Below are 72,089 nucleotides of genomic sequence, written 5' to 3'. Positions count from 1 at the left end.
ATTAGACACTGGTTCAGAAGTGACATTAATTCCAGGAGGCCCAAGATGTCACTGTGGTCCACCAGTCAGAGTAGAGGCTTATGGAGGTCAGGTGATTAATGGAGTTTTAGCTCTAGTTCATCTCACAATTGATCCAGTAGGTCCCTGGACCCATTCTGTGGTTATTTCCCCAATTCCAGAAAGCATAACTGGAATAGACATACTCAATAACTAGTAGAATCCCCATATTGGATCCCTAACTTGTGGAGTGAGGGCTATTATGATTGGAAAGCCCAAGTGGAAGTCACTAGAACTGCCCTTACCTAGCAAAACAGTAAACCAAAAGCAATATCAGATTCCTGGAGGGATTGCAGAAATTAGTGCCGCCATCAAGGATTTGAAGGATACAGGGGTGGTGATTCCCACCACATCTCCATTCGACTCTCCTATTTGGCCTTTTCAGAAAACAGATGGATCTTGGAGGATGACAGTAGATCATCATAAACTTAACCAGGTGGTGACTCCAATTGCAGCTGCTGTCCCCATTACCTGGTATGCAGCTGTTGATTTGGCAAATACTTTTTCCTCAGTAAGGACATGAAACATTTTCTAGTAAAGGACCTAAGACCTCTTTCTAGTAAGGACCAGCAGAACAGTTTATTTTCAGCTGGCAAGGCCAGCAGTACACATTCACTGTCTTTCCTTAGGGGTATATCAACTCTCCAGTCCTATGTCATAATATTGTCCAGAGGGATCTTGATCATATCGCCCTCCCACAAGACAACTCATTGGTCCATTATATTGATGATATCATGTTGATAGGACCTAGTGAGCAAGGAGTATCAGACTCTAGACTTATTAGTAAGGCATTTGTGTGAGAGAGAATGGAAGATATATCCAACTTAACACAAGGTCCTTCCACCTCAGTAAACTTTCTAGGTGTTCAGTGGTGTGAGGCATGTCGAGTTATCCCTTCTAAAGTGAGGGATAAACTGTTGCACCAGGCTCCTCCTATGACCAAAAAAGCACAACACTTAGTTCATCTCTGGATTTTGGAGACAACACATTCTTCATTTGGGTGTGCTACTCCAGCCCATTTACTGGGTGACCAGAAAATCTGCTAGTTTTGATTGGGGACTAGAATAAGAAAGAGGCTCTGCATCAGGTCCAGGCTGCTTGCAAGCTGCACTACCACTTGGGCCATATGATCCAGCAGATCCAAAAGTGCTGGAAGTTTCCATAGGAAATAGAGATGCTGTCTAGAGCCTTTGGCATGCCCCTATAGGAGAATCACAATGCAGAACCTTATGATTTTGGAGCAAATCCCTGCCATCCTCTGAAGATAACTACTCCCCTTTTGAGAAACAGCTTTTGGCCTGCTACAGAGCCTTAGTAGAGACTGAACAGTTAACCATGGGCCATCAAGTTACCATGAGAACTGAGTTGCCTACCATGAGCTGGGTATTGTCTGACCCACCAAACCATAAAGTTGGGCATGCACAGCAACACTCCATAATAAAGTGGAAGTGATATATATGAGATAGGGCTTGAGTGAGCCCTGAAGGCATGAATAAGTTACATGAGGAAGTAATCCAAATGCCCATGGTCACCACCCTTGCCATGTTACCTTCTATTTCCCAGCCCACAGCTTTGGCCTCTTGGGGAGTCCCTTATAATCAGCTGACTGAGGAAGAGAAAACTCGGGCCTGGTTTACAGATGGTTCTGTATGATTTGCAGGTACCACCTGACAGTGGACAGCTGCAGCACTGCAGGCCCTTTCTGGGATATCCCTGAAGGACAATGGTGAGGGCAAATCCTCCCAGTGGCAAGATTCGAGCAGTGCACCTGGTTGTTCATATTGCTTGGAAGAAGAAATGGCCAGAGGTGCGTTTGTACACTGATTCATGGGCTGTTGCTAATGGTTTGGTTGGATGGTCAGGGACTTGTAAGGAACATGATTGGAAAATTGTTGACAAAGACATCTGGGAAGAGGTATGTGGATTGACCTTTCTGAATGGGCAGAAAACATGCTAATTTTTGTGTCCCACATTAATGATCACCAGAGGATAACTTCAGCAGAGGAAGATTTTAAATAATCAAGTGGATAAGATGACCTGCTCTGTGGCTAATGCTCAGCCTCTTTCCCCAGCCACTCATGTCATTGCCCAGTGGGTTCATGGACAAAGTGGCCATGGAGGTAGGGATGGAGGTTATGGATGGACTCAGCAACACGGACTTCCTTTTACCAGGGCTGACTTGGCTATAGCCACTGCTGAGTGCCCAATCTGCCAGTAGCAGAGACCCACACTCAGTCCCTGATATGGCACCATTCCTCAAGGTGACCAGTCTGCTACCTGGTGGCAGGTTGACTACATTGGACTACTTCCACCATGGAAGGGGCAGTGATTTGTTTTAACTAGAATAGACACATACTCTGGATATGGGTTTGCATTTCCTGCATGCAATGCTTCTTCTAAAACTACCACCCATGGACTTACCAAATGTCTTATTTACCACCATGGCATTCCACACAGCATTGCTTCCAATCAAGAAACCCATATCACAGCAAATGATGTGCAGGAATGGGCACATGCCCATGGAATTCACTGGTCTTACCATGTTCCCCATCACCCTGAAGACAGCTGAATTGATAGAACAGTGGAATGGCCTTTTGAAGACTCAATTATGGCACCAACTAGGTGGCAATACCTTGCAGGGCTGGGGCAATGTTCTCCAGGAGGCTGTGTATGCTCTAAATCAGCATCTACTCTACGGTGCTGTTTCTCCCATAACCAGGATCCATGGGTCCAGGAATCAAGGGGTGGAAATGGGAGTGGCACCACTCACTATTACTCCTGGTGACCCACTAGGAAAATTTTTGTTTCCTGTCCTTGCAACCTCAAACTCTGCTGGTCTACAGGCTTTAGTCCCAAAAGGCTGTCATCAGGGAACACAACAATGATTCCATTGAACTGGGTGTTAAAACTGCCACCTGTCCATTTTGGGCTCCTCTTACCTCTGATTCAACAGTCAAAGAAGGGAATTACTGTACTGGTTGGGGTGATTGATCCTGACTATCAGGGGAAATAGGACTGCATCTACATAATGGGGGTAAAGAAGAGTTTGCCTGGAATATAGGAGATCCTCCAAGGCATCTCCTAGTACTGCCATGTCCTATGATTAAAGTCAATGGAAAATTGCAACAAGCCAATCCAAGCAGGACTAACAATGGCCCAGAATCTTCAGGGATGAAAGTTCGGGTCACCCCACCAGGCAAAGAACCATGGTCAGTTGAAGTGCTTGCTGAGGGTCATGGAAACATGGAATGGGTAGTGGAAGTAGGTAGAGATAAATACAAGCTTTGACCACGTGACCACTTTCAAAAATGAGAACTATAATGGTCATGAATCTTTCTTCCTTGTTTCATTATGATGATGATTGTATATGTACAAAAAATGAATTTCTTGGGAAACGGACTTGGCCCAGTGGTTAGGGCGTCCGTCCACCACATGGGAGGTCCGTGGTTCAAACCCTGGGCCTCCTTGACCCGTGTGGAGCTGGCCCATGCGCAGTGCTGATGCGCGCAAGGAGTGCCTTGCCACGCAGGGGTGTCCCCCGCGTAGGGGAGCCCCATGTGCAAGGAGTGCACCCCAGAAGGAGAGCCGCCCAGTGCAAAAGAAAGTGCAGCCTGCCCAGGAATGGTGCCACCCACACTTCCCGTGCCATTAACGACAACAGAAGTGGACAAAGAACCAAGACGCAGCAAATGGACACAAAGAACAGACAACCGGGGGAGGGGGGGAATTCAAAAAAAAAAAAGAATTTCTTTGTCTTCTTCTCCAAACTTTCCCCTTATCATATAACAGGTTGTATCCATTTCATGTCATAATATTTGAGCATGTCAAGGTTGAGAATGAATATTACACAAGCACTTGCACCCTATTCTGTATGGAATTAATGCATTTCTGGTTTATGCAGGGGAGTTGAACATCCTTAGGTGGAAATATATATTTATGCATGTGTGTTATTGCTTTTACTTAGAGACTAAGTATGGTTTAAGGTAATATGTATGGTTGCTGAACTGACAAGGGGTGGACTGTGATGGTTAGGCTATTGTGTCAAGTCAGCCAGGTAATTGTGCCCAGTTGTTTGGTCAAGCAAGCACTGGGCTAACTGAAATACAAGGTCATTTATGGACTTTAGTCACCATTTACTTTACTGCAGTGGTAAATCATAGGTAGCTGGTTATAATTACATCAGTCAGGGAGATTGTCATCAGCAGTGAGTGATGCTTAACCCAATCAGTTGAATCCCTTAAAAGGGGAAGTGATTCCAGCATTGAGAATTTCCCAACTCAGCTTTGGACAGTCAATATCTCCCGAAACTTGTCAAGAACCCTCACTGGACTTTCATTGCAGCCCCTGGTTGTGGTCTGCCTGCAGAACCTGGACTTGTGCATCCCCACAGCTGCATGAGAGACTCTTATAGAATCACATACTATTGACAGATATCTCTTGTTGATTCTGTTTCCCTAGAGAACCCTGACTAATACAAATGTGTTGTTGGATTCAATTAGCAAGTATTGTGTTGAGGATTTTTGCATCTATATTCATTAGGGAAATGGGTGTGTGATTTTCTTTTTTCATTATATCTTTATCTGGCTTTGGTATTATAGAAGGTAGATTTTGGCTTCATAAAATGAGTTTGGTAATGTTCCCTCCTGTTCAATTTTTGGGAGCATTTGAGTAAGATTGATAATAAACCTTCTTGGAATGCTTGGTAGAATTCACCTGTGAAACTATCTGCTCCAGGGCTTTTCATTTTGGGGAGGTTTTTGATGACTGTCTTAATCTTTACTTGTGATTAGTTTTTCGAAGTCTTCTATTTTTTCTAGGGCCAGAGTGGATTGTTTGTATATATCTGGGGATTTGTTCATTTCAACTATGTTTTCTAGTTTTTTGCATACAGTTGTTCATAGTATCATCTTATGATATCTTATTTCTTTGGGGTTAGTATTTTCATTTATTTTATTTGCATCTTCTTTCTTTTTTCCTTCAACAGTCTAGCTAAGGGTTTGTCAATTTTGTTGATTCTCTCAAGGAACCAACTTTTGGTTTTCTTAATTCTCCTTATTTTTGTTTGCTCTCAATTTCATTTACATCTACTGTCATCTTTGTTACTTCATTCCTGCTGCTTGCTCAGGGTTTAGTTTACTATTCTTTTTCTTGTTTCTCCAGGTTTGAGATTAGGTCTTTGATTTTCATTCTTTATTTTTAACGTAAGCATGGAGGGCTCTAAATTTCCCTCTCAGCACTGTTTCACTGCATCCCATGGGTTCTGATATGTCATGTTCTCATTTTAATTGTCACAAGAAATTCACTGATTTCTCTTACAGTTACTGCTTTGAACCACTGATTATTTAAAAATGTGTTGTTTAATTTCCATATACTTTAAAATTTTCCCTTTTACTTCCTATTGTTGATTTCCATCTTCATTCCATTATGATAAAGAAAATGCTTTGCATAATTTCTATCTTGTTGAATTTGTTTATATCTGCTCTGTGACCCATCATATGGTCTATCTGGGAGAAAGATCCACGAGTACTTGAGAAGAATGTATATCCTGCTGTTCTGTAGTACAAAGTTCTGTATATGTGTATTAGGTTTAGTTTATTTAACATATTATTCAAATCTCTGCTTCTGTACTAGTTCTCTGCCCAAATATTCTATCCAATGCTGAGAGTGTTGTATTGAAGTCTCCAACTATTATTGTAGAGACCTGTATTTCTCTTTTCAGTTTCATAAATGTCTGTCTCATGTATTTAGGGGCACACCGATTAGGTGTATATACATGTGTGATTGTTATTTCTTCCTGGTGAATTGTCCCTTTTATCAATATATAAAGTTCTTTCTTACCTTTAATACTAGCTTTCCTTTTAAAGCAGGGGTTCTTAACATTTTTTGTTTCATGGATCTCTTTTTCAGTCAGGTGAAATGAATACTACTCTAATTTATTTATTGCATATATTCATAAGTGAAGAAAATGCTAGATTTTAGTTAGAGAAAATAAGTGGATTTTTTTCAATTCAAGTGCATGGACCCCTGAAATCTTAACCCGTATTATCCCCAGTTAAGAATACCCATTTTGAAGTCTATTCCACTAAGTATAACTAATCCAGCTTTTTTTTTTTCTTGGTTACTGCATGCATGGAATATTTTTTCTAGCTTTTCACTTTCAGTCTATTTGTATCCTTGAGTTTGAGTCTCTTGTAGACTGCATATAGATGGCTCATATTTTCTTATCTGTTCCACCTGGGAAGGAAATAAAATATTAATACTCACCATAATGATTCTAGGTAAAAACCAGATTATTTACACATCACAATAAAAATCATAAGTCCTTTATTTTTAAGGAGGTACCAGGGAATAAAACAAGGACTTGTACATGGGAAGAGGCATCAAACCACTGAGCTACATCCATTCCCCAATGAGAGTTGGTTTTTTCGAATATTTGTTTTTGTTTTCAGGAAGATAGAACCACGGGCCTCAAACATGGGAAGAAAGCACTGAACCCCTTGAGCTACATCTGCTCCCCATTATTCATTTTTGCTCAAACTTCTTTGTGTAACTCGATGGCTACTTCATTTTTCATACTAATTCCCCAATTTAGTAGTGCTTTTCTAGAAATATTTTTTCAATTAAGTACATACATTATCTCACTATTATTGTTTAATAATGTTTTGTAATTTACTAGTTAATTGCAACTAAGTAAGAGAAAGTAAATGACAAAATTTGAAAGTAGGCAAAATTAACATTATTTAATGTAATATTATGCCAGAAATACCCAATGTAATAAACTAAATACTATTACAAAAAAAAAGAGATAATTTGGTAGTGTGATTAGGTTAACTGTTAATGTTAAATAGTAACTTTTTGATATGTAAGGAGCAATCAAGTATTAATGCTATCATGAAAGAAACAATCTCATTGTAATAACAAAGAAATAATTAAGAATAAAACAATAAAAATGTGCAAGGGTAAGTAATAATGTAGATAATGATAATAATATAACATTATGATATAAATAAAATATTAATAGGTTCATTAATTTTGAATATAAGACTCAATATTATAAAATTAAATGTTTCCAAATACCAACAGAAACCAATTTAAATATTAAAATAGATACAATTTACAAGGTATGAAACACTTCAAATACCTAGAAATAAATCTCATGGACAATGTTTAAGACCTATACAAATTTTTATACCTACAAAATATTGCTGAAAGAAGTTATGGATTCATGGATTCAAAGCCCCATATTATGTACGTTTTCTCTAGACTGATCTATACATGCAGTGTAATCCCAATCCAAACCTCCACAGTTTTCTTTTTTTTTTTTTTTTTTTTTAGTTTAAACTCATTTGGAATTTATAGGCAATATAAGTAGCCAAGAATAATGAATAAATCTTGACAAGGAATAACATGGTAGGTGTATTTATACTACTAATTATAAAGCTACAGTAATTAAGGCAGTGTGGAATTGGTGTAAGGATAGACAAATGTAACTGTTTAAGAATAGAAATCCCAGACAAATATAGTCACAAATTGAGTTGCTTGATTTATAATGAAACTGACAGCACTGTGGGTAAAGAATGGTTTGTTCAATAAATGGTGCTGAATTAGTTGGACATTTTAATGGAAGAAATAAATATTAACCACACACCATACACAAAAAAACAATTTTAAGCATATGGTAGATGTAAATGTAAAAGTCAAACCATAGGACTTCCAGAAGATATTGTCAGAAGATATTTCTTTATGATCTTACTGTAGGCAAAGAATTCCTGGAGGACACAGAAGCACCAATCTCAGTGGGGAAATATGCAAATTGTACTCTATTAAACGTATTTTTCTCTTCATCAAAAAACACCACTAAAAAGAGTTAAAATGCAAGCCACAGAGAGATAAAAGATATTTGCAATACATATACCCAACAAAAGGCACATCCAGAATACATAAAAACTAATATAAGTCAATCATAAAAAGGCAGATGAGCAAATAGAAAAAATGCACAAATACTTTGAACAAGAATATTGCAGTAAATAAGTGAAAAGGGTATTCAGTTTCACTTGTCTTTAGGGAGGTGCAAATGAAAACCAGAGTATGATACCAGAACACATCTAAGAAAGACGAATGTTTAAGACACTGACAATACCAAGTGGCGACAAAACTAAATTTCACATTGTGTTGGTGGGTGTGTACAATTGTAAAACTGCTTTGGAAAAACTTCTTTTGGATAAATGTTTGGCGGTATCTACTAAAGGTGAATATTCACAGATTCTATGACTCAGGAATTCAACTCCTCGGAATATACCCAACAGAATTGCAGGTATACATAAATAAGTACCCCAAAAAGCTTTATGCAAGGATGCCATAGCAATAATACTCCTAATAACTCCTCAGTGGAAACTATTCAAATGTCCACTCAAGGATGAAAGGCTCAGCAAATTATGGTATGTTCAAATTACTGATACACACAACAACTTGGATGAATCTCAAAAACATAATCTTGGCTAAAAATATATATATAGAAAAGAACACACAATTTAGGGTTTCATTTATATAAAGTACAAGTGCAAGCAAAATTATTTCGTGATGATAGAAGTCAGGATAGTGGTTTCTTTTGGGGAAGGTGTTACAGAGGATGTGCAGAAAGTGCTTCTAGGGACCTATTTACCGTATCTTCATCTGCATGTCAGTGATTTGGTTGTATTGAATTTTGTTGCAAAAGTTCATTGAGGTATTTACATATATATGTACTCTTCTCTCTATATATCAATATGTTATACTAGTATATATCAACCTTCAGTAGATGCAAAATAAAAATCTAGTTTTGATAACACCTCATCTGGGCTAATTCTGTAAGTTTTCCAGTCAGGAGAGTTACTCTCTCTGCCCACAAGCACATCGCTCATTTGTCTTTTTATTCCCCTTAAGAGACTGTGAAAAATTTGTACACTGGGGAAAAATCATTGGATAAAAGTCATCTGAAAAAGAAACAAGCCACAGCACACAGGGGAAAAACAACAACAGCCAAAAGGAAATGAACAAAAAGTAGTGAGTCTGTGTTTCTTGATCCGTGATTTCACTGCCAGCCTTATCCTTGCCTCCCTGGGGCTCTTTCCACCTGCCTATACCACTCCTTTCCCCTCATCATCGTTCATTTCCCTCAGTCCTCATTTATTGAGGACTTCAGCCATGGCACAATCTTCTGAATTCTGTAATCCTAGACAACTTTGAAATCTAGAGAGATGACCTAACCAGTGAGACTTTCATTTTCTTGAGTTTCAGTGACCTTCATCTCCACTAGTGTAGGCACCTGGTTATTGATATTTATAACTTCTCTGCCCAACTGCTCCTGTTTTTTGACCACAACTCCTATGCTAGTCTGCCAACTCTCATTCACATATTCATATTAGACCTTAATTTTCAAGCCTGCCAGCCTTCTGACCCTCTGCTTCTTCCCCCCAGTCTCCCCTACTTCACTTCCTTTCCCTTCCATTTTTGGCCTCATGATCTATCACTTCAACCACTCCTTGTCAATGTTCTCAGTTCTCTTGTCCTTTCAACCCAGCCACCTGGAAAAAATCCCAATTAGAAGCTGAACTAGCTTTGTGTCACCTTTTCAACTGCAACGTGTTTTCAAGGGCTTGATAGTGTTCCTTTTCAAATGGCACCCCTATCTCCCTGTCACTGTGGAAGTTTAACCTAGGCAACTTTCTCCAACTTTTCTCTGCTTATCATGGAAATTTAAAAAGTACATATTATTCCCATGGATAAAAATTATTAGCTAAAGTAAATGGTTGTCTCAATTAGCAGGTGAATTAAAGATGAACTTTATGAAATAATTTGCAGCAAATGGTGTGGTCAAATCTTATGGGAATACAGGATGCCATTAATCTTGAGAATTCATGTATGTAATGGCTAAAATCATAGCAATTGTAACTGTTTGGCTATATAAACTGGGTAGAGTTTCTCTTTATCGTTATAGTCTCATTAGCAGGTTACCTATGGTGCACTGTAATCTGAATATGCTTATTCAATAAAAAACTGCTTTACTACATTTTCTGGGTTGGAATAATTTTTATTTCCCCAATACTCTCTAGTGCCTTAGGATCAAGTTCAAACTCTTTCATATGGCTTACAAGGACCTTCATAATTGGCCCATACTAGTCACACTCTGTCCTCCTTTTTAAGGATCTCACATGTGTATAACTGAGTTGATAACACTTCTTATTTTGTGGCAATCTATTTTTGTTCCAATAAGTCCCTCTGCTATTGTACTTTTCTACCTTTCACCTCTCATTCTTTGTACAAACCTACTCTAGAGTTTAACGTATGCCTTTTCAATTCATCTTTAGTAAATTCTGGATATATATTCCTGAAAAATATAGTTTCGTATATTATCTTTTCAATCACTTTATGCTGTTATGTTTAAGTCTATTTTATTGATTCTGACTGAAGTATTCCTATGTATATATGGCACTTAATATATCTATTCTCCTTGTAACAGACATAGTTTGTTTGTAGCACCTTTCTACCAGAAATGTTGTAATGAACACTCTCCTATAATATTTCTTTATGACCTTTCAGGGTATTTACACAGGCGGGTAATAACTGGGCCACAGAATTTACTCATAGACAAATTCACTAAATATTGTCAAAATGCTCTTCAGGATATCTAGGCTAGTTTAGACTCCCACTTGCAATACATGAAAAGTTCTATCTTAGCCAACATTTGATATTAATCAACATTTTAATTTCTGCCTATCTGGTAGGTGTATAGTGTTTTGCCATGTAATGTTTTCATATTTTTTAATTGGATAAGTTACAGGCTTACAGAAAAATCATGCAGAAAATACAGAATTTCCATATACCCCCCAAGTTTTCCCTATTAGCACTTTGCATTATTGTGATATCTTTGTTCAAATTAGTGAAAGAATATTATTATAATTGAACTAACTGTAGTCTGTGGTTTATATTAGGGATTCACTGTGTTATACAGTCCTAAGGTGTTTTTAAAAAATTTTTTTATTCTAGTAACATATATACAGCCTAAACTTTCTCCTTTTCACTGTCACTCCAAACAGAAACTCTCTACCAATTCAGCATTAATTCCCCATTCCTATATGCCCCCTTCATGTGTCTTTTTGAGCATTCCTAAAGGTGTACTGAAATGTACCAGTTTACTCATTAGGTTCATAATTAAATCATCATATTCTTTAAGAAAGGTCTATGAAATTTTAGGGCTTGGGTCACTAACAGAGCAGAGAAACCCATCTTAGAATCTTGATTTCTGAAAAAAAAATTAATGCTTTCTTCAGCTTTCCCGTGGTATTGCTGTAGTGATCTTAGCAATATGGATTGGCAAACCAGCCACCTGGCACTTGGAGAGTCCTCCAGGAAGCTGAGGCTCGTTCCTCAAATCTGCTTCTTTTTCTTGGTCCTAGGATCCTGCCACAATTCTCTCTTCTTTTCTTCATTCCTGCTAAGTTTACCCCGTGAAGGAATACAGATGTGTGATCAAGACAATATGCTCCTGGGCGGCGGACTTGGCCCAGTGATTAGGGCATCCGTCTACCACATGGGAGATCCGCGGTTCAAACCCCGGGCCTCCTTGACCCCTGTCGAGCTGGCCCATGCACAGTGCTGATGTGCGCAAGGGGTGCTGAGCCACGCAGGGGTGTCCCCGCATAGGGGAACCCCATGTGCAAGGAGTGAACCCCATAAGGAGAGCCGCCCAGCGCAAAAGAAAGTTCAGCCTGCCCAGGAATGGTGCCGCCCACACGGAGAGCTGACACAAGATGATGCAACAAGAAGAAACACAGATTCCCATGCCACTGACAACAACAGAAGCGGACAAAGAAGACGACGCAGCAAATAGACACAGAGAACAGACAACTGAGGCGAGGGGGATGGGGAGAGAAATAAATAAATAAATAAATCTTTAAAAAAAAAAAAGACAATATGCTCCTGAAGAGAGACCCCTCAATGCCTTGTTTTAACTTTTATTGCTTTTCAAAGTTCTAATGACTCAATTTATTAATAAGGCCTATTCTTAAAGATGCGGTCCCTATTTTTCTTACTTTCAATATCTAATCTATCTTTCTCATTTCCATTTCTTCTCTATTTTTTGTTATCTCCCAAGAGAAATCCTGTGCCAGCTTTCACTCACTATTAGGATGAGTATGGGGCTCTTTGATTAGGAAATAATCCTTACAGAAATAAGTGAAGAATAGGAAATAAAAATGCTTAATATCCTTTGAGTGCTTCTTAGGAGTCAGGCACTGATCTAAGTACTTTAAATGGATTGGTGCATTTAAGCATGACAACAGCCATGAGGCAAGGGCTAAAACAATTCCCATTTATCTGAGGCAAAACGTGAAACCTAAAGAGGGTAGTAATTTATTGAGATCACAAAGATGATGATAATTGAGTCCCTTTTTGATCCTAGAATATCTGAGTCCACTGCCTTTGATCATCACCAGGCAGTAGCATTTCCCTAAAGCAACAAAATAATTCTCAGGGATGGTGAGCTGGGAAATGGCCATGGAAATGCACGGACTTATTTAAGGTTTTCCTTGTTCCTGCTACACTCCCAGCACCTAGCACAAACCCTAGACCATAATAAATAGATAGCCAATAAAATATTAGTAAATGAATTAGTGAATGAAATAATTGATTGATCAGTAGGCCAATTGGTATCACATAAGCTGTTGAAGGAAATTATCTGATAAGTGGCACATGGTAGGAAGAGTAATTAGTAGGAAAGACTGTAGGGAAGGAATTCTTAACCTTATTTGTTCCACGGACCCCTTTGCCAGTCAGATGAAAACCACGGGCCCCTTACCAAGTCCACACTATACTGTGTGTTATTTAATAAATACATCATACCCACACCAATATGTCCCAACAAGAATTTTTTTAAAAATTTAAATTCAAGTTCATTGACCCCTTGTTAAGAGCCCCTGCTGTATAGGAAAATCTTGGAAAAAAACATACTACTAACCGTGAACAATAATTTCCATATGAAGTCGAGGGGGTTGGACTAGACTATAGTCATGGAACTGAATAGAGAAATACTTCCAGCAAAATGTGTTAAATGTGAAAATCTGTTTCTATCCTTTATCTGACCTCCATTTACAGATTTGTAAAGGACAATAAGGCAGATGATGGAAAGGGGAAGGCAATTTCACACTAAATATCCCATAGGATTTACAACAAACTCTTTCATTGTAGCTTCAGTGATAAGAAACCTGTTTCCAAAAGGCTTTCTTTTCATTCATACCTCTTTTTTTCTTCCTTTCTCTTCCATAGACCACACTGAATTTAGACCCAACTTTCTAAAAACTTCTGTGGCAGACAGAATAATGTCTCCTTCCACAATAATGTGTACACCTTAATGCCCAGAACCTCTGAATATGCTGCCTTACTTGTTATATTAGGCTTCTGCAGAGAAACAGAATCAACAGAAAATACAGAAGATACAAATTAGGGGAACAGATGAGGCTCAAGCAGTTGAGCACCCACTTCCCACACAGGAGGTCCCGGGTTCAGTTCTCAGTGCCTCCTGAAGAAACAAAAACAACAAAGAAACAAAAGAAAACATCAGCTAGGGTAGTTCATATAGCTCTGTGGTTGAGCATTGAGTGCTGGCTTCCCACATACAAGATCCTGTGGTCAATTCCTGGCCCCCAGTACCTAAAAAAAAAAAAAAATCTCTTTAAGGAATTGGCTCACATGACAGGAAGGGCTGGCAAGTCCGAATTTCATAGGGCAGGTTGGCATACTGGTAATTTTGGTTAGAGTGATATTGATGTCGTGAGTCTGAATTTCTTAGGAGAAGCCAGCAGGCTGAAAATTCTAGTAAGCCTTGAGCCTGAAATCCACAGAGGAGACCAGCAGTCTAGAAACTCAGAGAGGAGAAGAAGGTGTGGTCTTAAGGCAGGATTTCTTCTTGTTCTAAGGCCTTCAAGTACTTGGGTGGAGCCCACCCACATTATTGAGAGTAATTGTCTTTACTTAATGTCAGCAGGTTTAAGAAGTTAATCACATCTAAAAAAGAACACAGCAACCTTCACAGCAACCTCTAGACCAGTGTTTCGCTAAACAACCATGCAGTATAACCTAGTTAACTAGACACATGAAAGTAGCCATCACGCTCGACAAAAGGGACGTGGCAGATGTGATTAAGATCCTTGAGATGGGAAGGGTAGCCTGTATTATCCAGGTGGTTCCAATATAATCACAAGGATCCTTATGATCCTTGGGGAAGGAATGTCAGAGTCAGAGAGAGATTTGAAGATGCTACACTGTTGGCTTTGAAAATGGAATAACTGAGCCAACAAAGGCAGGTGGCTTCTAGAAGCTGGAAAAGGCAAGAAAATGCATTCTCCCCTTGAGCCCCAAGAAGGCACAGCCCTGCCAATACTTTTATTTTAGGATTTCTGACCTCCAGAACTTTAAGATAATAAAAATGTCCTGCTTGAAGATATGAAGTTTGTGGTAATTTGTTACAGTAGCAATAGGAAAGTAATACAGTTATGCTATGCCCGTAACTATTTTCTGAAAGCTTGGTACAGGAACAAAGAATTCACCTCAAAGAGTCAGTAATTTTGCTGTTGCTGAGAAAAGAGACAATTAGAGCCAGTCTTAGAACATTTGAATGATGAAGACATCCAGCATTTTTTCCCCAGAATGCTTTTAGTGGCTTCAATATATCTTACTTTTCAAATTGGATTACCCCTGCAGGAAGAAAAGATGAAATGTGGGAGCAGGGAAAGAAACTAAATATAGATATGAGTACATGCAGCCTTATTGATTTAGATATGAACTTAATTTATAAAGTACCAATTTATAAATTACCAGTTTTCTTACTGCATTGCCTAAGATTGTCAGAGGAAATAGAAAAGCAGAACCTGAGAATAAAGGATACATACAAGGCATTCTGGAATATCTTTCAACCAAACTTTTCTTGCAAGAAGAAGCAATTTTAAATTTTCCTCTGTATTGATTACTCTCTTTTATTCACATTCTGAACTGCAATTTACATTTCGAATTGAATATTCTCTACTACAGGACCGTCTTACATCAATGCTTACCCATAACCTAGATATTTACTTTCTCCTTTGTATCCAATTGATATGGGCACACTTGTCCTAACATTTATTTTTCCCATTGTTATACATCTACTCTATCTACTGGCCAGAACCTTTCTAAGATTGACTGAATATATATATTTTAATAATATATATATTTTAATAACAGTGGAAAGAATTCATGTCAAGTATAGTGGCTATGTTGCACTGTGCATTTTACATGAAGTGTAATTAGCAAGTTTTTGTCCTCAAAAAACCTTCTACCTGCCAGACATCCCTCTCACTTCTGTCACACTTACTCATAGATAATTCTTACGACTCCAAGTGTTGTTTTCCCAGAAGTTGCAGAGTGTAAACTGATGGGCTGTGATCTCACTAAATTATGCCAAGAGACTCTGTTATTTCCACCTGATTGCATTAAAGCTAGGTCTGGTGAGTGTCCAGAGTCATAGTTAAGTGTGACTTCCAGAACTGAGACTCTAAAAGTAAGAGCAGGAGTCCATTTAAATGTCCTTGGCAAATAGGAGATTTGTCTTTATCTCAGTAACTTGCCCTGCCACCATTGTTTCAACAAAGAATGTATCTCTATTCCTGAGTTAAATTTTTCTTATGCACCAAGTGAAGACAGAATTGGTAACTATCCTTGCTTTTATGTGCTTGTGCTTGCATCACTCATCACTTGGTAGTTGCACTTCATTATGTCAAATCATTCATTTAGGGGGTAAGTACCACTGACCCTCCTAATTCATTCCATAGTCCTTTGTAATTTTGCAGTCTCATTAGGTTCAGTTCCAGCCTGTTTCATGGTCAGAATGTAATCTGTTAGTCTTCTGTTAACTTCATTATAGCAATCATTTAAGAAGCCCTCTTAAGGAGTTTTCCAGTGGGGGAATCTAGCATATTTTAGAGTTTTCTGTTTGGGGGGATACTCTGGGCAGGGGATAACATTTTAGAAACAGTCTGGACATGCTCTCTGGTAGCCTCCAGCCCTTTTGTAATATGTATGATTCCTAAGGTCAGGAGGTTTAAGGCAGACAAATTAATCACTCTTCCCATCTTCGGGAATTTAACAGATTGAATCAGATTAGGAGTCAGGAAGTGTCCAAATAAGCTCAGAATTTTTACTGTTAAAGCTAGATTGAAGAGAATGACAGAGTCTTTCAACCTTCTTTTTGAATCTAGAATTTGAGACCTTCAAGTCTCTGACCTGTCCACCACAGCTTGGCCTAAAAGAAGCCTGCTTCTTCAGCTTACTTCATGGATTTTATGAGAGCAAGTACATGCTGTGGCTGGACACAGTACTCTCCAAAAGGACAAGACAGAGTTGGGTCCATGCTACCTGGATTATAATGCTTTGGTCCTAAACTCATGTTAATGTGATTAGGCAGATGTCAGACTCTGAATTGGAACAGAACAACCACTTCGTTTACCGCTAGGAGAACTCAGTGCAGGGCCAGGGTCGGAAGGTAGGGTGGGGTAAAGTGTTAAATCCAATACAATTCCTTTCTTGGGAGTAGAGTCAAAGTCCCTTCATAGAAAAGTGGACATGGGTAAATAGCCCATGAACCCAGGGGAAAAACCCTTATATACCAGGTATAGGGAACTCCAGACTTCTAAATACTTCTACAGAGATTTTTTGCACATGGTCTCAAAAATTAGGCAGATGTGATTTTAAATCCCAAATCTTCCACCTCTCTACTAGAACTTTGGATAAATATCTTAAGCATCTAAGCCACAATTTCTTCAGCTGGCAAAGATCAATAATAATGGAGCCTATTTTATTGAGCTGATCTGGATATTAAATTAGATAATATATGTAAGCATTTTATTAAGTGCCTGAAATGTAGAAAGACCCCACAAATTAGCTAAAATAGTAATAATAATTATTTATTATTAACATTGTTGTTTTTTTGAAATTAAAATCCTCTAGCTTTTTAACTGAATCTTGCCTATGTATTCACAGATAGATACAATGATGCCTATTGACTTATTAAAATCAATTCTTCATCTAACATAGGGTCAGAAAATAAAGACATTATGCCAAACTCAGTTCCCACATGGCCTTCTCTTTGTAAGTAAAATTGCACTGGGACACAGTCACATTTATTTGTTTATATATTGTCTTGTTTTGAGCAACAATGGTAGGGTTGAGAAGTTAGAAGAATGAGTAAGACTTTTAAAGCCTCATATACTTGCTATCTGACCCTATACAGAAAAAGGGTGCCAATCCCTCCTAACCTTTGTGCAATAATATTTGAAACATCAATAGGACCTATTTGGGTGGTAAGAACCACTTCTGGCAATTCAAAATTATATGAACTATCAATACATTAAAAATGGCATTGATGAAAATGTAAATTGCTTTTAACTTGGGTTTATGGGGCAGTTGGCACTGACATATTTACTGGATTGCTTGAAATATTGCATTTGACTGACCCTCTGACCAGACAAGGAGATAACTTTTTTCTATACCATCATTTCCTAAATAAAATGTTTTTAAGCATATGAGTCTTCTTTACTTTTCCTCATTTTTTTGGGTTTTTCAATCTTTTTCTAATAAGGTAAGTATCCACCTCTTTATTTTCATCTTTCTTCATTAATAATAAAGTCATTCATGATATGACTGCATTTTCTGTATTTCATAGATTTTGTTATATTTTCCTTTCCATTGTTTTCTAGTTTGTATTTTTATGTTTTATTTCTTTGATTCAAGGGTTATTTTAGGAGTATTATTCTAAATTTCCAAATAATTATGATAATTTTAATATTTTGATTTTATTATATTATGAGAATTTGATATATATTTTATTCTTTGTATTTGAGATATTCATTTTAGTTAAATGCATGATTATTTTTGTACATATTCTGTAGATATACAATAAAGTTCATTCTCTGGTTAAAGTAAGGTTTTTTTTCTCTCTAATTCTCAATATATAGCCATAATTATGCAGTCAAATATATTGATTGTATTATTCTGAATGTCTATGTTCATACTTGTTTTACAACATACTTGTCTACTATCTTGATCAAATTATAAAAGGGATGAACTGAAATTTTCCACTTGCACTTTGTAAAAAACATAGTATAATCTCATTCACTTTAGTAAAATTATCTGAAGATGTATGTTTCCTTTCTTTTTCCCAGGTATTATTGTCACCTCTCTCCTTTATATCACTGTCCCATTCTGATTTCCACCTACTTGTATTTTCCATCATCTCAAACTTTCCTATTTTCCTATTTTTTAAAGCTGATATATGACTATTTTTCAGTCTTGTAAATATTTGACTAATTGCTTATATCTGAGAAGGACTTCTCTTGCATGGCTGCTATAGTAGTGAAGAAAGACACAGTCACATCCAACTGACTGCACCTGCTTCAAGCCAGTACAGACCTTTATGCTGTCTGCCCCATCTAAAGGTCCTGCCCATGATAGGTTCATTTCCACTTCCAAGAAGCAATTCCACTACAGGCCACTAGGAGGCGACATACTCTCACTTAATGCTTCTCATAGCCAGCACAAAAATTTTTTTTCTCAAACTCTTAAATATTTAGGGTAGGGTGCCTTCTATTGTGCTGTTTCCTTGTGTATCATATAAAGACCACACTCCACAGTATTTCCTTTAAATCCATTGCAAGTTTCCAGCTTCAAAAACCTGGTATGCCTGTGTGGAAGAGAAGAAGGTTGGAATAGAGAATAACATATTAAGTTTATTTCCAGCCTGTTAGGTGTGACAGCTGCTAGAAGTCTGAGCTCCACAGAGTATAAATTAACTTCAGTGGTGTTCAGAATTTGCTTAGTTCCTTTATGGAAAGAATGGTTTAGAAAATTGCCAAAATAAGGTATGATTTCTGTCTGAGTAAAACTTCATTTGATTTTTTCAGGACTAATCAGCTATATTTCAGAACACTTACAGAAAAAAAAACAGTCATTCTTACTTGATTCTCTGTTCATTGCCTGTCCAATCCAATGGAAAAAATTCAGAATTACTCATATTTTTGTCAGATTTTTTGGAGGGTGGTCTTATTTAAGAATGTTTTCCCTATCTTGAGAACAAAAATATATTCTCCTATATTTTCTTTTACAGTTTCAAGGTTTATTTTTTCATAAGGTTTACATTCAACCATGAATGCATTTTTTTTTCCCTGTGCGATAGAAGAAAAGAACTCTCAGGGGAAGGGCTGTAGAAGGAGCTGGAAACCACAGAAAGACAGAATATTAAAGTAACTAGCATGCCTTCCAGAAAGATGGAAATATTGGCAATTTTTAAAAATGAGGAGACAAGTAGCAATCAGAAAAAAAAATTAAAGAACATATGAGTTTGAAACCACCGAAGGAAATTTGATTTATCAGGTGCAGGACAGGAAAGTAAGAAAAAAAGAAAACCAAAGTTATAAAGTTATTGTAAGTAAAAATACAAAGTAAGTTTACAAACTACTCTAAATAGTAATACAAAGTAACTTTTTCCTAAGGTAATTTTTAGAAGTTCTAAATGAATTATATGATAAAATGGTAACTTTAAGATAGAATATATATTTGTATAAATAAATATATATGATATATTACAAATAATTAGTAATACACATTTAAAGCCAGCAATATATGATTCATATGAGAGTCACTGAAAACTGAAGGACATAGAAAGTTTGAAATCAAGAATTGACATTTTATATATATGTTATATTATATATTATAAGTTGTGTGTATATATAAACAAATTACAAAACTGGGGTAACAGCTAAAAGAGTACTTAGGGATCAGTTTCTAGCAAGAAATATTTAATGCCCAGAAAAATTGTACAGTAAGAATCATTTAAATCAACTAAATACTATAAAACTGGATCTAACTTAATTCAAACTCTTTTTAAACAAAAGCTTGTTATATTAAGTTGATAAAGGAAGATTTGAATAAATAAAATGCTATAGCACATTTATGATCAGAATAATATAAAAAATACGTCAAAAGCCATCAATTTTCTCTCAATTATCTAGAAACCCATTCAATCTTTTAACAAATCATATTGGATATGTGGTGTAAGAGAAGAAACACATTTTAAAAAAATTATATTTAAGCCTAAACAGCTCTGGATTGCTAGTCTCACTTTAAGAAGATAAATGACCACTCCAGCCAGTTATTAAGACATTCTACAGAACTACAGCTATGGAAACAATATAATCTTTATGCAAGAAGAGACAAGTAGACCAATAAGACTGCATAGATGCCTTTGGAATAGATAGATACATATATGGGAACTTGATATATTATGAACTTGACTCCACAAGAAATGGTTAGAAGATACTTGGGGAAACATTCTAAATGGAGAAAAATAAGCCTGGTCCTTCCTTATGTCTAATACAAAGACAGATTCCAAATATATTACAGACATTAAATATGAAATTCATACTATAAGCAAGTAGAAGAAAATTAGAAGAATAGTTTTGTGGACTATGAATGGGGAAAGTTTCTTATACAAGACCTCCAAGGTATATATTAATGGTTATGATGTTATCAATAGTAAGTTGGGTAAGTTATTGCAGAAATACAAAGCTAATAAAGGATTGTTATCTGGAATATGGAAATGACTCTGTTAATCAAGGAAAAAGACAGAAACCCCAATGTAAAAACATGGACCAGTAAAGTAGCAAAATATCCAAAGATTGGAAAATCTCACAACTTAGCAGTTCATCAGGAAACAAACCTATGCACACATAATCATAGAAATGCAAATTAAAAAGTGAGATATACTTTATTCTTGTCAAAAAGAATGCAATTTAAAAGTGTAAAAATATCAGGTGATGGTGAATGTGTATCACATGGAATTTCTCTCAAGCATTAGCAATGGAATGAGGAGAATAGGAATATTAACAGTGGAAGAAGGCAACACTAAAATAATTAAAAGCACAGGCAGAAGATGGCAGTTTTAAAGTATGATTAACTCAATTTTTTAAAACTGAACTCTAATTGAAAATCAAGTAAAGGGAGGTAAAGAGAAAGGAAGAAAAAAGAAAACCTCTAACAATTGATATTGAAGTTCTGAAAGTTTTATTTAATACTTTTTTTTTTAAAGGAACATATTGAGCATTTTAATGAGTTCGGGCCTGGTGGGGAGAAGGATGTTTTCCTAATCTATTTCCAAACTTGCTATTTTCTTTCACTGCTCATTCCTGTATCAATTGTTTATTGTTGTTGCTTAATCCTTCACCAACACCGTTATATCACTACAATGTGTTTGGATACTGATTAATTCTCATTTATCATGCTTGTCGTTTCATGTTTACTTTTCATCTGAAGATTCAGGCCCTCCCATTGATACTAGAATATTCTCAACTTTAAATGTTGGGATAGTGTTTCTTCAATACTTCCTCAATTCTTTTCACTTGCATTCCTATTAGAGACATTAGATCATCTTGTTCAATTGGTCCTTTGACATCTGTCACTGAACTTCCCTTTTGTGTTTGACTCTATTTTGCTAGCTCTTCTATTTTGGTGTGCATTCTTAAAAGCAGTTTTCAAATACTCTAATCTTTTCTTTGTCTATGTCCCTTTTTGACTTTTCCATGCCGCTATGACATATGTCACACAATGGGGTGGGTAAAACAAGAAGTTTTGATGCTAAAAGTCCCAATTCGAGGTGTCAGCAAGGCAATGCTTTCTCTCCATAGACTGTGGTGTTCTGTGGCTATCTGCCAGGGATCCTTTGTCCTTGGCTTTCCCTGTCACAGAGCAATGAATATGGCTATTTCCTATCCTTCCTCTTCCAGATTACAACGACTTCCAGCTTCTGACTATTCCCCATGGCTCACTCTGTCTGAATTTCTTCTACTTAAAAAAGACTCCAGTACCAGATAAGGGTCCAAGCTCATTCAATTGGTCACACCCTGATTAAAATAACATCTTTCAGAGGTCCTATTTTCAATAAGTTCACAGCCACAGGAATGCAGATCAAGACCAAGAACATGTCTAAATATAGCTTCATTATTCAATCCACCAAAAATCTCTTAGATTTTTTTATTTTAGTGACTACATGTTTAATACCTAGGATTTGGAATTGACTTTTTCATATTATACTACTCTTCCAAAAGTTTTGAAAGTACATTAAAAATAATGTAGTACTTATAATTTTACATGAATATTCTGATCACATAAAGATATATCAATTTTTTGTATTAATAAAAAACCTTTATTCAAAAGTAGAGTGTAGCTTGTTTTAGCAAGCCTATAAAAATATTCTTTTCTATGAATCCTTTTTTCAGATATTTCTCATAAAGGTATCTATCCATCCATTTGCATCTGACATATTTAGAGAATATGAAGTAGATTTTTTTATCAAAGAAGCTGCCAATTTTATCTTCACAAAAGGTAATAGTGTATAAATTAAAGATATTGAAAAGATATTTTATTCCTTACATGGTAAAATCAAAATAAATTCCTATATTAAATCAAATTGCATTTGAGTAATTTTAGTCTTTTAGCTTTTTGCAGTTACTGACTTCATGTATCTTTTATATGAATTATTTAAATTCTCCAAATTGGTGAATTTTATTAATTTAGCATGTCTATCAAATCAAATCAAATATTCTAGACCATCTTCACTAGTCTTAAGCTTATTATTGTTTGTTTTTTAAATTTACCTTTATACTAGAATAACAGCATAGTCACAATGTGGTTACACAGATCAAACTTACATGGATTTAATATGAAAAGTACATGGATTCTGGAGTCTGAGAGACCTGAATTTGTATTCTGGCTTGATCACTTATTGCCTTTATGACCTTAGGAAAGTTATTTAAGTCTCAGTTTCATCATCTGTGAAATGCTGAAAATAGCACATAACTCCCATGCTTGTTCAAGGATAAAATGAGATAATATAAAATCATTGGCTCAACACATATCCCATATCAAATGCTTTCATACAAGAACTCCAACTCATCTTGTTTCTAGAAACCAAAGCATCTAAAACAAAGTATTGTTTTTTTAAAAAAATTAATCATTAACCATTGCTGAGTATTTACTATGAGACTTGTATAGTTCTAGATTTTGGAGGTGCAAACATGAGTTTGAATTATACTTTTGTAGGGTAGAAAATTTGTAATTAGGAAACTTCCCTAATTTCAGGTAAACTGACAGATCCAATCTATTACTACTTCAGTTATTTTATGGATAATGTTTTGAACTTGGTGAATACCCCTTGGTAAGACTAATCACAAACAAAGCCCACTCAAATTAGTTTTTAAAAATGGAAATTGTTGAAATGGTATGAGGTATATCAAGGAACTTAACTAGTAGTTCACTAGTGTATTCAGTAATCACAACTAGACTTCTTGGCCATGAGAACAAAACTGAGAACTAGAAAACAATAACACTAAGAGAGCTTTTATCCCATTTCTTGCTCTCGGTCTCTCTCTCTCTGCGCTTCTTTTCTTTTCTCATCCTTTCATATCTCTATGTGTCAGGTTCTTTCATCATTCTTCTTGCACACCAGTTTCTTTATTCAAGTTACCCATGGAGGCCTAATGACAGCCAAACAAGACTATCTTGGTTCTGGTCTACGTTTTGTAATTTCTCTGGGCAACACCTTCACATTCCTTGGAAACAAAACAGTTGGGCTAGTTTGGTTTGAATGTCCATCTAGTCCAAATAGCAGTGTCAAAGTGGCAAGGTCATGGAACTGGCTGATTACTCAGAAGAAGCTGAGAGGACCCAAAATTGTCATCTGTGCAAGTCGAAATGGGTTGTTTCCTCTCTTCTAGTAATTAATCTTAAAAAAGGAAAATACATTATTCAGAGAGAAGGGATTTTAAAAAAAACTAGAATATGCAAATTGTTATAAAATCAACCATGTCACATCAAATTTCATCTGAATTTGCCCACATCAAAACATCCTATTACAAAACAGTGATAAAAAGAAAAATATTTATGATAGTTGAGGAAACTGTTGTGTTAAGCCAAGAATTCCCAGGCAAATATTTTGGTGTCTTGATAATATGTTATAATTGTACAAAGGCTTCTTTAGACATCTTTTATAAACCACATTTGTAAGCTTGTTTACTTCAATCACCTTGCTTACAAGAACAAGGACATAAAATATTTGATTTCACTCTACTTCAGTGAATAAATTGTGCCCAAAGCCATGGCCAAATGTATTCTAGGATGAATAGGTGAGACTCTGTATGTACATAATTTTTATGTATGTATGTACAACAATATCTGACAAAGGATTTATGGTAGCTAGGTCGATATTGCATTAAAAAAATTTCTCCACTAGAAAAGTATTTCGAACAACATGCCCTAGTAAAACATGGATAAAGGCTATTACTCTACATTGCACAGCAAATCAATAGCATTATCTGAAATTCAGATCTAGGAAAAAACGAAGTTGTAATATCTAAGGACAAAGAGCCAGTCAGACAGAAATGGAAAGATAATGTGGATTCTTAATGTTAACTAATTCTGTTGTGGGGATAAGGATAGTGACATTTAAAGCTTGGCAACCAACTTAGAGAGGAGAGCTTATCTAAGGTAAAAAACAAAACAAACAAAAATCCAAAACCCACATACAAAACAACTTTCTCAGACTGTATGTGTGCTGCTTAGGAGAACTAACAATATATTGCTTTATATAGCTGGAAATTACTCTTTTTATTGAACAAATTGATCTTTAGTTAAGTTCCATTCAACAAATACTTACCAAATGCCCATCACATGTAAGAGGCTATGATTGATTTTGAGAACAAAGAATTAATAAAAGTTATACTGCCTTCTTTTAGAGATTTTAAAGTGTAGAAAGTGAAGACATTAATATATGTCATTATTAATTCAATATTACTTTCTGAATGATAGAAATGTGCAAGCAGTATAAAAATAATATGAATGAAGTTGTGATAAAACCACTAGTTTGAAAACCACAGTGTATTCTAGGATCTTTGCTAGTTTTAATAGATTCCAGACTTATAATAACTGGAAAGTCACCATAAATCCTAGAATCACCTTACAGAGGTGAAAAGAATAGACAACAGAATCCTTCTTCATGGAAGGCCAAAGCTGTAAGTCAGATAATGGAAGTGTGAAATGTTATATTAACAATCAGCTTGTGGAGAGAAGAGTTTTCTTTCTTTTTGCTCGAGACAGCAGAATTTTCCAATACATCGGTTATCAAGCTTGGCAGGCAATTACCAATTTCGTACTTTGTACATAGAATGGATCCTTCTTCAACATGATCCCACTTGGAACCTCAGAATGTAATAGATCTCATATGATGTTCCTGGTTTTCTTGACTCTATTTTTCATTCCACATACCCAGTTTAATTCTTGCCTATGACATTATATTGCCTACAACCTCAGTAATATTTTACTAACATCTACATTAACAGCACAAGTGGCATATGAGACAAAGACATGGGAGGATGGGAGGAAGCATTAGAGGAACATAAGTGGAAGGATTGTTGATGATACCATATATTCTAAATACCAAGAGACTGACAATTAAGGGGTCTAATTTCAGGTATAGATTTGTCTCTAATAAAGATAATTGGTTAACCATTGAATCTTCATGTTTCCAAATTTTCTGTTGGCAAGTAAGGGAAATTAGGTGTGATAACTTCAAGATCCCTTCAATTGCCATGTGCAATTTTGAGATGGGTATTAAAACTTAAAACTTTGCTTTAGATTTAGCAAGTGTATATATTAATGGCATTTGTTAAAACCCTCAGTTATTACATTTGGTATTTTTTCCATTCTCAGAGATATCATCTCTTCAAATTTCTTAATAGTCAGTGCTCTTAAATTCTGAACCCCCTCCCTCCTATCCAAGGATTTGTAACTTATTCATAATAAAACATAGGTATGTGATAGAAGCTTAATTTATTACTCTGCCCAGGGTTATTTGCATTTAAACAGGGTCAAAACTTTTAGCCAAATGACTGAGATATTAGATGTAGAGTAAAAAGAATCAACAAATGGATAAGGAAGTTTTCTTTTCTTTTCTTTTTAAACAGCAGGCCTCTCCAATGCATCTGAAATGAAGCTTAGTAGGCAACTACCTACTTTTTCTAGAATAGTGCTATTTCTAAATTTGTTATTCTCATATTTCAGAGAAATTTATGGCTGAATGATCCATAATACAGAATTTATTTAATCTCTACATTTTTGTGTCTTGATTACACAGACATTTTAAAATTCGAACAAAACCCAAAATATACCAGTAATGAAGTACATTGAATTTCTTTTCACCTGAAATTTCATCTGAAACTTGAGATATATTGGACAAATTGGTTTCTTTTATTTTCACTTAGAAGAATTTGTTTTCTTTGCATTGGGCTTCAGAGGAGTTAAAAAACATGACTTTAAATCCAAGGAGCAGTAATATACTACACAGCTGAGCTTAGAATATTGGACTGCTTCTAGGGTCACGTTATGTTTGTTATTTTCAATGGTGGTATGGAGAATAACAGAACAATGGTTGCTCACCATTTTTTGGTGATATTTACAGGTCTCGGTTTCTACAGCTTGGGAGAATTAATTTTCTTGGTGTTCCCTGTTAATGTTTTTCCTCCGAATTCTAGTGCATTACTTATATGTAATACCACAAGATAACAGTTTGCAAATCATGGTGTAAAAATCATAAAGAACTTAATTTGGTCTACCTTTGAGCTTTATTAGCCGGCAAAAAGAGGCACAGGAGAGAGATTCAAGAGCTTCACTGTATTACAAATAGAATGAGATTGAGAGTTGTACTGTTAGAATGCAAATTAATTGATTAATATGTAACCTTGTTGCAAATGATATTATGATGCTATGTCGAAGTCCCTTAAAATAGATAATTTCTACTTGAGTAGTATGCCTACAAATAAAAATCATAGTAAAACATTGTTCCATATTTTTATAAACATGAATAAATATTGTCCCTAATATTTAAAAAAATACCTCACTTAAAAGCACTGAGCTGAGGCTCTGACAGATGAATTAAATTCCATTATACAGACACAGAATGCTCTTCCCTACTGATGACTGTAATACCAAATATTATGTCTTGTGGGCAGCAGCGGGCCTCCGGGAGGGTCGACGCGGATGGCCGGGCGGGCTCTCCGGACGGGGGCTGCCCCACGGTCGAAGGAGAGGAGGGGGGTCGGCACGAAGCCGTTGGGCCCTCGCTCTCTCCGTTCAGGCACGGGGGACGCGCGGTGCAAGCAAAAACACCACGGAGACGAGGTCTGGGCACAAGTCTGCTTTATTGTAGAAGGGGACATGGTTTTATAGGGTCTAGGGATACGTAAAGGGACTTGATTGGTGCCGGCGGGTGCTGTTGCTTGCGTAGACGGCTACTGGACAGTAGGCGGTTACTGGACAGTAGGCGGTTACTGGACAGTAAGCTGGCTAAGGGGTTAGGAGCAAGGGAGGGGAAGGGGAAAGTGTGGGCTGTCTAGATAACGGCTAGGCGGAAGACGGAGAAGGAGAGAAGGAGGGGCAGCGCCGGCTGCCAATACTGGGCGGGAAGGAGACGGGGACAATGTCTAATTTTATATAAAGTGTAGAATTCTGATTCAGCTTTAAAGAGAGTTTAATTTAATTTTTGCTGATTTACATTTGAGATTGCATATCATATTTAAAATCGTATGAATTTGCAATTTTCTCATACTCAGAATCTTAGCATAATTCACAAGAGTTAAAATTCAAGATGACCACATAAAGAGCAATGCAAGTGAGTTTCAAGTTATTTTAAATAAAATCAAAGCCAAAGCTATTTGACTACCTTGACTGGTGCTACATTATTATTTTTAAATTGTCATTAGAATTTATTATATTTGAAAAATGTCAAGAAGTTTAATAAAATTTGAAATCATTGATAATAGCTACTGTTGGACTGCTACCTCAGTTAAGGGCTATTGTTATGAGAGGGTTGCATAATATCAGTGTGAAAGCCATTACTTTTATAAAACATCAACTATAATTCCTGTGGAAAAAGACACAACAGTGGTTTATTATTCAGATTTTAAATGTAAATGCTCAACAAATAATTCTAATTTTTGTACTTTTTTAGTTATTATATATTTCAAATATCTGACAGAACCAAAATGAAAGACAAACTCATAATGTGACATGAAGTTCCAATCAAGATGGAGTTACATGATTTACCCTTCCTTATGAAAAAATGGGAAGATTTTCTTTTACATGTATACATATATATATATATATATATTTTTTTTTTCCCCCCCCCCAGTTATTTTACTTAGGCAACAATGAAATGTCCCCTGAAATTGCCTTTGCTTACTTCCAGGACAGACTTTCCAGAGTGCAGTGGGAGGAAAGGAAACCTAGATAGATCCTGGCGAGCTTTCTGAGTTTGAAAGATGTAGTTGAGATCCCGGGCAGGCCAAGTTGTTATTTCACAGGGCAGAGTTCTAGAGAAGCTGCACACAGAAAAGGCTCCAGAGATCTGCAGAGGGTCCTATTCAAGTCTTCAGCTGAATAGAAACTACTTGAGGCTTGAAAAAGAATCATCTGAAGTGATTAGATGGAACATTCAGATAGCCTGTGCAGAGTCTTGAGAAGTCGGTCTTCCCACCAGCCAGAGAGGAAAATCTCATTCTTCATGGCCACCTTGGTTGTGGGGTATTGCCTCAGTAGCAGGGAAAATTAAGGCTTATCTGGTCCTAGCTAATAAAGTTTAAAGGCAAGTCTTAAAAGGATCAAAGAGTTTCTAAGGGTTTCCGAGAATAAATTTCAAGATTATAGAGAGGAACACAAATTTATAGAGCATTCAAAAAGGTAAAATTCAATACCTGGTATTTAAGAAAAAACTACCAGGCATACAAAAGAGCAGAAAAATATGACTCATAATAACTCTAAAGTAAACCATCAATAAGAACGTATCCATTGCTAATGCATGAACACTAAAACTGTTATTATAACATTTTCCACTTACTCACAAAACTTGACAAAGACTTAGCATGTTTAGCAGATATATGGAATATACAAAAAATTTCAAATAGAACTTCTACAAACAAAAATTAACATTTTCAAATTGGAAAATATATTGGAATAGATTAACAGCAAATGAGACACTGTAGGAGAAAATACTAGTGAATTTAATAATAGGAATTAAACTATTCAAAATGAAAAGCAGAGAGGAAAATGACTTAAAAAATTAATATAACTATATATACTTCTGGTTTCTGCTCTGCCATATAAAGGGTTGAGCTTAATAGCCCTTACATCCTCATAAGAAATAAAGTTGGCAAACAGAAATCACCTCTTCTTAGATCCATTCAAGAATTGTGGTCACAGGGCAAACCACTGCTTAGAACACTGGAGAGAGAGGCACATACAAAGCTTACAGAGAGCACAAGCCCAGGAGTTAAAGCCCACTGCTGGGGCCATTACTGGTAAGAACACCTAAACTAATTGACAAGTTGCAGGAGGCTCAATTTGCTACAGGCTAACCCTTGAGAGTTAGAAACTTTGAGAAGCCCACATTTCCCTAAGTTATTTCTTCAGGAGCCACACCAGATTCTTGCCATAAAATTGGGAGAAATATGCCCTCAGTATATTTTGCAAGGGGAAAAGGAACACCAACCATTTTGAAATACAACGAAAGTAAACTTTTCTTCCTTCTGTTCTCTATAAGCAGGACCAGGCATCAAGAGAAACTACTTTACCAAAGATATTTTCTGACCTGGGGAAGTGCGCATAGTCAAATCCAGCCCCATATAGCCCACCCACCTTACTTAGAAGAAGAAAATGAAAAGATCAAGAAACTGTTCTGATGGTCACAACCAAGGAACTTTGGCCAATGAAATAAATACCCCAGAGGTTTCATCATAATGTAACAGAATGCTTCCTATCCCCAATACCTTACCAACACATCAACAGGGCTCCAGGATCATAAGAGTGGATTATAACTGAGAATTCTGTAAGGCACAGACTTCATTTAAGAAGAAGTTTCTAGACAAACAGAAGACAACAGAAGAGACAAAAACAAGACACTAGAGGAAATGGACACTTAAAACTACAGCAACGTGAAACACAGACTAACTCCTAGCTAGATAAACGTAAAACCTCATAATAAGGGTCTATTTACCTCAATTCCCATTAACTTATGCATCATGTTCTACTTTCAAAAAAATTAAAAAAGGATACTAAAAGGCAAGGAAACATAATCAGAAGAGTCAAAACAAGTGCCAGAACAAGACTCAGATATAGTGGATCATCTTGAATTGTTAGACTTGGAATTTAAACTGTGATTAATATACTAAGGGCACTAATAAAAATTGGACAGCAGGCAAAACAAACTAGTAGTGTGATCAGAAAGATTGAGCTCTAAGAAGAATGCAAAAGGAAATGCTAGAAATGAAAAACACTGAAACAGAAATGAAGAATTCCTTTGATGGGCTCACTAGTAGATTGTACATGGCTGAGGAAAGAATCAGTAAGCTTGAAAAAAATGTCAACAAAATTCTAAAATGAAATGCAAAAAGCTAAAAAGAATTTAAAGTGGAATAGAATATCCAAGGACTGTGGAACAATTACAGAAATCACAACACATAACAAATAGGAACACCAGGGGGAGAAGAAAGAAAGGAGAAGAAGGATTATTTGTGGTAATAACAGATGAGAATTTTCCAAAATTGAAGACAGACACCTAATTACAGATCCAGAAGCTCAGAGAATACCATGCGTGATAAAGATCACAAAATCTACACTGGGGTGTATCATACTCAAATTGCAGAAAATCGAAGTGTCTTAGTTTGCCTGACCTGGTAGCAAAAATACCACATGATGAGTCAGTGTAAACAACAGAAATTTATTGGCTCATGGTTTTGAGGCTAGTAGAAGTCCAAAATCAAGATATCAGCAAGACTTGCTCTCTCCCCAAAGACTGTAGCATTCTGGTACAGGCTGCCAGCACAGTTTGGGATTACTTGGCTTTTCTGTAATATGGCAATGTCTTCTTCTTTTTCATATCTGTGATTTCTGGGTCCTCTTTATAAGACTTCCAAAAATCCAGATTAAGACCCATCCTGTTTCATTTAGCCACAATTTAACATAAAAAAAAAAAAAACCATAACAACATCTTTGACAGTTCTTATTTATAGTGGGTTTACACCCACTGGAATGCAAATTAAGATTAAGAACATGTGTTTGTTGGGGTACATAATCCAACCTGCCACACAAAGACAAAAATAAAATCATATAAGATTCCAGGTGGAGGAAAACTTGCCTAAAGAGGAATTAGGGCAAGAATTACATTGGGCTTTGCTTCACAAATAGTAAAGTCTAGAAGTGAGTGGAATGAAATATTTAAATTGTTGAAAGAAGAAAAAATGTCAACCTAGAATTCTCTATCCAGTGAAATTATCCTTCAAAAGTGAAAGAGAAATAAAGACTCTTTCAGACAAACAAAAAAGGAATTTGTCACTAGTAGATTTACATAGTGAGAAATGTTAGAAGTTCTTCAGAGAGAAGGCAAATGAGATAGGTCAGAAATTCAGATCTACATTAAAAAAAGAAGAACATTGGAGAATAAATAAATGAAGGTAAAATAAAACTTATATTTTTCATATACTTAATTGATCAAATAGCTATTTTCAAAATGACAAGAGAAAAATTTATTGGATAATTATGGCTTATATATAAGTGAAATGAATAACAGCAATATTATAAATGATGGGACTGAGGAATTGGGAATAAAGTGCTACAAGGTATGTGCACTATTTGTAAATCTATATAGTGTTATTTGAAAGTGGAATTAGATTAGTTGTAAATGTGTACTGAAAATCATAGAGCAACCACCAAATATGTTTTAGAAAGAAGTAAAAGTGATATGCTAAGATAGGAGTGAAAATGGAATAACACCAAATGCTCAAATAAAAACTAGAAAAGACAGGAAAAGAATGGAAGACAAACAAAAAAAATAAGAAGGATAATGAATAGAAAATAGTTATGATTATGGTAGCTATTAATCCAATTACAACAATAATCTTTAAATGTGAATGATCTAAAAGTACCAATTAAAAAACAGAGACAAAAAGAGTGGATAAAATACCAAGATCCAAACATATGCTGCCTACCAGAAACTCAACTTATATATAAAGGTACAGATAAGTTATATTATAATAAAGGGTAAAGAAAGATGTACTATCCTAACACTAATAAAAGAAAGCTGAGAACTTCCAGCAACCAAGATGGTGGCAAAAGATACTGCTGAGTGTTATTCTCCCACAGAATCTTTGAACAACTAGCAAAATCTGGCAGAGCCTAATCTCAAAACTCCACAAAAGTGTTAAATGGTTGCAGTAACTGGATGAATGCCAAAAAGAATGTGCAACTTAAAAAATGGTAGGGGAAGCTCGTGGTGCCCTTGATGCTCCTTCCTGTCCCCTCCCTAGCATGGTGTGGAGTTAGCCTATGCTTCCATTGTAGGTCCCTAACCTTGCTCCAGAGGAAGCAGAGTAACCCTTATGTGCATACTAGGGTACCTGTAAGTTGGTGCCAATCTATCTGATGGCAGCCTGTAAGACTGAACAAGGAAACTCTTCTCTGGCATGTTCACCAGAACTTGCACTGCAAGCATAAGCACCCTACAGATAGCCAAAGCAGCATAAAAAACAGTTGACTCAAACCAGCCGGGGGCAAAGGATTATAAGCTTTAAGAAATACAATAGAGCACGGGTAGGCAGAGATAGTCTAGTTCTTAGGAAGTAAAGGGGGCAATATAGTTCTTGTATGGGAGAATTCTTAAGGTCATGAGCAAACCCAAGGCATTTTTTCCCCTGGCATTCCTTTGCTGTTTGTTAGTTCCTGGCACTCAAGAAAATCTATGATATATCATTAGTCTGATGCAAACTTAAATAACAAGAGCTCAGGACTACTCCAAGATACCTCCTATACAGAATGACAAATATCACAGATAAAGAGAGGATTCTGAAAGAGAGAAAAGCAAAGCATCACATACAAGAGAATCTCAGTAAGATTAAGTTCTGACTTTTCAATGGAAAGCAAGGAAGTGAGAAGAAAGTAGTATGATGTATTTAAGGTACCAAAAGAGAAACACTCTCAGCTGAGAATTTTGTATCCAGCAAAACTGTCCTTCAGAAATGAGGGTGAGTTTCAATCTTCACAGAAAAACAAAAATTGAGAGAGTATGTTATAAAAAGACCAGAATTACAAGAGATATGAAGGGGGGGGGGGGGCCTGTAGCCTGAAAGGAATAAGCAAGGATGAGAGACTTACAGAAGAGTGTGGAAATGAAGATTGTTAGGAAGGATAAATTAAAGCGTAAAAACAAAACAAAACTGACAATAGTAAGAAATGACAATAGAAAGCCAAAGGATAAAATGGACAAAGAAAGTAATGCCTTGACAATAATAACATTGAATGTCAATAGCTTGAACTTCCCAATCAAAGACATAGACTGACAAAATGGATTTCAAAAAATTAGTCATCTATACAGTCTATAAGAGACTCACCTCAGATGTAAAGATACAGTGAGGTTGAAAGTGAAAGGTTGGAAAAAAATTCCACACAAATAGTAACCAAAAAAGATCTGGAGTAGTGATACTAGTACTGGACAAAATAGATTTTAAAAACAAAACTGTTATAAGGGATGAAGAAGGTCATTATATATTAATAATATGGCAATTCACCAAGAAGTCTATTCAACAAATGGTTCTGGGAGAACTGGATATCCATATCCAAAAAAAAAGAAAGAAGACCCCTATCTCACACCTTATAAAAAAATTAACTCAAAATGGATCAAGGACCTAAATATAAAAGCAGCAACCATAAAACTTCTAGAAGAAAATATAGGAAAACATTTCCAAGATCTTGTGGTAGGTGATAGTTTCTTAAACCTTACATGCAAAGCACAAGCAACAAAAGAAAAAAAATAAAGGGTGAAATGAGATGACTCAATGACAGAAAATATTTGACACTCATATATCTGATAAGAGTTTAATATCCATGATATATAAAGAAATACTATAAGTCAACAATAAAAAGACAAATGACCCAATTTAAAAATGAGCAAAAAACTTGAATACACATTTGTCCAAAACAAATAAAACAACAACAACAAAAATGCATGGAAAAATGTTCAACATCACTGGAGATTTGGGAAATGCAAATCAAAATAACAATGAGGTATCATTTTATTAGTGGCCTATCAGACCAGCCACATTAAAAAGTTGGAAAACTGTAAATGTTGGAGAGGAGGTGGAGAGATAGAATGCTTAGTCACTGTTGGTGGGAATATAGAATGGTTCAGCTACCATGGAGGAGTGTTTTGCAGTTCCTAAGGTAGTTGAATGTAGACTTGGCAATACCACTAACTAGGTATATATCCAGAAGAACTGAGAGCAATGATATGAACAGATATTTGCACATTGAAGTTCTTAGTGGTATAATTCACAGTTGCCAAAACATGGAAACAAGTCAGGTGTCCATCAACTGATGAATGGATAAACAAACAGAGATGTAACACATGATGGGATATTATTGCAGCTATAAGAAGAAATGAAGTTGTGAAGCATATGACAACATGGATGAACCTGGAAGACATTATATTGAGTGAAGTAAGCCAGAATCAAAAGGACAAATACTGTAAGATTGTGCTATTTTTATTATGAACTAAATATGCTGTGTAAACTCATGGAGTTAATTATTAGAATATAGGTCATGATAAAATAGGATGAGGGTAGAAAATGGAAAACTGAGGGTTAATCTGTGCAGAATTGGTAAAAAGGTTGTTTGTAAATCTGTGGAATTGAATAGAAATGGTGAAAGCACATCAGTGTCTATAACTAGTAGAGTTATGATATGGGCATGACGGAGATTGAAAGGAAAAGTCTGAGGACATGTATATCACTAAAAGGAAAGCTAAAAAATGTAACATGGGACCATATAATATAGTAAAACCTCTTGTGAAATATGAATATGGGTAATACTGCATATATAAGACTGTTTTTTAAAAATGTAATTACAAATAAACTAGAGAGATGGAACAAGAATAGTAGCTATGTAAGGAAGGGAAGCACAGAGAGACTGAGAGGTGATAACTTTTTGTTTGTTTGCCTGGTTTTTGTTTTTTATTACCACTATTATTGGAGTAATGAAAGTGCTCTAATAATGATTGAAATGATGAGTGTGCAATTATGTGATTATACCAAATACCATTGTTTATACACATTTAATGAATTTATGCTTTATTAACATATATCAATAAAATTGATTTGTTAAAAAAATTAGCACAGGAACTAAATCCCAAAAACAACATAGAATGTGCAATTTATGACAAAGTAGTGGAAGTCCAATGAAGAAAGAGGAAATGATATCCCATCCAAAGGAACAAGATAAAAATTCAGAAACCATCAAGGAAGACCAGCCTTTGGTTACTGTGCATGCACAGTAAGAGAAATGCAATAAAGAGATAGGAATTTTAAAAAAGGAACAAAAAGAAATTCTGGAGTTGAAGACCATAATAATTGAAATGAAAAATTCCACATAGGGTTCAGTAGCAGATTAGAGCTGGCAACAGAAAGAATCAGTGATACTGAAAACAAGACAATTAGAATGATTCAGACTAAGAGAAAGAAAAAGAAAAGAAAAAAGGAATGAGAAGACATGAACAGAGCCTAAGATACCTGTGGGAAACCATCAAACACAGCAATAAATACATTATATTTTTAGTTGTATAGGCTTACATTAAAATGCAGAAAGATTCAAAATCACACATAACCTCACAACTGGAGGATCTAAGAAAAGAAGAACAAATAAATCCAAAGTGAGGAAAAGGAAGAGATATAAATTAATTGAGAATAAAAAAACAATAGAATCAATAAACTAAAGTTGGTTCTTTAAAAAGATCATTAAAATGGACAAATTTTTATCTAGACTGACAAATAAGAGAGAGGACAGAAAAAATGAAAATCAGAGATGAAAAAGTGACATTACTACTGACCTCATATGTCCTCATATACAAGAGTATAAGAGGATAAAAGGATACTATGAACAAAAGTAGTATAAGTAATATAAGAAGATACTATGAGCAACAGTACACCAGCAAATTAGACAAGGTAGATGAAATGGACAAATTTTTAGAGACACACAAACTTCTACACTGACTCAGGAAGAAATAGAAGATCTCAACAAGCTACTATCAACAATCAAGAGATTGAATCACTAAAAAAAATCCTCTCAACATAGAAAATCCAAGGACAAGATGGTTTCACTATTTTTTTTTTACCAAACATTCCAAGTAGAATCAACACCAACCCTACTCAAACTCTTACAAAATACTGAACAGGAGGGAATACTGTCTAATTCATTCTATGAAGCCAAGACCATTCTAATTCCAAAGCCAGATAAAGATGCCAGAAGAAAACTACAGACCAGTATCCCTTATGGATATAGATGCAAATTATGAATTGAATCCTAAAGCACGTTAAAGAGTTATACACCATGATCAAGTTTGATTTATCCCAGGTGAGCAAGGGTGGTTCAACATAAAAGAATCATTTAATTTAACAGAATGAAGAGAAAAAACACCATCACCTTGATTGATGCAGAAAAGGCATTTGACAAAATCTAGCACCTGTTCTTGACAAAAACACTCAGAAAACTAGGAACAAAAATAATCTTTACAACATGATATGAAAAACCCACCGCTAATGTCATACTCAATTGTGAAAGACACTTTCCCCCTAAGATCAGGAACAAGGCGAGAATGCCCACTATCACCACTGTTATTCAGCATTAAACTAGCACTTCTAGTTAGAGCAATTATACATGAAAAGGAAATAAAAGACATACATATTGGAAAGGAAGAAGTAAAATTTTTCCTATATGCAAATGGCATGATCCTATAAACAGAAAATCCTAAAAAAAAAAAAAAATCCACAGCAAAGATAAAGCTCATAAATGAATCTAGTAAATTGGTGGGTACAAGGTCAAGAAGCAAAAACCAGCAGTATTTCTATTCACTGGTCATGAACAACCTGAAGAGGATATCAAGAAAAAAATTGCATTTACATTAGCAACTAAAAGAATCAAATGTCTAGAATATACTTAACTAAGGTTGCAAATGTCTTATATATGGAAACTCAAAACATTGCTAAAAGAAATAAAACAAGTAATAATAAATGGAAATATATTCTGTGCACATAGATTTGAAGAATAAATATTGCCAAGATAGGTGTTCTATCCAAAGTGATTTACAGAGTCCATGCAATCCCAATCAAAATTCCAACCGCTTTTTTTTTTAAAGAAGTCCACTTTGTTTAATGTACAAAAACGTATGAGTAGAACTAAAAGTGAATTAAACATTATCACAATTGTTTACACCACTACTGAGCTCTTCATATTAACTTTGCTATTCAAACAACAGAAAGTAGGGGGCAATTTTAGGGACTGAGAAAGAAATTAAACCAAAAAAACCTTTTCTACCATTTTTATTCTTCTACACTGTATAGCTGTGCTCACAGAGACGGCTTCTTTTACTTCTCCACTGCACAGAAATTTAGTTGTATATAAAATTGAACCTGCTCAGAAGCTGAGGGAGACTAGAAATAATGGGTCCATATCCTGGTGCATTGTCATACAATTCAAACAATCGTGCAGCTACCAGCTTTTCTCTTGAAGTTGAACCAGAAACAGCTTCTTATGTTCCTTAGGCTTTGTAATATGTGCAGGAATATATGGATCCTGAGGAGGTTCAAAATTTGGTCTCCACCAGTTACCAATGCAGTCATCAATGATCCAGTCTTGCAGGACTCCATCCTGATGACCCAGTATCTCTGTTGTTAAGCGTTTTAGTCCTTCAACTTCATCTTCTCCTGGATTAAGTTCACCACCAGGTAATTTGAAGAAAGTTGTTCCTAGTTGTAGCAGTATCACATGGGGTAGCCGGTGCTCAGGTACAATCAAAATTCCTCTACAGTCCGCCTCATTCCAATTTTATCAAACTCCTCCCTCATGCGCTGAAATCTGGCTGCAACAGAGCTGTCCTTCTCATAGAGGGGTTCTTTTGTACAAAATGTGTAACTGGTAAGAGAGTACAGGTGGATGGTGCGCTCCAAGGTGAGGGGCTTGGTCTGCTGGATGTACTTGTTGCCGAACTGGTTGACTCTACGGGGCCAGCCGGTCTGCAAACGATTGGGTGGCTCCACGGATATGCTGGCGAGCACGAGCGCTGCCGGCGAGTGGAAAGAAGGCCGCAGGCGACACTCCCCGCGCGGACAACGATTGTCTGCGTCCCGCTCAGCAGCCTCCACCCGCCATTAACATGAGCGCAAAAGGACAACGGCTTTCTTTATAGAAATGGAAAAGCCAACCATCAAATTTATATGGAAGGAAAAAGGGCCCTAAATAACCAAAACCATCTTGAAAAAGAACAAAGTTGGTGGATTCCACTTCCTGATTTTAAAACTTATTACAATGGTGCCATAAACCAAACAGCATAGTACTGGCACAAAGACAAATATGTCAAATACATAGACCAAATGAATCAAAATGAGTATTCAGAAATAAACTGTGACATCCATAACCAAATAATACCAAACCCACTCAATGGGAAAATTGTATATCCTTAAGAGAAGAATTAAGGTGGAGCTCTACCATATACCATATATAAAAATTATCTCAAAATGGGTCAAAGACCTGACTATAATTACCAAAACTATAATATTACTATGGAAAAAGAGAGGAAAACATCTTCAGGACCTTGTGTTAGGCAATAGTTTCTAGACTTTACATCCAAAGCACAAGCAACTAAGAATAAAATATAGATAACTGGGACTTCATCAAAATTAAAAATTTTTGTTCATCAAAGGCATTCATCATGAAAGCAATAAAGGCAACCTAAAAAGTAGGAGAAAATACTTGGAAACCACATATATGATATGGGTTTAATATACAGAATATATATAAAGAAATCCATAACTCAAAACCATAAACACAAAAACTGGACAAAAGGCATTGAATAGTCATTCCTCCAAAGAAATATACAAATTGCTAAAAGCACATAAAAAGACACTTTATATCATTAGCCATCAGGGAAATGGAAATCAAAACAACTATGAGATAACATTTCACACCCATTAGAATGCCTACTATTTTTTTAAAAAACAGAAAATAAAAAGTATTAGGATGTGGAGAAATAGGAACACTCATTCATTGTTGGTGGGATTATAAAATGATTCAGCCTGTTTGGAGAGCAGTTTGGAGGTTCCTCAGAGTTAAAAATTGAATTGCTATATGACCTATAATCCCACTTCTAGGTATATACTAAATATCCTAAAATGAACTGAAAGCAGGAACTCAAACAGATATTGGTCCATGATGTTCTTTGTGGAATTATTCACAATTGCCAAAAAATAAAAGCAGCTCAAGTACGAATCAACAGATGACTGGGTAAACAGAATATAGTATATACATGCAATGGTATATTAGTCAACCATAAAAAGGAAAGAAGTTCTGATACATGCAAAAACCTGGATGAACCTTGAAGACATCATTTTGAATGAAATAAGCCAGAATAAATAGGAAAAATATTGTATGATTTCACTGATATGAAACAATTGTAATAAGCAAACTCATAGAGCCAGAAATTAGAATGGAGGTTATCAGAGTCTGAAGTGGGGAAATGGAAAGTTAATGCTTAATTGGTACATATATTCTGTTTGAGCTGATAGAAAAATCTTGGTAATGAAGGTGGTGATAGTAGTACAACATTGTGAATGCAATTAACTCCCCTGAATTATATATTTGAATGTGGTTATAAAGGGACATTTTAGGTTGTATGTGTAAGGATAGTCCAAAAGTAAGTTGTCAGTGGGTGTTCCATACTTTTGGACATCTTGCATGTTAAATCTTTTCAAATTCACTCTTTAGTTTTCATTATGGAAGGATTTCCTTTTATTTTTCATGAAAAGAACTCAGATCTAGATCCTGGTCTCTTATATTTGTCCAGCTTCAATTTTATCCCAGATTTTGAAAGGGACAAACTAATTCTTTAAGCCTTCTCTTCATCTTTCAGTCTTACATGGATGAGAGTGTTCCCCAGAGCAGAGAGCACAAAAGAAAGGCATTATGGAAGAAATGAACAATTTAATTATTTGAAATATAACTCTGCCATGTGATTAAATGAAGGTGTCAGACATAGTTTATGTGTTGGTTTGGGAACTCTGAACTAAGCCTAACGAAATGGTCAAATAGTTCTCTGGTAGATTTATCTTTCATTCATTTGTTTCCTTTGTCTCTGTTCTGAATTTATCAGTTCATGGTATATTGTCTTTGGAAGTATCAATGGAAAACAATAGTTATTTCTGTCTTAAAAATGATTTTTTTAAAAAGTAACTATGACTAGGAGACCAAAGCTGCAAAATGTAAAGGAGATGAGTCAAATATTATTAGCATGGTTGCTCAAAATCTGAAGGGGTTACTACATTTATCTAAGGAAATTGTGCTTAATAAATAGCTGTTATAAATTAGAGCTAATTACCATAATTTACATGAGCATAGATAATAAAGTAAAAAGGATATAATTAGTGATATTTTCATTTCTTTTGTAGAGAATGGTGTGACTTTTGGAAGATTAAATAAATATATAATTTAAATAGTCAAAGAACAGGATTTGCTTTACAGGACCCTGACTTAGAATTTGAGGATTATTTGCTTCTAGAAAAGACAAAAGACAGATTTGATAAGTGAATCAATAGTCTTGAATTTCATAAAAAAGTTATGTAGCATGGTCATTTCCAAGTGTTAACACAGTTCAAAAATAAATAGTTAATTAAACAACAAAGTTCAGGTTTTTCAAATAAAGACTTCAAATAAAGAAAGAAAAAAATATTTGTGACTACATAAAAAACTTTTTGGTGTCCTCAGAGTTTAAATGTGCATTTACAAATGATGTAAGAGGTATTATACAACCCAAATAAATGTTGCAAAATTAAAATATCCTGCAAGGAAAGAGTGAAAATTTGGAAACCATAAAGAAGATAAAGAAGATATTGGGAAATGATGAATGGTTTTAAGTCTTTATTCAGAGTAAGATCAAGAAAGGATTCCTACTTGGAACAAATAATATAAAATTATCAAATAAGATAGGGAAAGAGAAGGAGAGAGGGAGAGAAAATTACATTCTTGTTTTTCATTTTTTGTTTTGTGTTTGATTGCTGAGAAAGGAATATGTCCAGATATCTGGTATCTATACATATACCAAAGTGAGAATAGCTAAACCTTTAAAAATTCTTGTTATATTTTTAGGTTCAAAAGACTAGAGATAAGAATGGTTAAGCATCCCAAGATCTAATTAACCTGGGTTCATTTAGCAACCCTTTTTTGTGGTTGATTGAGCAGTTAGGTTGCTAAATCAATTTGGATTTCATTAGTTACCACTATTATTAAGACTTTTAAGCCTTATTAATCCAAATAATCATTGTAAAGACAATAAACACTGTTAAACTTTTTATGGAAAACTCTTGTTTAGTTTGGATAAAATTAATTAATCTGATGAGTATCTAACATTAATTTTTCTTATCTCTCTTTAGAATTAATTTATGCTTATTCCTATTGAGAGATGAAGACACTGAATCAGTGAAATTATCTCTTACCAACCTATACATCAGTGTCATAGAGACTCATTTGATGTCTACTAAACTGTTCATGAGTCAGACTTTCTCTATATACATAAACAAATGAATAATGAATGAATAAATATGCAAGATACGGTAACTCCATATATTCAATTGCTTGTCACTGAAGAGAAGAAAACGCATAGCAGAAAAACATTGGGAGAAAACCCATAATTATTTTTTTGGATTAACATCTGTTATTTGGTAAACCACTAGGCCATCTCTGTTTCAGTTACAAAATTATTAATATTTAAGGATATTCTCTACATTCGTCAGAAAGTTAAATTTTCTTAATTGTTTCCTTTTGCTTATTTCCTTTCCAATATCTTTAAATTAAAGAAAAGTATCCATCAGAATCAAGTAGTAGAAATGGGAAATGCTTGAAAAATGAAAAGTAACACATTCATTCTTTTAACAAATATTTTAATTTAAACATGGAATTTGCTGTTCATGTCCAATTTTATCATTCAGTGATCAGATAATTTCCAGGTCATCAGGGACAGTTAGTTTTCATTAGTCCCTTAGCACTTCTGGCAAGATATTCAGGCTTTATTAGGTTGTAGGAGCAAACTAAGAGCTGTGCAGCAGAGGGGCATGCTCTTATTTCAAAACCCTAAACTCTGTTTCTCTTTTAACTTGCCAGATGCTCCATACAGCATCTCTTCCACTGACACTTCCATTTCTGTTGGTTATGCTGGGTAATAAGGCTTGAATGGCAGGGCAACTTGTACTGCAGCCTGGATCTTCTATACAGCCCTTTCTTCATCTGAACTGCCCACTAAACTGGCTGGTAAACGGATGAAAAAAAAAAATGTGCCCAAATATGGGATTCATTGTCACCAATTATCCTAAGAAACCAAACAAATATTATGTTTCTTTATTCATAGTGGATTGTGTAGATTGTCTCTCATGCTAGAAGGGATATCCTAACATTTTCCTAGAAACTGCACAGGTTAATTCAGTCTTACATCCTCTTGCATTCTAGGATCTTAATAAGGGAGTAGTGAGTTTGCTACATCTTGTACCAGGTTACATTAGCATAATAAACATAATTAACCAACCTGATATTCTGAGGAATAACAGGTTGATCAAGTTCTTGCTAGACAACATGATGGCCAGAAGCAGAGAAGTTGACATACCTGTGATAAGACAGTGAAGATGTTCTATTGTGTCTGCATGTGATTATCTTTTTGACAGAAATTCATTTGAGAGCAACATAGATGTATAGGGTTATATTGTTTTACTCCACTGTAAAATACTATTTCTCCGCTTCAGGTGGAATTGATAAGACCATCTGATTAGGTTTTCAAAATTTTTCAAGGCCCATCTTGCTGTTGGGTCAGCCAACAAGATAAATTAATGGTGATCCAGTAGCAATTATCACCCCTAAATCTTTTTTTCTTTTTTTTAAATCTTTTTTAAAAAGATACATAGATCACATGAAATGTCATACTAAAAAATATAAGAGGTTCTCATATACCCCACTTCCCACCCCCCCCCCCCACTCCTCCCATATCAACAACTTCTTTCATTAGTGTGGTACATTCATTGCACTTGATGAGTACATTTTGGAGCATTGCTACACAGCATGAATTAGTGTTTATGTTGTAATTTACACTCTCTCCCAGTCCATTCAAAGGGTTATGACTGAATATATAATGTCCTGCATCTGTCTCTGCAATATCATTCAGGACAACTCCAAGTCCTGAAAATGTCCCCAATATCACACCTTTTCCCCTCTCCCTGCCTTCAGCAACTCCCATGACCACTGTCTTCACATCAATGACATAGTTTCTTACATTGCTAGAGTCACAATAATTCTATCGTAGAATACCAGTAAGTCCACTCTTATCCAAAATTTATTCCTCCATCCTGAGGACCCTGGGGTAGCGATGTCCACTCCACCTCTAAATTGAGAGGGGGTGCAGATTCCACATGGCTGATGGATGGAATTCTCTTACTTACAGGTTAGACTCTCTAGGTTCCCTGGTGTGGTGGTTGACCATCCTCAGCTCCCCGTTAGCTGACCTGGGTAAGTCCAATGAACTGGAGTGTAGGTGTTGCAACTCTGCTGAGGCTCAGGACCTAGCTGGCACATAGACAGTCCAGAGATTCAAATCTCCTGAGCATACACCAACTCCAGCACCAAACACAGGTTTAGTAAAAGTGACAGAAGAGGTATGTGTAGAGAGGTCACATCTGAGTCCAACTCCATCACACTCAGGAGCACAAATTCCAAATTAGGGCATACAGACAAGACACTGAACTCCAGAGCTGTATGTCATGACCATAGGACCTGGGTGTCTCCATAGCCCTAAATCTTTTAAGTCTTTGATAATAGCATTGACTTCTACAAATCCACTGGTTTGGAGTATTGCTTTTAATTTACCATCTTGAAGCAGGTGTGGTATAGTGGCTTCCACTGGACTCATCTACATAATGACCCTCATTTCACAGGTTAAGGAACTGACCTGCGAATTTTTCCAATTACTAAGTATATATCCTAGGACCAGGGAAAGAACCGCAGTGTGGCCAAGACTCCACTAGATTGCCCCTGGAGGTGAGGCAGACCAAGTTTTCATTTTTCAACTGACTTGCATTACCACTCACTCTGACAGTGAAAAATAATGGCGTTTTGAGTCTCTAAGAATTATCTTCAGTTCAGATACAACCTGTAATCAACCAAAATCTTGTTTTTGTTGGAGTCATAAGAGGTGTTTAAAAAAAAGCTGATCCCTGAGCACCTCAGATATTCTGATTTAATTGGTCTAGGATATGACCTCACTATAGAGATTTTAAAGTCTCCCCCAATTTGTCTGATGTTGAGAAGCAACATCACCAGGAACTTTTTGAAAATGGAAGGTCTTGAACCAACCTAGCACTGCTGAACTTGAATCTGCATTTTAAGAAGATACTCTAAAGAATCATATGCGTAATAACATGTGGCTTAAACAGTGATTCTTAAAGTGTGTCTTTTAGACCGCAGCAGTATCACCTGGAACTTGTTAGAAATACGAATTATCAGGATCTGCCACCAGACTTCTGAATCAGAAACTCTGGGTGTGGAGCCCAGCAATTTGAGTTTTCACAAGCCCTCTTGGTAATTCACTGTAGGCATAGTTTGAGAGCCACAGGCTTAAATTTAATTTTCATGGTGTAAAGCTACAGTCCTATAACAAAGTTTTCCTTTAAAGGAAAGTAATCTACCCTCAATCAAATCTGAGAACTGGCTTAGGTCAGTACCTGGAAAGAGTCAATTATTAATCCCCATTATGTTGATATGAGTCATGCTTCTGGTCCACAAGACCTGGGTATTTTCCCCCAATTATCTATGTCAAACAGCTTAAGTTCCTCATTTGTTTTATTCCTAGCTATCCCATGCTCAGAGAGTCATCACCTAAGATCCCTATGAGCCTCTACCACTCTGAAATTTCATTATTTCTATTGATATCAAGAGGCCCAATTTCCCTGCAGCACTCCCCATTGTCACCTTCAGCAACCATAAAGCATGATGATAGTATTCCTTTCATCAATGCCCAGTATGAGAGTGTCCTCCTTGGTGTAAGATCCTTAGAATCTACTCCTGTACATGCTTCACAAATTTCACCGAAGGCCCATTAGCAAGGTTCCAAAAGTCTTTTCAATAAAGGTCATCTTTTCTCAAACTTCTCCATCTGAGCTGAATAACCACAAGTCTTTTTGGCTCATTGAAAAGTCATGCTACAAAGCTGAAATGTTTTAGGACTTCTCCTTTGTAAATTTCTGTAATAGATGCCGCCAGTTTTATCAAGTATCCTAAGTAGTGTGGAGCAGTTTTGGGCCATATTCATCTTTAATACCCTTCAGTACCCTCATTGTACCAAAAGAATCCAAATTGATGCAATTATATGATTATTTTCATATTAGTACATGAAACTGTAATTGTTGACAAGAAAAATGCTTGTTTTTCCAGGTACCATCATCATTCAATTTTTCCTCCATCTCAGAATATGAACAAATTAGGAATCAGCAATAGTATCTAATAAAGGAATTGGGCTATTCTATGTTGCTTCATCTATAAGAAGGAAAGGTCTATTTGATTAAGCAAAATGTATGGATTAAAAAGCTTTTTCTATTAAGCTTTTAAGCTTTTAAATATAAATACACATTAAAATAAAAAATATAAAGATAAAATTCTTTTAAAATTTTTCATGATAAATTTCTACGTATGGAAATATCTGTGGGTAACACCCGGTTCCATGCTAAATTTAGTCCTGAATTTGACAGTTTCCTGTAGAAATGAAACTTAGAAAATGCAATCTAGTTAATAGCTAAGAATGATTTATAATTACTTTATCAATTATTCATAGATTAATGTTTTCAGACTACAAGGAATATATACACAACTTGTCAAATAAGCAGAGCAATTTTTTCACAAGATAAATATACTCAGAAAATTATTTTCTCATAAAAACAAAGGTAATAATAACAAAGATATGAATTAAGAGGATCCAAATTAGTTTTTACTGAAGCCTTAAAACAGTATCTAATAGCTTTACAATCAGGTGATATTTAATATCCATATATTTGTATATAAATTACTTTTCAAGATACTTTTAATATTTATATGCTAAGACTGTTGAGAAATATAGTGAATGCTAAAAACAGCAATAAAATTCATCTATTGTTTGAAAACATGTTTCTCCTTAGACTGCATCAGTGACTTGTATATTAAATTTTCTTAGTTTATGTTTGCCAACAATATTTTACTTATGCTCCAGTGTCACAAGCATTGCAAGTTGACTGCAGGTCAAGCTCATATTTATTTTGCTTTCAGTCACAAACTGAGACAAAAATTTTATGGTCACAGTTTAGCAGACAATTTGATGGTAAATGCATAGACAGACTAGCACATATTGCCCCAATTTTCTTTCACTATATGCCTCTATATTGAGACCTAAAGCCATATTTACATTGACACAAAAAGGATGTGAAAGAATGCCAACTTAAAGCATGAAAAGTGTGGTTGATAGGAACCAAAACTTGCATACAACCTTCACCTTCCCCCCACCATGTCTCCATGTCTTGGGCTAGAGCCTCTCTAACTATCTGAGAAGAATTGGAAGACTGTGGCATAAAACCTGGATTTCAACCATCAGAGCTTTTCCATTAAGACACAGGAAGCCTTTATTAGAAGATATGTGCATTTGAAAGAGTGATGAATTAATGTTTTAGCATCTGTTATCACATTAGTTATCTTCCTGAAAACAGATTGTCTGAAGATGTGAAGTAAAATGACACACCATTTTTTTCCCTCAATTAAAAGCAAGTGTTTATTTTGTATGAAAAAATAACAGAAATACTGATCAGAGAAATAAATTGTCAGTTGCACTGAATAATTATTGTTCATAAGCTACAATGTTGTTATTTTACATTTTATCTGGTATTCTCCAGCTCTTTTTTGGTTACTATTTGCATGGAATATCTTTTCCCAATCCTTTACTTTTAATCTAGTTGTGTCCTTATGTCTGAAGTGGGACTCTTGTAGACAACATATAGATAGCTCATATTTTTTTATCCGTTCTATTAGTCTATGTTTTTGACTGGGGGAGTTCAATCCATTAACATTCAGTGTTATTACTATAGAGGCATTACTTACTTCATCCATTTTGTCCTTCAGTTCTCTGTTGTCATAGCATTCTATTGTCTGTCTTCTTATCCTTTAGTTTACACTTCCTAATAATTTTCATTTCTAAACTCTTCTCCAAATCTCTCACCCTTGCTTTTTCCTTTCAGGCTGCAGAACATCCTTTAGTATCTCTTGCAAATTCAGTCTTTTGGTAACATATTCTATCAGTTTTTATTTGTCAGTGAAGACTTTGAACTCACCATCATTTTTGAAGGGCGACTTTGCCAGATATAGAGTTCTTTGCTGGTAGTTTTTCTCTTTCGGTACTTTATCATACCACTTTCTTCTCTCCTCCATGCTTTCTGAAGAGCAGTTAGCACTTAATCTTATTAAGTTTCCCTTGTATGTGATACTTTGCTTTTCTCTTGCTGCTTTCAGAATCCTCTCTTTATCTCTGATATTTGTCATTCTGATAGTAAGTGTCTTGGGGTAAGTCTATTCAGATTTATTCCATTCAAAGGTGCCTTGCCTTTCTTGGATATTTATGTCCTTCATAAGAGTTGAGAAGTTTTAGGTCATTATTTCATCAAATATTCTTTCTGTTCCTTTTCCTTTCTCTTCTCCTTCTGAGACACTAATAATGCAAATGTTTGTGCATTTCATGTTGTCATTCAATACCCTGAGACTCTGTTCCCTTTTTTTCCCATTCTCTTCTCTTTCAGTTCTCCCATCTTTTCCAGTCCAGATGTTCCATCTTCAAAATCCTAATTCTGTCTTCTAGCAATTCAAATCTGCTTTTACGTGCCACTAATGTTTTTTAAAAATCTCATCCATCATGTCTCTTATTCCCATAAAGTCTGTTACTTTTCTTTGCAGACTTTATCAAATTGTTCTTTATGTCCTTTCAGTGTCCTCTTAGTATCATTTATTTCTTTAGTCATATTTTCTTTAAATTCTGTGAAATGATTTAGGAGAGTTGGGTGATTATCACTGAGTAATTGTATTAAATGCTGTATCTCTGCAGGATGTTTGTTTTTTTCTTTCGGTTGGCCATCTCTTCCTGTTTCCTAATATGGCTTCTAATTTTTTGCTGATGTGGTGAATTTACTCTTATAGCTAATTTCTCTCTCTTGCCTATTTTTTTTCACAGCTCTTCTATGATATGTAGTTCAATTTATTCTAAAACTTTAAAATTGTCTATCTTAAGTTTTCAAAATCAGCCCAGGGACTCACTAATGGGGTGCAGATTTTCTCCCAGGGGTTGGATATAGAAAGCAGTTTTTGTCCATTTAACTTTCAATCCAGCCAGTAGATGGTAATAGTCAGCACACCTTTCCACAAAGGTGTTTCAGTCTCAGCTTTCCTGTGTTCCTGTATTGAATCTCCAAATTAGAGATTCAAAGCAGCCTTTACTGACTAATTCACTGAAGAAAAACATCCCAACCTCCCCTCCCTTTTCCCATGAACCAGCTGACAGGGAGGAAGATGTCTCTTCCTCTCTCAGTCAGCTGCAGTGAGCCAGGTGTTTTATCCCCCTAATTATCTTGGAGTTGGGGGAGGGGAGCCCTTTCTGACTGCCGCTGGGGCTTGGTTACTTGTGTTTGTTGTTTCAGCTTCTTCACCTCTCTGTCCCTCACCCTCCTGGAAGTTGTGCAGCACTGTCCTGGTCAGCTGACCCCCAAAGCAGGTCCCTTGGACAGCTTTTGGTTCTTTCTCCATTGTTTTTGTGAGAGCATTCAGCTATGCCTAGTAGTCCATCATCATCTTCCCACAATCCCTCCATACACTCTTTTAAATTAGAGAAGGTATAGGTTTATAGAAAAATCATGCAGAAAGCACCTGCATACCCTCCTTATATGCAGTTTTCCCTATTATTAACACTTTGCCTTAGTGTGGTACTTTTGTTACAATAGATGAAACAATTGTAATTTACTATTAACTATACTCCATGGTTTACAGAAGATTTCACTGTTAGTGTTGTAGAGTTCTATTGTTTTAGAAAATTTTTATCCTGGTAACATATACAACCTAGAATTTCACATTTTAACCACTTTTCAAATAAACTATTTATTGGCATTAATTCTATTCACAGTGTTGTGATACTATCATCAAAACATTTCCATAACCTCTAACAGAAAATCTGTACCAACTAAGTATTAACTCTCCATTCTCTACTCCACCCTGGCTCCTGGTAACTTCTATTCTGGCTTCTGACCCTATGAATTCACTTATTCTAATTATTTCATATTAGTTGAGATCATACAATATTTGTCTTTTTATGTCTGGCTTATTTCATTCAACATGATGTCTTCTATGATCATCCTTGTTGTCACATGTATCAGAACTCCACTCCTTTTCATGGCTGATTAATAATCCATTGCATGTATCCATCACATTTTGTTTATTCATTCATCGTTGGTGGACACATGGGTTGCTTCCATGTTTTGGCAGCTGCGAATAATGCTGCTATGAACATCATATGCCAAATCTGTTTGAGTTTCTGCTTTCAGTTCTTTTTGATGTATAACTAGAAGTGGGATTGTGGGTCATATGATAATTCTATACTTAATTCTTTAAGGAACCACCAAACTGTTCTCTACAGAGGCTGTGCCATTTTATATTTCTACCAACAATGAAAGAATGTTATTTCCCCACATCATCTCCAACACTGTTATTTTCAATTTTTTAATAGTATCCATTCTAGTGGGTATGAAATAATATCTCATTGTGATTTTGACTTGTGTTTCCCTAATGGCTAAATGATGCTGAACAACTTTTCATATGCATGTTAGCTATTTGTATATCTTCTTTGGAAGAATGTCTTTTCAAATCATTGCTCACTTCTTAACTGGGCTGTTTATCTATGTTATTGAGTTGTAGACTTTCCTTATACATTTTGGGTATTAAACCATTATCAGATAAGTGATTTCCAGATATTTTCTTCCTCCCATTCTGTAGGTTGCTTTATTTTACTTTCATGATGAAGTCATTTGATGCATAAAAGTTTTAAATTTTAATGAAGCCCCATTTATCTATTTTTTTTCTTTTCTTCCTTGTGCTTTTAGTGTAAATTCTAAGAAGCCATTGCTTAACACAAGGTCAGATACATTTTGATGAGGATAAGGAAAGTAACAAAGTATGGAGGCTACCTCCAAAAGGAGTGATACAACTGGACCAAATAATCATATTCCTTCTTCATTCATGGGAAAGAATGAAAGCCTATCAAATGACAAAAGAAAACATTGTGCATTGCATAGTAATCAGTGTGTAAGAAAGAGCAGAAATACTCACTATTTCAACATTGTGTTGAGGGACAGGATAAACACACCAAAATTTGAGATGTTCACATTAAAACTGAGGGTGTTGGGGATTGAATGGTGTCTCCCACAAAAGGCATATTCTGGTCCCAAATTCTGGTCTTGTAGGTATGAACCCTTTGTCTGTTTAAATAGGGCCTTTAAAGATATTATTAAATTTTGCTTAAACCGAATGGGGGTGGGCCTTAATCTGATATTGCTGAAGTTCTTGTAAGTTAAGGAAATTTGACACAGAAAAAGAAACCATGGTAAGCAAGAAGCTGGAAATCAGTAGGACCCAGAAGAAAAAGAAGGATATGTTGCCATGTGTATTGCCATGTAATGGAGGAGCCAGGCCCAGAATGGCACAGTCATCTGGGAGAAAGCATTGCCTTGTTGACACCTCAATATTGGACTTCTCTTAGCCTCAAATCTGTCAGCCAATAAATTTCTGTTCTTTAAGCCAATCAATTTCATGCTGTTTTATCAGCTAGGAAATTAATACAAAGAGTAAGAGAGGATTGTATAAATATAAAGAAATATATTGCATGGAATAGAAGGAGAGCTCTCTAAACATCATAATATTCAATATTTGCTGGTGTTAGAATAAAATGTAGGTTAGAGAACACTGATGGAAGTAATTAGTATTAAGCGAATTGAACTAAATTATTACTCAGCATGTAATACAATGAAAATATCAAACAAATGACGTGATAAAGAACGGTCATATACTAAGAATGGATTATTTGAAAGTTGTCTTTATGTATTTCTAAACCTTTAAAGGATCTTTGAACCAGTCATAATACTTACTGGTTTCTTCATACTAAGAATGAACCATCTGAAAGTTGTCTTCATGTATTTCTAACTTTTCAAAGGATCTTTGAACCAGTCATAATACTTACTAATTCCTCCATTAATTTATGAATTAAATAAAATTTTCGATGTGTTCATTTTATATTATATGAGAATCATATTTTTCAACTTTTAAAAATATACTTCACCTGTTTTGGAGTTCATCCACTGAGATCCCAAATGGACTCTCCTGACAGGGTCAAGTAAGCTGTGTTGTTGGAAAAGTGCACCCCATGGACCATTTAGGCCCACATGCCTGGGTTCTTGCAATGAATCCCAAGTGGCAAAAACTTTAACTTTTCTGGCTCTCTAGGTTTTTCTCCCCTGCTGTTTTTGTTTTTGGTTCCTTGTTCATGCATAGCTGATAATTTTATTCCTCATTTACAGCATCAATATATTGAGATTTAGTTTCATTGTTTGAACATTTGGTGATGTCTGTTCTGTGGATGATGATCTGTCCTCTGTTGGGTGAGAGGTGGCAGAAAATCTAGTTTATTCTTTTTTGTTTATTTGTGAAATAAAATCAATTAAAATTTTGTTTCTATTGGGAAGAATTAGAGCTCTTTGCAAATAAAATTGATAAAATTTTTGTATCTATTAGAAAAATAGGCTCTTTGAGTTCTGAACTGCAGACTTTTGTGCTTCTCTTTTTGATCTGAGATTGAGGTTGTAGAACTGAAGTTACAGCTCTCTGTATATCCTTGTCTCACTTTGTGTGTATGTAAATCAGAATAGCCTTTACTTCTTTTTGAGCAAATTTGAAGTATTTTCCTAACTCTGTCTTGTATTAACAGGTTACATAATATTGTCTTTTAAACTAAGTCATTCTCTGATTGGTTTATGGAGAATAAAGGAGTAGTTACATAAATTATGTATTTTAAAAATTCACAAAATTACAGAAACCTTACTTTTACCTTTTTTGGTTTTTTTTAAGTGAAAATGTTTTATTTTTAAAGAAGCTTTAGATTACATAAATGTTACATAAAAAAATATAGGGGGATTCACATATACCCCACCCCCTCCGCTTCCCACACTCCTCCCCATCAACATCTTTCATTAGTGTGGTACATTTGCTACAATTGATGAACACATATTGAAGCAGTGCCACTAACCTTGGTCTATAATTTACATTATAGTTTACACTTTGCACTGCACAACTCCATAAGTTCTGACAAAATGTATAGTGACCTATAAGCATAATTACAATGTCATGCAGAAAAATTCCAATATTCCAAAAATGTCCCATGTTATACCTATTCTTCCCTCTCCCTCTCCTCAGTACCTTTAATGACCACTGCCTTTAAATAAGTGTTATAAAAACTTCCATTGCTAGAATAATCATATCTACTTTAGTCCATAGTTACATTCCCCCCTTATGTTTGCTCATTCCTCTATCTTGAGGATTTTGGGATGGTGATGCCCACTCTGTTTCTGATTGAGAGGGGGTATAGGTCCAATGAGGCAGATGGATGGAACTGTCTTGCTTGCAATTGTAGATGCTCTCTGTTTATTGGGTTGGGAGTTGTCCATCATCATATTTTTGTTAGTTGTCTTGGGCAAGTCCAATGGCCGGCAAAGGAGGTGTTCCAGCTCTGCTGAGATTCATGACAGTTCACTTTGATGAACAGATCAAAATTTAAGTCTCTGGGACATATACTTAACAATTATAGAGCTAATTATAGGTTCAAATAAAAGGGGCACAAGAGCCATGTATAGGGAAATTATAAATGAGTCTAATTCTGTTACATTGGAGAACATACGTTCCAAGAAAAGACCCACTGATAGGGTGCAGAATTCCTGAGATTGCCTACCCTGCCTGTAGAGTCTAGATGTCTCTAGAAGCTTCAGCAGGTCTCTGCTTGGGGTATTCTTTACTGTGGTAGTCAATGAAATCTTGCTGAGACGTGCATATGTATAATCTCTGGAATTACCTCCTGATTCACTTTGAAATGTCTCAGTCATAAAATCTCATTTGTATTTAATATTTCCCCCTTTTGGTTAAGGTATTTTTCCAGATGCCTTGCTAGTTGGTGCTTGGTAATAATTCCTTAGTGCCAGGGAAACTCATCCCTGGAAGTTATGTTCTATGCCTGAGGGGAAGGTAGTGAGTTTGGCTTAGAGAGAGGCCACATTTGAGCAACAAAGAAGCTTTCAGGAGGTAACTCTTAGGCAATATATAATACTAGGCTAAGTTTCAATTTCATGAGAACAAGGTTCATAAATACAGAGCTTAATATCAAAGGCCTGGAGTATTGGTCTGTTCTCCTTCACTAGGCACTGACCATGGACTCTAGGGATTCTTGCCACCCTATTAAAGAATGTAGCAGGACTTCCCAGGATGGGAATTCAATATTTTTTCATTTTGTGTGTGAGTCTCCACACACCAACACATAATTATAGGACTTTAAAATAAAAGCAAGTGGGAAGCGGACTTGGCCCAGTGGTTAGGTACTGTCTGTCTACCATATGGGAGGTCCACAGTTCAAACTCTGGACCTCCTTGACCCATATGGAGCTGGCCCATGCACAGTGCTGATGCGCGCAAGGAGTGCCGTGCCATGCAGGGGTGCCCCCCGCGTAGGGGAGCCCCATGAGCAAGGAGTACACTCCATAAGGAGAGCTGCACAGTGCGAAAGAAAGTGCGGCCTGCCCAGGAATGGTGCCACCCACACGGAGAGCTGACACAACAAGATGACACAACAAAAAGAAACACAGATTTCCATACTGCTGACAACAACAGAAGCAGACAAAGAAGAAGACACAGCTAATAGACACAGAGAACAGACAACCGGGGTTGGGGGGTGGGGGGGAAGGGGAGAGAAATAAAATAAATAAATAAATCTTAAAAAAAAAATAAAATAAAAGCAAGTATGTGTATATGTCACATAGTTTGGGATAAAAGATAGAATTTTGCAGGAAGTTTAAAGCTTGGTAAAGTACTATTCTTTGGAAGGAGAGTGATATACTGATTTGCTTGAGAACTTATTACTAAAATATTAATGTATAGATTTCTGTCAATTGTTATTGGTAACTATTAAAAGAACAGAAAAAGGACACGTAACTTCTATACCTTTGTGTATATTTGAAATATGTCTTAATAAAAAATGTAAGTACTCATATAAAAACAACTAATATAAAACATAGTATATTATTTATGTGTGTGCATGTATATTGAAGTATAAAATATTTTCAGGAAACATACACCCCAAACTCATGATACAGAATGGGGATGAGGTTTAAGGAGAATACTTCTTCATACACAGCAGAATCTTATGTTATCCTATTATTTCTTGGAGAAAGGCAGGGGAAAATACAATAAAATCATTCCTTTTCTACTGATGGCTGATTTGGGGGAAAAAGAAGAGAAAAGGAAAAATAAACAATCACACTTGGGTTTCCTGAACTTTCATATCCAGATTCATGTTGTCAGAGAAGGGGGGGTGGGTACATTTAGCAACTTTAGATAAATAGATAAATTCCTCTACCCCTGGTTGATCTTTCAGATCCCCAGTAGGAAGCTCTTTCAAAAGCTGTCTAGTACCAACTTGTGGCATGGTCTTAAAAATTAGCTCAGTAGTGGCTCTCAATTCCCATATGGTGTGAATTTGGAGTTATGTGCCAGTGGGACTACCATTAAAAGTCAAGCTGAAGTTGCTAGTGGTAACATAAAATGGTGCACTCAATTTGAAAAAGTTTGGCAATTTCTTAAAAAGTTAAACATATGCCCACCATATCACCCAACAATTAAATATTAACTCTAAACAAATGAAAGAATGCATCCACAAAATATTTATACATAGCAATTAGATTTGTAATAGCCAGAGCTGGAAAAAAAACAAATGTCCATCAAAAGATGAATTGATAAACAAACTATAGCATATTAATACTTAGCAATAAAAAGGTACAAAGTATTGGTACATTCAACCATGTGAATGGATCTCAAAATAATTATGTGGAATGAAAAAAGCCAGAAAAGGTGGTTGACCTTCTTCACCTCCATGTTAGCTGAGTGAGGTAAGTCCAATAAACCAGAGTGTAGGGGTTGCAAGTCTGTTGAGGCTCAGGGCCTGGCTATCACATGGTCAGTCCAGAGATTCAGATCCCCTGGGTATACACTAAACCCCAGGACCAACTACAGTTCCAGCAAAAATAACAGGAGGGGCTTGTGGACAAAGATCACATCTGAGTCCAGCTCCATCACACAGAAACACAAACTCCAAAGTAGGGCCAACTGACATGGCACTGGACTCCATCTGCCATGACCATAGAACTTGTGGATCTCTATAGCCCTCAGAAGAACCAATACCTGGGGTTGTATCTATTTTATCTGTCTCTGGGACTCTGCTCAGGTGTGCCTAAGAACAATCCCTCTGATAACCTCCCGGCTCTTTTTGGAGACTCATAGCCATATAAACTCATTTGTCCTTTCCATTTCCCCCTTTTATTCAGGTCAAAAAGCATTTTTAACTCCTGGTATTATATGTAGATTGAAATATTCTGCTGGTCCAAGTTGACCCTTTTATTCAAGGTCATTTTCTAGTTACATCATCAGTTGGTACTTGGTAGTAATCCTCGGTGCCAGGGAGGCTCATTCCTGGGAGCCAAGTTCCATGCTCGGGGGAAGGCAACACATTTACATGCTGAGTTTGGCTTCGAGACTGGCCACATTTGAGCAACACAGAGGCTCTCAGGAGGTAACTCTTAGGCACCCTGCAGCTCTAGGTCTTGTTCTTATTTCAGGTGCACAGGCTCACAAGCATAGTCATTAGTATCAAGGGCTCGTTGTTGGACCTTCCTTCTTTTTTGGTCTTTGCTGTTGCACTTGGGGGATTGTTGTTGTTCCTTTAGGTACTGTGACAGAGCTCCCCTGGCTTGGAACTCAGCACTCCCTCAGATGTTGTTTTTCATTGTAACCACTATGAAAATATCCAAACATTTTTATGTACCCTGGATATATGCCCTGGAGAACTCCCTGCCAACCATGTGCCCCTGTCAGTAACATCCCACACCAGTATTACTCCCCTGCCATTGTTGAACCTAGCCACCACACTAGGGAGCCAAGAGTGCCTACAACTGAAAGCAGGAGAATTGCATCCAGCATCCATGTGGAATCTAAGCCCCCTCTTAATATAGATGTGGAATGGACACAACCATTCTAAGGTCCACAGGATGGAGGAATAGAGTATGGATTAGAGTGGACTTACTGATATTCTATTCATGAACTATTGTGATTAGTAATCGAAGAAAATGTGGCATTGGTGTGGAGAAAGTGGCTATGGTGGCTGCTGGGGGTAGGGAGTGCGAGGAAGAGATGTGATATGGGGGCATTTTGGGGGTTGGAGTTGTCCTGGGTGGTGCTGCAGGGACAGTTACCGGACATTGTATGTCCTCCCATGGCCCACTGGGTGGACTGTGGGAGAGTGTGGGCGATGATGTGGACCACTGACCATGAGGTGCAGCGGTGCTCAGAGATGTATTCACCAAATGCAATGAATGTCTCATGATGATGGAGGAGGTTGTTGTTATGGGAGCAGGAGTGGGGTGAGGGGGTGAGGGGTATATGGGGACCTCATATTATTTTAATGTAACATTTAAAAAATAAAGACAAAAATTTTTTTTTAAACAGAAAAGAAAGAGTATATAGCATATTATTTCACTTAGTAAAATTCTAGAAACTACAAACAAATCTATAATAACAGAAAGGAAATAAATGTTTTCTTGGGGAATTGGTGGGAGAAATGATGAGGAATAGATTATAAAACAACAGAAGGAAATTTTGGGGGGTAGTAGAAATGTTTATTATTTGATTATAGTGAAGGTTACATGGGTTTGTACAAATATTATAGTTTCTCAAATTGTACACTTAAATATACACATTTTATTATACATCAATTATATTTTAATAAAATTGCAAAAATAATTAAAGCATGTCAAACCTCAGCAAGGTTACCAGGTTTTGTGTTCTAAATGCCCTGTTAATATACAGAAATATAATGCAATTCCAGCCCATTATGAGAAAATGTATTCCCTCATCTTTCTTCTATAGTTCTTTCAGCTGGGTAAACATAGGTACCATATTTATGTTTATCTGTACTAGTCAGCCAAAGGGGTGCTGATGCAAAGTACCAGGAATCTGCTTTTATAAAGGATGTTTATTTGGGATAAAAGCTTACAAGACTCTAAAGAGTCCAACTCAAGGTTGATTTCTCACCCAAAATCATTTGCCTCATGTAGAAACAAGATGGTGACAATGTCTGCAAGGGTTCAGCCTTCCTCTTCCTCTTAAAGGTCCATGAGCCCAGTCTTCCAATCTCAGTTGTAGGCTAGAGGGCTCATTTCTTTCTGAGCTCAGCTGCTCTGTTCTTTTCACAAGGTCAACTGTAAACTAAATGAGGCAAATGGCTCATTTCTCTCCAGGCCCCAGGATCAAGGTTCTCTCCTCTAGTGTGTCTACAGAGCTCTCTTTTTCTTCCTTGTATATCTTATTCTGTCTCCTTGATTAAGTGTCCATTTAGACAGCCCACCAAGGGGTGGCAGGACACCCAGCCCTGCATGTCCTAATGATGTGGTTGAATCAAAGCCCTAATCTTAACATAATCAAGTAAACATAAAACTTCTGAGTTTAGCACAATCGAAGGGTATCACGCCCAGAAGAACAGGTCAGTTTACAAACACAATATCTCTTTTTGGGATTCATAAATAATATCAAACTGCTATACCATCTATATTATAAATACAATATAATAGATACACTATATTTCACCATTAAAGCTTGATAATAACCAGTGTTAATGAGTGTTGAAGGAATAGCTACTCCTGTCCGATGCTGATGGTAATAAATTACTAGATAAAATTATGACAATACTGATCACAATTCTAAAATTTTGCATAGTTATTGACTGACTTTTGACATAAAGCACATGGACTAAGTACAGATATTCATTGTAATAGAAATACAAGAATTCTCATTTTGGATTTGCATGTACTAGAAAAATGCTGAAAAAATTCCATGAAAGTAAATGGACATCTACATGACATTTTAATAAATTGTATATACAATGAAATATATGCAGACACAGAAAATAGGCATTTAGAAAACTACATACATAACACTTATCTAGTTCTAGGAATATCTTTTCACAAACACTGAAGGAAAACACAGAGGCCAAGTATACACCTATTAAACATATGAACTCTGCCCATAGGATGGGAGTTGCCACATAATTAAAATCTGGGGATACCAGAATATCAAAAACATGATTCTATATATTAACCCAGAAAATGTCGGGGAATCCTGACTATAGACAAAAAGAATCCCTTATTTACAATCTCTCCTAAGACTATTCAGAACATAAAATGCTAAAGCATGACAGTGAAATGGAAGAGTTCATTGCTTATTCTTTGGGTAAGGAATATCTTTTAGTAAAATAAATTGATCATATCCATAATTTTTTATCAGTATGGTGCTAAAATAAGATAAATGGAATAGTACAAATAGTTGTAATTATTAAGAAATGAGTTAAATTTAATAGTTCTAATATTTCTAATAATTTAGAAAAGAATAAACAGCGAATAAATATATGACGATTGAAGTATGTATCTCATTACTTGCATTTCTGTTTAATGATTTTCACAATTTATTCTAATTCTATTTTTAAATAATATGATGAGGTAACTATCTAATGATCTAGAAATAATAAATAACCATTTCAGTGTTGGAGAAAACCTAACAGGCAACACCAAAGAGAAGAAAATCTCAGAAGAACAAGTCCTTATTAAGATATGATTAGGATTCTAGTAGGGTGATGATGACCTGTCCACGTATCTACTGACAACGAAAATACACTTATGGTAAAATCTTTTGGAAAAACAGCACTCAGAGATTAACAAATTTAAAGGATAGATTATAATGGTGTTAAGATAATAAAAATATATTTCATAAGTCCTTTAATAATTGATTTATCTATTTATTATTTACATTGTAAATCAAAATATTTAGAGAATTTGATTTATTTCTTTTAATGGCAACATATACTTTAGGGTAGAATTTACATGACAAGGATTTATGCAATTTTTGATATAAAGAATTTCTGGTTATATCTTATTTTTTTTTTGTTAGACGGTTATTGGAGGACATGAATATATAACATCTGTATTTTCCTTCCTATGATATGTATTTGATTAAGCATTCTGCCTTTCTAATACATTTAACAACTGAAATAAATACTCTTTAAAATTAAATTTCCCCTTTGAGGTCAAAGAAGAAATTCCAAGAACATCTGAAGCATATGTGCTTTTATTGATAGCATGTACATACTGAAAACAGAACAATTTCAGATTGTTACCATCAATACCTTAACTGCCATGGCTTGAAAAACTGCCAACTGATGAACTGTGGAATTACTAGAACCTGAATGTTGGAGGAACACATAAGCTTTGGCAGCTTTGCCAGAAAAATCAGTTGTAATAAAAGGAAAATGGAATTTTTGTTTTTTGCTTGTTGAGACATTGCTTAATACAATGTTAGATGAGAACATTTGTTACTTGTTTCTTTTTAGTTACCCAAGCAGGGTAATGGTTAAGAGTACAGACTCCAAAGCCTGACTGATCAGGTTCATCCCTACACTGACACTCAGTAGAGGACAGCTTTGACCAGATACTTAACTTCCCTGTACTTCAGTTTGTGGATTGTTAAAATGTGGGTGATGCAGAACACTGGCTTGTCCACAGTAAGCACTATATATTTTTTAAGGACATACCAGAGAATGAACCCAGGACCTCGTATATGTGAAGCACATGCTCAACCACTGAGCTACACCCACTCGACAGCACTACATATTTATTAGCCATTTTTAGCTAAGAATACTAAAGAAGTTATTATCATTAGAAGACTTATTGGTGTCAGAGTGTATCAGGGACTCTATCCCATTGTTCTGAAAGCACACTTGGGTGTTTGTAAAGTAAAAAGATTCATTAGAAACCCCAAAACAATTTGAAACATTTCATTATTTCTTGTGTTATTGTTTCTGATGAGAAGTCAGAGGTCATTCAAACTGTTATTTTCCCATATGAATGTATAGTTTTCCTCTAACTACCTTCAAGATTTTCTCTTTGTTTGCATTTCAGAAATTTAACTATATAGCATACATAGATATGGTATTTTTAAAATGTTTATCTGTTTGGGGATCATTGGGTTTTTTTGGTAAAATTTTATTGTTTTTATTTCTCTATTGATATTTACTAATTTTGTTCATCATGAGCTTAGTTTTTCTTTTAGATCCTAGAGAACAGTTGTAATAATTGCTTTTAAGAATCCTTCTCTGCTAATTCAAACACCATTCTACATTGATTGCCTTTCCTCTTAAGTATGGTTTACAATTTTCCATTACTTTGTGCATCTGTTAATATGAAGGACATAATGTAAACACTAGATTCTGTTATGTTCTGTTGAAGTATAATAATTTTGTTCATTTGTTTTAGCAGGTAATTAACTTGGTTGGATGCAAACTCCAAACTATGTTTCTTCTGCAGTGGGTGGCAGCTGAAATCTCTGTCCAGATTTGAAGAGTTTACATGTAGATTTAGAGGCCCTTGTTTCCAGCTCTTTCCTTTTCAAGATCCTTATTTTCCAACTTCTATGGTTTCCATGATTACTGTCCTCCAGTTTTTAAAGAAATTAAAACAGTGGTCTTTCTATCCAAGATATAACAGCCCTGAATGTTGCACATTGGGTCTTGCCTTATGTCAAAGGAACCCTAAAATGGACTCTGTGTCTTGTTCTCTTGACTTGTTCCAAGTGTAGAATCTCCTACAGTGTGTGCCTGCATTTGGTTATTTTTCAGTGCCTTCAGGCAGTGTATTTGTGTGCTTTTTTGCAGAGTTAATCATTGTTAACTATAGGAGGGTTAGTTGTATTAGAGACACTTTTCCATTTCTTGCTACTTTGCTGAATTTGGCAATCTAATCCTAAATCCACATGAAAATACAAGGAAACCAGAATAGTCCAAACAATCCTGAAAATAGGAACAAATTTGGAAGGCTCACATTTTATGAATTTGAAGCTTACTACAAATGAAAACTCATTATCAATGTGCATTGCAATTATTGTACATTTACTTTCTGCCAATTTTTCTTATTAACATTTCCACTGAGAATCCAGGCTTAACTGAGATAATAGAATCTTCAAGTGGATATGCCAAATAAATGGATCATTTTATAATATCACTGGTATAGAGATGGAAGAATGAGGATTATTACCTTATATTTCACATAAAGGTCATCTTTCTTTTCCTTACCTCTCTCTCACTCCTTTTCCTTCAGAATACTACTTGTTAGCAATAAAATGAATTTGAATTACAAGTTATCTGTATCTCTTTCTCCTCATAATCATTTAAAGCATTCTTCCCCTGTGTTCTGAGTCTATGCTCACAAAGAAGTGTCGGATCTTTTAGTCCAGTTAAAACCTGCCATTCTTTCATTCTTATATCTACACATTCATTTAACACACATTTAATTTTTCTATTGTGTTGACAGGAACTGTGCCGTTTTAGTATATAAACGCAAACAAGGCATGACCCCTTTCTTAAAATAACTTTGTCTAGTAAGAAGAATGGTTATTTCAACAAGTGGTTAAATTAAACCATGGTAAATGTGCTTAAGTACTGGTGGTATGGAAAAAGAAGTAACTACAGTAAAAAATGGAGGACAAAGAAGGCTTTATACAATAAGAATCCTTAAGCTGATTAATGAAGAACAAGGAGGACTTTGTCACTTTGAACCAAAAGGTCTGGCTGGGTAGGCATTTCAGGCAAAGAAAACAGAGCAGAAAAACAGGGACATATTAAATTGTATACAAGAGTGGAATTAAAAGAGTTGCTGTTTTACTGGCACTCCTAAGATGGTCAAGTAGAAGTACTTTAATCTATTGCCCCCTCTGAGTAGAACCGAAATCATGGCATTATATATAAAATAAACTCTAGACGAATACGAAAGGTGTAGAGAAGAAGACAGACTGGATAGGAAACTTGGGAACCAAGGAATTACATGGTGGTGAGTTGCCAAGTTTTCTTTTGCTTTATATATTCCAGACTTAGAAGTTGAGAACCTGAAAACATGGAAATGCACATGTATACAGCCAAACAAACAAACAACAACACAAAAACTTCAAAAAAATCCTGCTCTCTCCAAGGGCAGCCTAGCAAAACAGAAAACTTTTAGACAATAACTGCTCTACTTCAACCAAACAACAAAGAAATGGTAGTTTCTCTATGCCTAATCACACCCATAAGGGCTGTAAGGAGGGTAGGCTTCCACCCTTACCAGGTTGTAACAAGTCACATTGGTCTAAATCCTAATCTTGTTTGTTTTTGAAAGCCTAGCGGTCTGTGTAAAGATTGGCAGGGTTCTTTGATTCATCTCCAGACTGATTGGTAGGGGTGGAGAGGACAGCACTTGTGTCAGTCATAGAGGCCATTATTGCAGGGACCCTATTGGGATCTCCTAGAGGGCCCACATGGTCTGGCACCTGGCTATGAGTTCCTTAGTGGAAGCCACCAATCTCCTCCTTTGAGACTCAATTATTGAGTAATCAAACCCAGAGGTCTTCCTGGGAGAGGCCTGGCCCAGGATACCCAGGAAAGAGTGCACAGTTACAATTCAAACAGTTCTTTTGCTGGTCAAGTACATTGTCTGTGGCCACATTTTCTATGTCTAGGGATCAATCTTGAGAGTAACAAATTCTAGTCTTTACTTTTAAGGCATTCCCAGAAGTGGACCATTTCCCTCTTCCTTTCTACTACTCATCATCTCCTCCTACTTTTACTATTGCATAAGCCCCCAACTGGTCTCCCTGTTTCCATTCCTTACCATTTATAGCTTATTCATGATCACATCATCCAGAGAAACTGAGGCAAAGTTATCCTGATCAAAGCACTTCAGTAGCTTTCCCTTCCATTTACTATGGTCATAAAAAGGTCATATATGATTTGACCCCAGTTACCTTTTTGACTAGATCTCCTACCACTTTTCCTTTATTGCTTACTCTATTTCAGCCACAATAGCCCTATTTTGTTTCCTGAATAATCTATGAACACTTCCACTTCAGGGTCTTTGCATTTCCTGTTTCCTCTGCCTGGCATGTTCTTTACCCAGTTAGTGCACAACTTGCTCTCTCTCAATCTATTCATATCTCTGTCTAAATATCTCTTCACCTGGGAGTCCATACCTAACCATCCAATATGAAACATACCGGTCTCTATTTCCCTTGCCCTGTTTACTTCTTTATATATTTTAGTACTTAGCTTTTGACTTGGTTTATTTTTATTATTTTGTTTTCTTTCCACCATTAGATTTTAGGTTTTATGATGGTTGGGATGGTGTTTTGTTCACTGTTGAATCCCTGATGCCCAGAAAAATACCTGCAATAGAAAGGGTGATCTATATATATAAACAATTTAATAATTATTGTTAGTGAATGAATAAGTGAATTTTACAACTATGCTGATCTGTAGATGCTGAAGTGCTGGCAAATGATGAGCTGGCAATTGTGATTTCCTAAGGAATAGATGCAGATATGTAGACCTGTTTGACATTATTTTTAATGAGCTATTCAACCTAAGGACCAAAATCTACTTACACATATCAAATTCCCATGCTCCCACAAGCTATGCTAAATTTATGTTTGATTGAAAATCATGCCCTGTCACAATGAATTATATAATAATTTTTTGTATGAGTTTCCTTCTTCATTTACCTTTATTCTTTCAACCAAGAATATGAATCAGCAATTAAAACAAGAATTATGAAACCTGAATATACTCAAGATAATAAATGAAATTCAGTAGAACCAGAAATTATCCAGAAGTATCAAAAGTTTGTCTGTGAGGCTTCTTTGACATAAAAAAGACAGCATTCTTCTGACTACAATAATGAACCAGTAAGAGCAATCCTAATACCTTTGTAGGTACTCAGCTTCTACCTTATAAATGGGTTTTATTATTGTGAAACAACAAATGAGCCAGCATTTTTAAACATCTCAAAAATTCTTTGCAATTGAAAAGAGAAAAGTTTTAGTAGTACAAGATAAAGCAAAAGCAAACAGATGAAATCTTGCTTGATGCTTTTTTCAATATCAATTTCAAGAATCACCTGGGAGAGTGAAGGTCATGTATTAAAAGAAGATTTGATGAACCTCTATTCTATAATTATAGTCAAATCCATTTAAAGACAAAATTTATACCAACTAAAAGTTTCCCTTATCTAATGACATGCTGACATGCCAATTTTCCTGTTTCTTTCCCATTATTCTAAGGGTTTGCAATATTCGTATGTCAAAACTGGGAGGATACTCTTCCATTAAACATCACAATATGTGTGAGTGAGCTGCAGGCGCCATTCTTTAAAGATGGCGCCGAGCCTCTCAGTAAACAACTGTAAGCCACTCCCGTTTCTTCCCTGGCCCTCAGCAACAAGATCCCATGAGCTAACCAGCCTCGCTGAATTAGCATAACCAATCAGGCACTTGCACGCCACCTAACTTCCCCTTAGACACCCATAAAAGCTGTTGCATTTCCTCAATAAACTAGACCTGCGCCACCAGCCTGCGTCTCCAGAGTGGTCACTGTGTGTGTTTCTTTGCTCTGCCGTCCTTACCCGTCTGGCTGAGGGGGTCTGCCTGCCAGACCCCTTCGATGACAGCTGGCGCCCAACGTGGAGCATCCAGCTTCCGGACGATCTCACAACGAGTCATTGAGTACGACTCTTTTTGCAATCGGTAAGTGACCCTCAGTATGGGGAATCTTTCCTCATCTGAGCTGCGCGCCCTTTTAGCGAGCAGACACATCAAAATATCTGAAAGGGAACTCTATCAATATTGGGATCTTGTATGTTTTAATCCATGGCTTTCTACTGCCACAATTTGGGATCCCGCCACATGGGCAAAGCTGCTTAAGCGCGTTCACTCAGCTGAAGTCCATGAGGGTAAGACCTTTCCCCTTGGTCTTATTCCTGCCCTTTTAGCTGTCCACGCCTGTCTTACTGGCACCCCTCTAGAAGAACCTTCCCCCATTCCCCTTGAAGATCTAGCCTCTTCTCCCTCTACTCCTGCCCTGCCATATGAACCTCCTCTTTTTTTTTCTTCAAATTCTACTCAATTTATTCATTTTTTAAAAAGATATTACATTAAAAAAATATGAGGTCCCCATTCGCCCCCACTGCCCCCCCAACCACACCCCCCCCAATAACACTCTCCCCCATCATCATGTCACATCCATTGCGCCATTGCATCTGGTGAGTACATCTCCGGGCATCACTGCACCCCATGTCCCGTGTTCCAAACCATAGCCCACACTTTCCCACGTTCCATTCAGTGGGCCATGGGAGGACATACAACATCCGGCAATTGTCCCTGGAGCACCACCCAGGACAACTCCAAGTCCTGAGAATGCCTCCACATCTCTTCTCTTCCTCCCATTCCCGCACCCAGCAGCCACCATGGCCACTTTTTTCACATCAATGCCACATTTACTCGATTATTAACCACAATAGTTCATGAATAGAATATTATTAAGTCCACTCTGATCTTTACTGTATTCCTCCTTCCTGTGGACCTTGGCTTGGTTGTGTCCATTCCACATTTATGCCAAGAGGGAGTTTAGATTCCACATGGATATTGGATGCAATCCTCCTGCTTTCAGTTGTAGGCTCTCTAGGCTCCATGGTGTGGTGGTTGACATTCTTCAACTCCATGTTAGCTGATTGGAGTAAGTCCAATAAATTAGAGTGTAGGAGCTGAAGTCTGTTGAGGTCGGGGCCTGGTTATCATACTGTCAGTCCAGAGATTCAAATCCCCTAGATATATCTTAACCCCCAGCACCAACTACAATTCCAGTAAAGTAGCATGAAAGGCTTGTGAAAAGAGATCCTATCTGAGTCAGCTCCATCACGCAGAAACACCAACTCCAAAGAAGGGCCAACTGACATGGCAGTGAACGTCATCTGCCATGACCATAAAACCTGTGGGTTTCTTTAGCCCTCAAAAGAACCAATACCTGGGGTTGTATCTACTCTATCTGTCTCTGAGACTCTGCTCAGGTGTGCATAAGGGCAATCCTTCTGACAACCTCCAGACTCTTTTTTAGAGACTCATAGCCATATGAACTCATTTGTCCTTTTGATTTCCCCCTTAATTTAGGTCAAACAGCATTTTTAACTCCTGTTATTATATGTAGACAGGGATATTCTGCTGGTCCGCGTTGAACCTTTATTCAAGGCCATTTTCTAGTTGCATCATCAGCTGGTATTTGGTAGTGATCCCTCGGTGCCAGGGAGGCTCATCCCCGGGTGTCATGTCCCACGCTGGGGAGAAGGCACTGCATTTATATGCTGAGTTTGGCTTCGAGACTGGCCACATTTGAGTAACACGGAGGCTGTCAGGAGGGAACTCCTAGGCACAGTGCTGCTCTAGGCCTTGTTCTTATTTCAGGTGTATAGGCTCACAAGCATAGTCATTAATATCAGGGGCTCACTGTTGGACCCTCATTCCTTCCTGAGCCTTACCGTTGCACCTGGGAGACTGCTGCTGCTCCCCTAGGGACCACGACAGAGCCCTCACTGGCCAGTAACCCAATACCCCCCCAGCTGTTGTTTTTAATTGTTTCCACTATGAGTATATCCAAACATTTCCATGCCCCCTGGACATATGCCCTGTATAACTCCCTGTCAACCATATATCGCCTGTCAATAACATCCCATACCAGTATTACTCCGCTGCCGTTGTTGAACCACTCTGTAATCCAAAACTTCCTGAAAAGTGAAGCCCAATATAATGTCAGGTTCCCTTACTGTAAAATGGAATATAGCAATGAGTTTAAAGGCTAGATATAGAATACATATTGATTTGGAAAAACTCTACATCCTATCTTTTTCTTTTCTTTTTTCCTAATTATTGAGCTTCTCTTCACAGGAACCCTAGATCACAGTAATTCATATATACAATATACAGTACTCCCACACATCCACCTTTTCCCTTCCACAGAGATTATCTTTTAACTTATTCATATCATATTTACTGAAACTAATGTACAGACTCCGAGACAATAGCTTTCAAACAAGGTGACATCTGTGCTTACATTGTGGCCCATACTTTATGATATACAGTTCTCTAAATTTTTTAGTTATCCTATGTTTTACATTATGGTTTACTTTATTAGTCTGTAATCCCCTATAAGTTTTTGGTGTAGTATTACATGTTTTATAATCATCCTTGTGTACTCTCGCGAAACTCCTCTCTTGCCCCCACATTTACCTTGGTTTCATCCATTCAACATTCATTTTCCCCTCCCCTTGGGGCCCACAGCTACAGCCAATCTCCATTTCCTGAGGAGCCATGTCCAGAGGTACTTGCAACAGTGTTCAGGGCCTGACTTGCTCAACTGCCCTAATGCCCTGGGAGCCACCCTTTCTCTCGAGAGTTACAGTTCTCTCTTTTTTGATGGCATTAGTCCTCCCCAGGATGTGGGTCCACCCCACTCTCACTACTTGGGTCTCTACCCAATGGTACAACCCAACCTGGCAAAATGAGCATTCAGACATTCCCCAGGAGTCCGTCCCGCGTCAGACCATCCCCTCTGAGCATCCTAAACAAGTAACCCTCCTAATTATATTTTGATACGGTTTTTTCAGCATTTTACTCTCAACCAACACCTGACACTCTCCTATGTTCGTATGTTGCCCCTCCCTCCCCCCAAATTTTTGGGCAATATTACCCCTCCGCCCATCCCCAGCCCCTCTCAAACTGGCAAAGCCCCACCCAAAGGCAGCCCCTTGCCCCCATTTTATCTCTTCTTTGTGCTCATACTTACCACCAGCTCATCATAGATTCTACCACTGCAGACGTCAGCTCACATTCTTCCTCCACCCCCCGATTTCCTGTAAGCCTATCTTCCAGTCTCTAGCTCTCTGAGGCAGCTTGCTTATTTCATATCATTGAGGTCATGTAGTATTTGTCCTTCAATGCCTGGGTTGCTTCACTCAACATAAGGTTCTCAAGATGCATCCATGTTATCATGTGTGTTTGTAGTGTATTTGTTCTTACAGCTGAGTAGTATTCCATTGTACGTATATACCACATTTTATTGATCCACTCATCTGTTGATGGGCATTTGGGTTGATTCCAACTTTTGGCAATAGTGAACAATGCTGCTATGAACATTGGTGTACATATATCAGTTTGTGCCCTTGTTTTCATTTCTGCTGGGTATATACCCAGCAAGAGGTATTGCTAGGTAATATGGCAAATCTATATTTAGTTTTTTGAGAAACCACCAAACTGTCCTCCAGAATGGTTGGATCCATCTGCATTCCCACCAGCAGTGGATGAGTGTTCCCATTTCTTCACATCCTCTCCAGCATTTGTATTCTTCTGTTTTTTTCATAGCTGCCAGTCTTATGGGAGTACGATGGTATCTCATTGTAGTTTTGATTTACATTTCCCTGAGAGCTAGAGATTTGGAGCATTTTTTCATGTGCTTCTTAGCCATTTGTATTTCTTCTTTGGAGAAGTGTCTGTTTAAATCTTTTTCCCATTTTTTAAAAGGGTTGTTTATCTTTTTATTTTCAAGATATATGAGTTCTTTATATATGCAAATTATAAGTCTATTATCAGATATATGGTTGCCAAATATTTTCTCCCATTGTGTGAGTTCCCTTTTTACTTTCTTGACAAACTCCTTTGAGGTGCAGAAGGCTTTAATTTTGAAGAAGTCCCATTTATCTGTTTATTCTTTTGCTGCTCGTGCTTTTGGTGTGATATTCATGAAGCCATTTCCTATTACAAGGTCCTGTAGATGTTTCCCTACACTGCTTTCCAAGGTCTTTATGGTCTTGGCTCTTATATTTAGGTCTTTGATCCATCTTGAGTTGATCTTTGTATAAGGTGTGAGATGGTAATCCTCTTTCATTCTTCTACATATGGATATCCAGTTCTCCAGGCACCATTTGTTGAATAGGCCATTCTCTCCCAGTTGAGAGGGTTTGGTGGCTTTATCAAATATTATATGGCTATATATATGAGGTTCTATATCAGAACTTTCAATTCGAATCCATTGGTCTGTGTGTCTCCCCTTATGCCAATACCATGCTGTTTTCACTACTGTAGCTTTGTAGTATGTTTTGAAGTCAGGTAGTGTGATTCCTCCAATTTCGTTTTTCTTTTTCAATATGTCTTTGGCTATTCGGGGCCTCTTTCCTTTCCAAATAAATTTCATAGTTAGTTTTTCTAGTTCTTTAAAGAAGGCTGTGTTGATTTTTATTGGGATTGCATTGAATGTGTAGATCAGTTTTGGTAGGATAGACATCTTAATAATATTTAGTCTTCCTATCCATGAACAGGGAATATTCTTCCACTTATTTAGGTCTTCTTTGATTTCCTTGAACAGTCTTATATAGTTCTCGGTGTAAAAGTTTTTTACATCTTTAGTTAAATTTATTCCTAAATATTTGATTTTTTTATTTACTATTGTAAATGATATTTGTTTCTTGATTTCCTCCTGATCTTGCTCATTATTGGTGTACAGAAATGCTACTGATTTTTGTGCATTGGTCTTATAACCTGCGACTTTACTAAACTCATTTATGAGTTCTAGAAGCTTTATTGTAGACCTCTCAGGGTTTTCTATGTATAGAATCATACCATATGCAAATAGTGAAATTTTTACTTCTTCCTTTCCAATTTGAATGCCTTTTATATCTGGTTCTTGCTTCAGTGCTCGAGCAAGTACTTCTAAGACAATGTTAAATAGAAGGGGAGACAATGGGCATCCTTGTATTGTTCCTGACTTTAGAGGGAAGGATTTTAGGATTTCTCCATTGTAAACAATGTTGGCTGTAGGTTTTTCATATATACTCTTTATCATGTTCAAAATATTTCCATGTATTCCTATCTTTTGGAGTGTTTTTATCAAGAAAGGGTGCTGTATTTTGTCAAATGCTTTTTCTGCATCTATAGATCTAATCATGTGATTTTTTTCCTTCAATCTGTTTATATGCTGTATTACATTGATTGATTTTCTTCTGTTGAACCATCCTTGCATACCTGGAATGAATCCCACTTGGTCGTAATGTATAATTCATTTAATGTGTTGTTGAATACAATTAGCAAGTATTTTGTTAAGTATTTTTGCGTCTAGTTTCATTAGAGAAATTGGTCTGTAATTTTCCTTTCTTGTGATGTCTTTGTTTGGCTTTGGTACTAGGGTAATGTTGGCATCATAGAAGGAGTTAGGCAATGTTCCTTCTGTTTTGATTTTTTGGAATAGTTTCAGCAGGATTGATGTTAGTTCTTTCCGAAATGTTTTGTAGAATTCACCTGTGAAGCCATCTGGCCCTGGGCTCTTCTTAGTTGGGAGGTTTTTAATGACTGATTCTATCTCTTTACTTGTGATTTGTTTGTTGAGATCATCAATTTCTTCTTTCATCAATATGGGCTACTTATATGTTTCTAGGAATTTGTCCATTTCCTCTGAATTGTCATTTTTGTTGGAATATAGTTTTTCAAAGTATCCTCTTATGATAGTCTTTATTTCTGTGGGGTCAGTGGTGATATCTCCTTTCTCATTTCTTATTTTGTGTATTTGCATCTTCTCTCTTTTCTTCTTTGTTAGTCTCACTAAAGGTTTGTCAATTTTGTTGATCTTCTAAAAAACCAGCTCTTGGTCTTGTTTATCTTTTCAAGTGCTTTCTTATTTTCTATTTCATTTAGTTCTGCTCTTATCTTTGTTATTTCCTTCCTTCTTCTTCCTGTTGGGTTACTTTGTTTTTTTTTTTCTAATTCCTCCAAATGTGCAGTTAGTTATTCAATTTTTGCTCTTTCTTTTTTTTTGATCTATGTATTTATGGCTATAAATTTCCCTCTCGGTACTGCTTTTGCTGCATCCCATAAATTTTGGTATGTTGTGTTATCATTATCATTTGTTTCAAGGTAGTCATTGATTTCTTTTGAGATGTCCTCTTTGATCCACTGGTTTTCTAAGAGTGTGCTGTTTGATTTCCAAATCATGGTGTGAAATCTGGGCCTCTGGCCCTTGCAGATTTCCAGCTTCACTCCACTGTGGTCAGAGATATTATTTGGTATGATTTTGATCTTTCTGAATTCATTAAGCCTTTCTTTGTGGCCTAGCATATGGTCTATCTTGGAGAATAATCCATGTGCACTTGAGAAAAATGTATATCCTGCTGTGTTTGGGTGTAATGATCTATATATGTCTATTAGATCCAGCTCCTCTAATATATTGTTCAAATATTTCATTTCTTCTGTGATTCTCTTTTGAGATGTTCTGTACAGGGGTGATAGTGGTGTATTAAAATCCCCCACTATAATTGTAGATGCATCTATTCTTTCACTTAGTTTTTCCAGCATTTGCCTCATGTATTTAGAGGCGCCCTTGTTAGGAGCATAAATATTTATGATTGTTCGATCTTCTTGACAGATTGTCCCTTTCACTAATATGTAGTATTCTTCTTTGTCTCTCACAATTGTTTCACATTTAAAGTCTATTTTGTCTGATATTAATAT

The 72,089-nt window shown here is 36.2% G+C and overlaps 1 pseudogene; it reads right to left on the bottom strand.

The window, feature by feature from the left end:
- Nucleotides 1–37,565: 37,565 nt before the first annotated feature.
- On the bottom strand, nucleotides 37,566–65,267 carry LOC101423475 (cleavage and polyadenylation specificity factor subunit 5 pseudogene; annotated as a pseudogene).
- Nucleotides 65,268–72,089: the final 6,822 nt, after the last annotated feature.

This window comes from Dasypus novemcinctus, chromosome 7 (assembly GCF_030445035.2).
Source record: "Dasypus novemcinctus isolate mDasNov1 chromosome 7, mDasNov1.1.hap2, whole genome shotgun sequence".
NCBI classification, from domain to species: Eukaryota; Metazoa; Chordata; class Mammalia; order Cingulata; family Dasypodidae; genus Dasypus; species Dasypus novemcinctus.
Note: the sequence above shows the minus strand (reverse complement) of the source record. Positions and strands in the feature narration are given on the sequence as shown.